Source organism: Mytilus galloprovincialis, chromosome 1 (assembly GCF_965363235.1).
Source record: "Mytilus galloprovincialis chromosome 1, xbMytGall1.hap1.1, whole genome shotgun sequence".
Taxonomy (NCBI): Eukaryota; Metazoa; Mollusca; class Bivalvia; order Mytilida; family Mytilidae; genus Mytilus; species Mytilus galloprovincialis.
In genome coordinates this window covers 27,534,577-27,606,665 of record NC_134838.1, presented here as the reverse complement: position 1 = coordinate 27,606,665, position 72,089 = coordinate 27,534,577, and the positions used below count along the sequence as shown (strand labels likewise).

The window sequence follows — 72,089 nt, the reverse complement described above, 5'->3', positions numbered from 1 at the left end:
TAAGCATGGACTAATATCCAATTGTTCAAAATATTTGAAGAAATTAAACAAAAGCTCGGTTATAAGACTTTTGAAGATGTGAATTTAAGCATGGATGCAATTTGGTTACTCCTCATTACAGAATCCTGGATAGTTTGGAGGCTGATTCAAACCCATTTTTTATGGACTCAATATGGATTAAAGATCAAATTAGTGTACATATACAATGAAGAAGGATAGGGCTACAAAATAAACACAGTATGGACATATTTTACTTGATCATAAAAAAAACTTAGGTGAAAAAACTGTCAAAATAGGTGCAATTTGGGTACCGTCACGTTAGACACCTACATGAAATATTTCTTTCAAATTGTGAACATTGCAGCGTTAAACATGACAATGTTTTTAATATTCTACTTTTATCCTTGCATATCAAAATCATATAATTTTCACCTTTACTGCACATTAACCGTATCTATTATTTAATATACATGATTGGGGACTGGGTTTTAAGCTAACATATACCTTGGTAGCTGTTACACCCAAATTATGTCATGATACTCTTGGCATTAACAGTAATTAGGTCTTTCCACCTTTCCGTGGAAAGACCTATTGAATTTGTTCTGATTATTAGGTCTTTCCACCTTTCCGTGGAAAGACCTATTGAATTTGTTCTGATTATTAGGTCTTTCCACTTTTCCGTGGAAAGACCTATTGAATTTGTTCTGATTATTATTATTATTATTTTTTTTTTTTCTTCCGCCTAATTTTTTTTCTTGCGTATTATTGATGTTTCAAAAGATGTCGCTTAGATATTTGGAATATGGTATCGTATAGTTTATACGCTTTAAAAATTTACAACTGTGTAACAAAATACTTTACGTTGTAAGAGTTATCTCCCCAAACACTGTTTTTCTTGTGGCCACTACTCCTTCGCAACCGTTAAAGATTACGACAAATTTATTTTACCAAATTGCTTGTTACATCTTCAAGATTAGGATATTCGTTTGGACCGAAGCTTTACGGAGACTCCATATGAGAGTTATTCCCCCTTTTCCCTTAAATTAAGTTATATGCATTTCTAAATGGTAAACCATAAGTGATAAAGACATAGGGTCTTTAGATTTGGGGTCCTTGGTCGAAAATAATAAAAATGAGGTCAAGGTCAAAGGTCAAGGTCATATTCTAAATTTTGATTTTGGCTTATTTTCATTTATTTTCAAATACCTTATGACATATCGACAAATAATTTTTCATAAATTGTTAGTTGCGACATGTCCTTACTTGTATATTTTGATTGAAAGGGTGCGCAGACAATAAATAGGAGTTTTTGCCCATCTTACATTTAGAATTACGCGTAAAGTGATATTACTAATAAACCAAACATATTAAAGACCTTGGGTCTTTTGATTTAAGGTCCTTGGTTTGTGAACTTGAAATTGAGGTCAAGGTCATAGGTTAATATGACGTTCTAGATTTTGACCTTTGCTTTAAATTCATATAAATACATCATACAGCCATAGGAACTAACATTTTAAACTGATTTTTAATATTTCAATATCAAAAAAGATCTTTTCTAGTGGAAAGACCTACAATTGTTCTCTGAACAATTGGTTTTTAATTATTATTTTTCTTCTTCCGCCTAAATTTTTTTCTTGCGTAGTTTTGTTGTTTCAAAAGATGTCGCTTAGATATTTGGAATATGATATCGTATAGTTTATACGCTTTAAAAAATGACAACTGCGTAACAAAATACTAAACCTTGTAAGAGTTATCTCCCCAAACACTGTTTTTCTTGTGGCCACTACTCCTTCGCAACCGTAAAAGATTACGACAAATTTATTTTACCAAATTGCTCGTTACATCTTAAGGATTAGGTTATTCATTGGACCGAAGCTTTACGGAGACTCCATATGAGAGTTATTCCCCATTTTTATTTGAATTAAGTGATATGCATTTCTAAATGGTAAACCATAAGTGATAGAGACCAAGGGTCTTTAGATTTGAGGTCCTTGGTCCAAAAAAATGAAAATGAGGTCAAGGTCAAAGGTCAATGTCATATTTTAAATTTTGATTTTGGCTAATTTTTCCTTATTTTCAAAAACCTTAAAAGATAGCGACAAATTATTTTTACTAAATTGTTAGTTGCGACATGTTGTAACTTGTAAATTTTGGTTGGAAGGGTGCCTCAACAATAAATGAGAGTTTTCGCCCATCTTATATTTAAAATCATGCCTAAAGTGATATAACTCATTAACCATACATTTTACAGACCTAGGGTCTTTTTATTTGAGGTCCTTGGTTGGTGACCTTGAAATTGAGGTCAAGGTCAAAGGTTAATAGAACGTTCTAGATTTTGACCTTTGCTTTAAATTCATATTTATACATTATAAAGTCATAGGAACTGACATTTTTGATTGATTTTTAATATTTTGATAATAAAATAGATCTTTACTTGTGGAAAGACCTTCAATTGTTCTTTGAACAATTGGTTTTTAATTATTATTATTTTTTTTTCTTCCGCCTAATTTTTTTCTTGCGTAGTATTGATGTTTCAAAAGATGTCGCTTAGATATTTGGAATATGATATCGTATAGTTTATACGCTTTAAAAATTTACAACCGCGTAACAAAATACTTTACGTTGTAAGAGTTATCTCCCCAAATACTGTTTTTCTTGTGGCCACTACTCCTTGGCAACTGTTAAAGATTACGACAAATTTATTTTACCAAATTGCTCGTTACATCTTCAGGATTAGGATATTCATTGGACCGAAGCTTTACGGAGACTCGATATGAGAGTTATTCCCCCTTTTCCATTTAATTAAGTGATATGCATTTCTAAATGGTAAACCATAAGTGATAGAGACATAGGGTCTTTAGATTTGAAGTCCTTGGTCCAAAAAAATAAAAAGTAGGTCAAGGTCAAAGGTCAAGGTCATATTCTAAATTTTGATTTTGGCTTATTTTCACTTATTTTCAAATACCGTATGACATTTCGACAAATATTTTGTCATAAATTGTTAGTTGCGACATGTCCATTACTTGTATATTTTGGTTAAAGGGTGCGCAGCCCATAAATTGGAGTTTTTGTCCATCTTACATTTAGAATTACGTGTAAAGTGATATTACTCATTAACCAAACATATTAAAGACCTAGGGTCTTCTGATTTAAGGTCCTTGCTTTGTGACCTTGAAATTGAGGTCAAGGTCATAGGTTAAAACGACGTTCTACATTTTGACCTTTGCTTTAAATTCATATAAATACATCATAAAGCCATAAGAACTAACATTTTAAACTGATTTTTCATATTTCAATATCAAAATAGATCTTTACTAGTGGAAAGACCTACAATTGTTCTCTGAACAATTGGTTTTTAATTATTATTATTATTTTTTTTTTTTCTTCCGCCTAATTTTTTTCTTGCGTAGTATTGTTGTTTAATAAGTTGTCGCTTAGATATTTGGAATATGATATCGTATAGTTTATACGCTTTAAAAATTTACAACTGCGTAACAAAATACTTTACGTTGTAAGAGTTATCTCCCCAATCACTGTTTTTGTTGTGGCCACTACTCCTTCGCAACCGTAAAAGATTACGACAAAATTATTTTACCAAATTGCTAGTTACATCTTCAGGATTAGGATTTTAATTTTGACCAAAGCTATCCAGAGACTCCATATGAGAGTTATTCCCCCTTATGTATTTGATATAGGTGATATGCGTTTCTAACTGGTAAACCATAAGTGATATAGACCTAGGATCCCTTGATTTGAGATCCTTGGTCCAAAAAAATGAAAATAAGGTCAAGGTCAAAGGTCAAGGTCATATTCTAAAATTTGATTTTGGCTTATTTTCTTTTATTTTCAAATACCGTATGACATATCGACAAATATTTTTTCCTAAATTGTTAGTTACGACATGTCCTTACTTGTATATTTTGGTTGAAAGGGTGCGCATACAATAAATGGGAGTTTTTGTCCATCTTACATTTAGAATTACGCGTAAAGTGGTATTACTCATTAACCAAACATATTAAAGACCTTGGGTCTTATGATTTAAGGTCCTTGGTTTGTGACCTTGAAATTGAGGTCAAGGTCATAGGTTAAAAGGACGTTCTAGATTTTGACCTTTGCTTTAAATTCATATAAATACATCATAAAGCCATAGGAACTAACATTTTAAACTGATTTTTCATATTTCAATATCAAAATAGCTCTTTACTAGTGGAAAGACCTTTAATTGTTCTCTGAACAATTGGTTTTTAATTATTATTATTTTTTTTTTTTTTTTCTTCCGCCTAATTTTTTTTTTGCGTAGTATTGATGTTTCAAAAGATGTCGCTTAGATATTTGAAATATGATATCGTAAAGTGTATGCGCTTTTAAAACTGACAACTGTGTAACCAAATACTTTGCGTTGTAAGAGTTATCTCCCCAAACACTGTTTTTATTGTGGCCACTACTCCTTCGCAACCGTAAAAGATTACGACAAATTTATTTTACCAAATTGCTCGTTACATCTTCAGGATTAGGCAATTCATTTGGACCGAAGCTTTCCAGAGACTCCATATGAGAGTTATTTCCCCTTATGTAAATGATATAAGTAATATGCATTTCTAACTGGTAAACCATAAGTGATAGAGACCTAGGGTCTTCAGATTTGAGGTCCTTGGTCCAAAAAAATGAAAATGAGGTCAAGGTCAAAGGTCAAGGTCATGTTCTAAATTTTGATTTTTGCTTATTTTCACTGATTTTCAAATACCATATGACATATCGACAAATAATTTTTCATAAATTGTTAGTTGCGACATATCCTTACTTGTATATTTTGGGTGAAAGGGTGCGCAGACAACAAATGGGAGTTTTTGCCCATCTTATATTTAGGTTTACCCGTAAAGTGATATTACTCTTTAACCAAACATATTAAAGACCTAGGGTCTTTTGATTTAAGATCCTTGGTTTGTGACCTTGAAATTGAGGTCAAGGTCATAGGTTAATAGGACGTTCTAGATTTTGACCTTTGCTTTAAATTGATATTAATACATCATAAAGCCATAGGAACTAACATTTTAAACTGATTTTTCATATTTCAATATCAAAATAGATCTTTACTAGTGGAAAGACCTTCAATTGTTCTCTGAACAATTGGTTTTTAATTATTATTATTATTATTTTTTTTTTTTTCTTCCGCCTAATTTTTTTTCTTGCGTATTATTGATGTTTCAAAAGATGTCGCTTAGATATTTGGAATATGGTATCATATAGTTTATACGCTTTAAAAATTTACAACTGTGTAACAAAATACTTTACGTTGTAAGAGTTATCTCCCCAAACACTGTTTTTCTTGTGGCCACTACTCCTTCGCAACCGTTAAAGATTACGACAAATTTATTTTACCAAATTGCTCGTTACATCTTCAGGATTAGGATATTCATTTGGACCGAAGCTTTACGGAGACTCCATATGAGAGTTATTCCCCCTTTTCCCTTAAATTAAGTGATATGCATTTCTAAATGGTAAACCATAAGTGATAAAGACATAGGGTCTTTAGATTTGGGGTCCTTGGTCGAAAATAATAAAAATGAGGTCAAGGTCAAAGGTCAAGGTCATATTCTAAATTTAGATTTTGGCTTATTTTCATTTATTTTCAAATACCTTATGACATATCGACAAATAATTTTTCATAAATTGTTAGTTGCGACATGTCCTTACTTGTATATTTTGATTGAAAGGGTGCGCAGACAATAAATAGGAGTTTTTGCCGATCTTACATTTAGAATTACGCGTAAAGTGATATTACTAATAAACCAAACATATTAAAGACCTTGGGTCTTTTGATTTAAGGTCCTTGGTTTGTGAACTTGAAATTGAGGTCAAGGTCATAGGTTAATATGACGTTCTAGATTTTGACCTTTGCTTTAAATTCATATAAATACATCATACAGCCATAGGAACTAACATTTTAAACTGATTTTTAATGTTTCAATATCAAAAAAGATCTTTTCTAGTGGAAAGACCTACAATTGTTCTCTGAACAATTGGTTTTTAATTGTTATTTGAGTTGTGTGCATTAAACCTCTGAAGAATGTATACATGTACTGTTTATCAATTTCTATTATTTCGAGTTGACAAAAATTCTGGTCCAATGACCCATTTGTCACTGCTAAATTATTGTCTCACTGGCAACTAAAACATCTCATAATTTTTATTACTGAATCCCTCATCTGGTAATATATGCCATATTAAATTCAGAAAGAAATTATAATCCCTTGTGAGCACAATCACACACCCCACGTCCCCACATTGTCAGTGAACACACAAAATCTCACCACATTCCTTAATTCACTTATAACTCTACAAAAGTCAACTAATAAAAATGTTCCTTTTTAACTACAAAATTTCATGTAATTCTGTTGTGTCGTATCAGAGGAGTTGCGATAACAAACTGCTGCAGTAGTATATTGAGGCCAATAAGTTCAAAGGGGAATAACTAATAGAAAAAAAGAATTGAATCAAAATTTCCTGTTTATATACACATCTACATTATGAACAAAGTTTCATGAAGTTTGTTGTGTGTTTTCAGAGGAGTTGCAATGACAAGTGGTTGAAGACCAGAACTGGCGGACGGACAGACAGAGAGACCAATGGACGGATCAAAAATATGATCCCCTCCGCAACTTAGTTGCGTGAGAAAATAAAATATTTGTCATTGTTAGAGGTAATAATACTGAACTTTCTTATGCATAAATACAACCATTTAATCACACACGGACATGATGTATTCAGTTTTAAGATGCAATTAAGCCATTATAATTCTTTTGCAAGAGAACTGTTATTACTGTTTTCTATTTGTTGATAGCAGATCTTGTAACTTGAGTCTTTTATTTTCTGTTTTGTTTTTTTGGAATGCTGTCCATTGGACTTGTACCCAACATCTCATTGTATTCATATGCTTAAATCTTTTGAAAAAATTTAAACTTATATTTCCATACTACTTGGCTAAATATGTCCTAAAATTTTTTATAGAAAACCTAGCTATCATTGAGACGATAACGAATTACGTAACCAAATATTCAGTTAACTTTGACATAACAGTTTGTCCCATATCACCTAGAAATGGAAGCTACTATAAGTTATATGGTTCGCTACTGACCCCCTAAGGATCCATAGAGGGTTAATAAAATCCATAGGGGGTGAGGCCGGAGGCCGAGTCCCCTATGAATTTTATTCACCCTCTATGGATCCGTAGGGGGTCAGTAGTTAACCGTATAACGAATTTATCGGACGCTGGACTTTTTCTGCGGCGTTTTGTTGAAAAATAAACAATGAAACACAACAACATTAATAGATGACGTCGCCATTAACGCGTCATGAACCGCATATGAAACTTACTAACCCCATACGGTCTCATAGGGGGTCACCACGTGACGGCATTTAACCAATCACAACGTGATAATTCATCTGTTGTCCGATAAAACATTTTGGTTGAATACGAAAGGAGAAATAATAAATTGTTTTGTTTTCTCGAAATCATGCTATCTTGATACTTAACAAAATAATTTTAATCATAATTCTTTATACTTCCATTGCAAAACTAATAACAGATATCAAAACATATGCCAAAAAAGTACAATATTGCTGTGTGTTTCTTTGTCCTACATTGGCAAGAGGTAAAGGTGAGGATTGAGATCTCACAAAACATGTGACCCCGCCGCATTTCTGTGCCTGTCTCTAGACAGGATCTTCTAGCCTTTGCTATTCTTGTATGTTTTTTTTAGTCTAGTTCATATATATGTTTTGGTGCAAAGTATGACATCAATTTTCACTGAACTAGTACACAATTTTATGAAGAGTCCAATTCAAGCTGCGGTATTGTCTCTCTGCGTTTAATTACAATTGGTGGTCTTCGGCTGTTACATGCTCTTTGGTCGGGTTGTTGTCTCTTTGAAATGTTAATATTGCTAGTCTCTTTTCTATAATTACGATAAAAGCACGGTTATGCATTATTATCAGCAGTCACTTGCTACCACCATGAAGTTTAAATTGAGTCTACCTTGTTAGCCTTCATTTTTTAGTCAAATAATGGCTATTACTTCGGTCAACATGTCTTTTCTTTTACATAAAGGACAATGCAACATGTTTATTTTTTAAATTTCATAGATGTCCTGATTGCCCGATCATAATTTGCCTCACAAGGATTTAAAATTGCGGCCACGTTAGCTCCTTGCATTAAGATGTGTACGTGACTATGTATAATAAGATGTAGATTCCTATTTAGCGAACTATAGTTTGTTGAGAAGATGTTTTTTGCTTTGGAAAGGCATATGAAAATGTCACAGGATTATATATTTTTTTTGAATCTCAATCGTTTCCATTTTAAACTTACAGAAGATTTATACAAGGACATTAATTATTAAAAATCAATACAGGAAGAGCACTTAATTCTGAGTCATCAATAATAAATTTCAAAAACAAACTGTTAGTACACAAGAAACTCAGAACTGTTTTGTATTGCTATGAGTTACAATTTATGACAAAAATAAGCAAGGACATATCGAAACAACATCTGATAAACAAATTTAATAATACTTTTAGATATTTGGATGATATTTTGACTCTCAATAATGACGACTTCAGTATGTATATTAAAGAAATTTATCCTGTTGAACTTACTTTATATAAAGCTAATACTAACAATGACCACTGCCCTTTCCTCTATCTTGATATCTATATCATTAACGGAAAGCTGAATACTAAAATTTATGATAAAAGAGATGATTTTTCATTTCCTATCGTTAATTATCCATTTTTAGATGGTGACGTTCCCTGGTCACCATCTTACGGTGTTTATATATCTCAACTTGTACGATTCGCTCGTGTATATAACAATGTTTTAGATTTTAACCAGAGAAATTTATGTATTACTGAAAAATTATTACACCAGAGTTTTCGATATCACAAACTAGTAAATATAGCTCAACATGCAGACTTCTTATACGTTGAGGTATTTCACATCCAATTTTTTTATGGAAATATTCTTTATAAAGCACAAAGGTGTCAGTATTCACCTCAAAAACTAACAAAACCTTTGAATAGTCTTATTAAGAAGGGATATAGTTACGATACTGTTGTCAGGTCATTAAAGATTGCATATTTTGACGTTAATATTGATTTACTTATAGGGTCTTTGCATCGGAACTAAACACATTTATTCAAAAACCAGTTGTTGGCATGACACGGGTTATGTTCTTCTCATATATGTTATGATGGTATGATACTAAACCCCTAACGGGAAGGATTGTGTCTGATGTTCATACGATGAAATCATAATCTTTCAGTCAGTTTAATTGAAGTATGGAGCTGGCATGTCAGTTAACTACAAGGAGTCTGTTGTTATTTATGTATTATTGTCATTTTGTTTATTTTCTTTGGTTACATCTTCTGACATCAGACTCGGACTTCTCTTGAACTGAATTTTAATTTACGTATTGTTATGCGATTACTTTTCTACATTGGCTAGAGGTATAGGGGGAGGGTTGAGATCTCACAAACATGTTTAACCCCGCTGCAATTTTGCGCCTGTACCAAGTCAGGAGCCTCTGGCCTTTGTTAGTCTTGTATTTTTAATTTTAGTTTCTTGTGTACAATTTGGAAATTAGTATGGCGTTCATTATCACTGAACTAGCATATATTTGTTTAGGGGCCAGTTGAAGGATGACTCCGGGTGCGGGAATTTCTCGCTACATTGAAGACCTGTTGGTGACCTTCTGTTGTTGTTTTTTTCTATGGTCGGGTTGTTGTCTCTGTGGTGTATTTCCCATTTCCATTCTCAATTTTATTCAACTTCAACGTTATCCTACGACTTTATACACTGTTGATAAACATAATAAAATGGTCTGAAACTAAAATGCAGCAAATATATATTTCTAGCATAGGAGTCCTCTTCCTTCACGTCTTATGCAGAAAATAGTGGATTTAACCTGGTTTTAAAGCCAGCAGAATCCCTCACTTGTATGACAGTTGAATCAAATTCCATTATATTGAAAACGATGTGTGAACACAACAAACAGACATAATAGGCAAAAATGTAAAAAAAAAAAGGTGCAGAAGTCAAAAATGTACCATAAACTTACTCACTATGAAAACAAAAGAATATGTAACAAAGAACAACAAAATGGCATATAGACAAATCATAAAGGCAAAAATTCAAGACAAGAATACACTAATTTACCATAGTACAATAACACAATGACGTCTATATATGTCAAAGTAATATAAAAAGACGTATAGACAAACCACATTAACAAAAATAACTGATAAGCATACAAAGATGTTTTACAATAGCACAATAACGGGATGTATAAGTACAGAGCCACATCATATATATTAAATAAAACAGAATGCATATAGACAAAGCACATACACAAAAATTAAAGACAAGAATACAAGAACTATCATAGAACAATAACACATTGACCGGATGTAAAGTACTGAGCCACGTCAAATGGATATCACCAAAAACAGACTAAAGAGGTAAAGTAATATTCATAAACACATATAAAAGAATAGTATAACAATAATTAAGATGATACACAATGTCAGTAACCAGTATCTTTATTTCAAGACCATAATGTATTATTTGTGAAGTTAATACGGAATATTTATCAACAAGATATTGGTAGTATCGATGAACCTCTTGTCAGAAAATTACGAGACGTTCGTTGACGTATCGCTGGTTCATCAACTTTATGCTCAGACACTGTTGACGGTTTACAAAGTCTGAGTAGGAGCTGCAAACTCTTATCTACCGAAAATGAAATTCTGAATAACGTATAGACTATAAAACTATGTCAAATGACAGATATTTCAATCATTAATGACTGAATTTATCGACTGGCAGAACATTTTGTATTGAATGTTATTGTACTATCTTAGTACGAATACAAAGGTCGTCTAAAATATACATTCGCTACCAATATAACCCCTAAGCACTGTTTGTTATTAGGTTGTTTGCGATAAAAAATGTGAAATTCCAAACTTCAGTTTTTAACACAAATTATAAAAAACAAAATCATCACTTTTAAGTTTGATCAATTCATGAAAAAATTAAATATATAACAATTAATCAGATTAACTTATAAGTGCCACTTCTACTCAGACTCAGCTCCTACTCAGACTTTGTAAAACGTCACCAGTGTCTGTGCAGAAAGTTGATAAACCAGGGGTATGTCAAAGAACGTCTCGTCCTTTTTCTAAAAAAGTTCATCGGAAGGTACCCAGAACTTGTTGATAAATATTCCGTATCAACTTCACAAATAATACACGATGGTCTTGAAGTATAGATGTTACGTACTGACGTTGTTTATCATCTTAATAACGTGTTTTATTATTCTTTTATTTGTCTTTATTAATATTACTTTTACTGTTAAGTCTGTTTTTTTAGATATCCTTTTGCGACGTAACTCTGTGCTTATGTATCCCATCATACTTTGAACGACAAAATTATTTTATGATGTGACTCTGTACCTATGTATCTTGTCATACTTTAAATGACTAGATTATTTTATGATGTGACTCTGTACCTATGTATCTTGTCATACTTTGAATGACAAAATTATTTTATTTATTAATATTACTTTTACTGTTAACCAACTTTTTTTGTGATATAAATTTGACGTGACTCTGTACTTATGTATCCCGTCATACTTTGAACCACAGTATTATTTTATTTATTATTATTACTTTCACTGTAAAGTCAGTTTTTGTTATATCTATTTTTCGTGACTGTATTTATGCATCCCGTCATACTTTGAACGACAAAATTATTTCATGTCTACCTGTGCGAATTTCAAACGCGCATATTTACACCAGTACTCAAAACCCTCCTTCCTTGATGGGTGCATTTTACATAGACAAATAAAATCGTATAATATAATGAAAATGAGGATGTTAATTTGATGTATGCCTTTTTGTGCTTCTTCGTTACATTTGTTGTTTTCATAGTGATTAAGATGATAACACAATGTTGACTGCTGTATCCCTATTTTTGACATTTTTACCTATTGTGTCTGTTTGTTTTGTTCACGCATCGGTGACAATATAATGGAATTTGATGTGACAGTCATACAAGTGAGAGGTTTAGCTAGCTATAAAACCAGGTTCAATCCACCATTTTCTACATTTGAAAATGCCTGTACCAAGTCAGGAATATGACAGTTCTTGTCCATTCGTTTTTGATGCGTTTTGTTATTTGATTTTGCCATGTGATTATGGACTTTCCGAATTGATTTTCCTCTGAGTTCAGTATTTTTGTGATTTTACTTTTTTCTGATGTATTTCAAATTAAAATGCTGTTATTTAACAAAAACTTCACGTGCAAGAAGTGAATCAGCTTGGATTATTGAACGAACAGGATGAAACTAAGATACTTTGAAATTAGTAAAGATGTTCATAATACGCCTAGTGTGTAATAAATTGCTTCTTTTTCAAATGTATGTTCATGCACATTCTTGCGGAAAAGCATCCGACAAAGACGGACATGTTTTGATCGATATCAATGAAAATATTATTAGAACTGAATTTTTCCTGAAAGTCCAATTTAAAGATTAATTAACCTTAAATTTTAGATTTTAACTCCAACATTTTATTCTTTTCAAGTTTACAAATTTGTGCTTTAACTCGACATTTTAAAGATAAAAAGAAAAAGAAAAAAGTTATGGAGATAATTTGAGTAAGAGGGGAAAATAAGAATTAGTCAAATTCATTGGAAGACCATTGGAAGACCATGTACTTGACCTCAATTTAGGATAGACTCTTGAATTTATAGAGTCAAAATAGGATGAACGGATCATATATACCGGAGGGAAAATATGAAACAAGCCCCCCCCCCCCAAAAAAAAATAATATATAAACAAGTCTAAATTGAAAACTACGTCCAAACCAACGATTGCGTTGAATAAAAACCGCAATTTTTATACGTGTCCATATAAAATTTCGTTGTAGAAGGGTATAAATACAGCACAAACAAAATTATTATATATATTGGGTTCGAATCCCGGCGAGGGAAGAACAAAAAAGACAATTTACAGATCTTACATTGTTGGGTTGATGTTTAGACGAGTTATATATACAGAATGTACAGAGCCATGTATCACCATCACTGCTAGTGATCCGATGGCTTAGTCTTTTGTAGAGAGGTCACTGGTCTAGACGTACTTATAAATATCATTATTTCTGTGACTGTATCTATCATTAATTTGTAGGATCCTTTACTATAGATAATTTAGCTGATCTGTAAAAATAACTTCATGCCTTATATATCATGTACTGTAGTACGACGCTAGATTAAAACTGGCGTGGAAAGGTAACACCAAGCCACCGAAAGCTTCATTTTTATGAAGCCCAGGTGGTTGTGTGGTCTAGCGCGCCGGTTACAATGCAGGCGATTTGGTGTCACGATATCTCAGTAGCATGGTTCGAATCCCGGCGAGGGAAGAACAAAAAAATTTGTGAAAGCAAATTTACAGATCTAACATTGTTGGGTTGATGTTTAGACGAGTTGTATATATATATATATACAATTTTTGAGTTAGATTGCTGACAAAAAAAACCCGATTGTGTATAACATAATCATATAACATCTTCACACGCTAAAAACACATGTCTTATGTCTATCTCTAGATTCGCCTTCCATTACAAGGTAACACTACGACTATTGCAGTTATATTTTTCTATCTAGCGGATGTAGTCGAGTGGTATAGAGCGATGGACATAAGACTAAGCGATTGGTGCTGTAGTGAACCAAAGGTGTGAGTTCGAATCCTTCCTTCCACAAGTTTGTCAGCAGATAATCTAATTTTAACACTGTTGGAGGATATCTGTTATCCGATATATTTATTTATAATTACATTTATAGTTTCCTTTTTTGTTATTGGTGTTGTTTTGTACACGTTGTAGGCGTTCATATATATATAATGTATCTTTCAAAAACCAGAATGTTGTAAACATTCTTCAGTGTCGATGTGGCATGCATTATGCTGGCGAGACAGAATACCCATTCAACATCTGATCTCAAAAACCTTACCATCACAATCATAGACCACAACGAGGTTTAGTCAAGGGCTGAAAGACTTGCTCCGGAAAGATTAAGGATGAGAAAGCTAGGGACAGTTTACCAAGAGGGCATCAATGAAAAAAAAAACAATAGAATGAGTCATTCATTTTCCCTACCAACATTTTCCTTTCATTATCTGATTACTTAAAATAAGGCATGTTTATGTTTGCAACATTAAACATGTTTGTTTTTCTAGAATCATATTTAGAAAAAAAAGTAAATAGATTTTGTTGTGCTTTTTTTCTTTCTTGAAAGTAACATCGTCAACTCTAGCAAAGTTATAAGGCAGAATGCATAAAAAGTTCAATGTTGTTCTTATTGAAAATGTTTAAATTCCTTAACAATGAAAAAAAAGACCTGCCATATGTGTGAAAACGACGTGGATGCACGTGCTGTTGTGCCTCCGGGTAGCTACGCCCATTCTCAGCTATGTCACTTGCATTTGCATTTGGAATCATATGATGGAAAAACTTCAGCCATACATGCTAAGTCTGTGCATCGGTTATAACTCCTGTTTGGTAGGTGTCAGTCATAGTATCATTACCTGTTTGTTGTAATACCAAACATATTTACCAAACGCATCAGTTTACTGTAGAGGGAAGTAGGATCTGCTGTCATTATTTTGTCCTTTTTCGAATTATGAATTTTCAGGTCAAGCTTTTGTTATATGAAGGGAAACTGCAATCGCTTTAAGTCTTGTAATGACATTATGTAAATGAAACTTTACGTGTGTAGCAGGATCTGCTTACCTTCCCAGAGCAATTGAGATCAACTCAAGTTTTTAGTGGGGTTCGTGTTGCTTTATAGTTGTTAGTTTTCTATGTTGTGTCATGTGTACTATTATTTGTTTGTTTGTCTTTTTCATTATTAGCTCTTTATTTATGTCAATATATGTAACCGTACAAATTGTTAATTTTTAATCATATATATAGATTCCTGCCTCCATAATGACAATTTGATTATTGTTTAACATTACATATACACAAATTAAAATGAAAATACAAACTGAACCTTCAAGGTTTTATCGGATTCCTTTTGAATAATAACACATTTCTTTCAGATACACGTTTAATTTAAGCTGACGCATGTTATCTATGATAAAAATGTTCAAAGTTTTAATAGAAAAATAATATTAAATATGAGTAATATATACACAAATCTTCATCTGCTGACACATGTACACCAATATATAATTGTGCTGTTCAATCAAAACCTAGGATGAAAAAAATCAGTTTTTCGCTGAGATAAAATCATATCAATCCATTCCGATTTAACTTTGACAATCTTAACTGATGAAGGATATCTGTTATCCGAAATATTTATGAGTAATTACATTTATAGTTTCCTTTTTTTAGTTTTATTGGTGTTATTTTGTACTCTTTTTAGGCCTTTTTATAATTTATTTATTGTGTACATGTATCGTTACTAGTAACGACCCAGCGCCCTCGTTGGAAAAATCGTTGACTCTTATTCAAACGTTTTATATATTTATATATATAGGAATACTTCGTGTATTGTAGCAGAGATCCTTGTTTAATTCCTACGAGAAGGTAAAACCTCTCGAAACGATAGCTTATTTAAATAATAAGCTAAAGTTAGAGGAGGGGATAAGGTCTCTGCGCAATGCTAGGCGGTGTTGTCGTAGAAGTTAGAAATAAAAACTACAGGTTCCAGTCAAGTGCAAGGCCGGGGAGGAAGTTTCGAATCAAATCTACTCTAACATCGTTAGGCTGATTTGCTAGGCACTTTATATATATATATATATATATATATATAAAGCAGGTTTTAAGAATATCAGTTGTTCGACCTGTTAGTCAAATGCGTTTTGTTAAAATAGACATTTTACTTTTTTGGAAAATGTTGTTTGTGCTGTATTTAGACCCTTCTACAACGAAATTTGTTTTACATGAACACGTATAAAAATTGCGGTTTTTATCCAACGCAATCATAGGTTTGAACGTAGATTAAAACTGACGTGGAAAGGTAACACCCGGCCACCGAAAGCTTCATTTTAATACGAATCCCAGGTGGTCGTGTGGTCTAGCGGGACGGCTACAGTGAAGCCGATTTGGTGTCACGATATCTCAGTAGCATGGGTTCGAATCCCCGCGAGAGAAGAACAACAAATTTGCAAAAGCAAATTTACAGGTCTACAATTGTTGAGTTGATGTTTATACGAGTTGTACATGTTGTATATACATAATGTTGATAGCCATGTATCACCATCACTGCTGGTGATCCGATGGATAAATCTGTTGTAGAGTTGTCACTGACTCAGACGTACTTATAAATATAATTATTTTCTGTGACTGTATCTTACATTAATTTGTAGGATCCTTTAATATAGATAATTTAGCTGATCTGTAAAAATAACATCTCTATGCCTTATATATCTTGTACTGTAGTACGACGCTAGATTAAAACTGACGTGGAAAGGTAACACCCGCCCACCGAAAGCTTCATTTTAAAATGAAACCCAGGTGGTCGTGTGGTCTAGCGGGACGGTTACAGTGCAGACGATCTGGTGTCACGATATCTCAGTAGCATGGGTTCAAATCCCGGCGAGGGAAAACATTGTTGGGTTGATGTTTAGACGAGTTGTATATATATAATTTACACAGCCATGTATTACCATCACTGCTGGTGATCTGATGGAGAAATCTGTTGTAGAGTTGTCACTGACTCGGACGTACTTATATAGGTGATCCGATGGATAAATCTGTTGTAGAGTTGTCACTGACTCAGACGTACTTATAAATCTGTTGTAGAGTTGTCACTGACTCAGACGTACTTATATATATAAGTACGTCTGAGTCAGTGACAACTCTACAACAGATTTATCCATCGATCCGTTATGTCAAGTGATTTATATATATAAGTACGTCTGAGTCAGTGACAAATATACAACAGATTTATCCATCGGATCACCTATATATATATAAGTACGTCTGAACCAGTGACAACTCTACAACAGATTTATCCATCGGATCACCAGCAGTGATGTTGATACTTAGCTGTGTACATTATGTATATACAACTCGTCTAAACATCAACCCAACAATGTTAGATCTGTAAATTTGCTTTCGCAAATTTTTGGTTCTTCCCTCGCCGGGATTCAAACCCATGCTACTGTGATATCGTGACACCAAATCGCCTGCACTACAGCCGTCCCGCTAGACCACCCGACCACCTTGGCTCTCAAAAAAAGAGCTTTCGCTGGCCGTGTGTTACCTTTCCTCGTCAGTTTTAATCTAGCGGCGTACTACAGTACATGATATATAAGGCATGAAGATGTTATTGTTACAGATCAGCTAAATTATCTATAGTAAAGGATCCTACAAATTAATGTAATATACAGTCACAGGAAATAATTATATTTATAAGTACGTCTGAGTCAGTGACAACTCTACAACAGATGTATCCATCGGATCGCCATCAATGATGGTGATACATGGCTGTGTACATAATGTATATACAACTCGTCTAAACATCAACCCAACAATGTAAGATCTGTAAATTTGCTTTCGCAAATTTTTGGTTCTTCCCTCGCCGGGATTCGAACCCATGCTACTGTGATATCGTGACACCAAATCGCCTGCACTGCAGCCGTCCCGCTAGACCACACGACCACCTTGGCTCTCAAAAAAAGAGCTTTCGCTGGCCGTGTGTTACCTTTCCTCCTCAGTTTTAATCTAGCGGCGTACTACAGTACATGATATATAAGGCATGAAGATGTTATTGTTACAGATCAGCTAAATTATCTATAGTAAAGGATCCTACAAATTAATGTAATATACAGTTACAGAAAATAATTATATTTATAAGTACGTCTGAGTCAGTGACAACTCTACAACAGATGTATATATATATATATATAATCAAGTTTAAATTAAAAACAACGTTCAACCCTATGATGAAATTCCTTTCCCGTTGTAGAAGGGTCTAAATACAGCACAAACAACATGTTCCCAAAGACCAAAAGAGTAAAAAAATATATTTTAACAACACGCATTTGACTAGCAGGTCGAACAACTGATGGTCTTAAACCCTGCTGACTGCCATTGGCGATTGCCTAATAAGTTGTAACAAGGTGTAACAAAATGGATCTCTGTATTAACTTAATACCAATTAGAAAACAATAAACTTGCGGCAAAGATGGTAAACAACAACATGAGGTGCTCAATTGTTAACACCATATCCGGATTTCGACAATAAATGTCTGTTCAGTGATATTAGGGATCGAAATATATTATATACATAACTAGTCTAAAAGTATACAACATCACCTAAAATAACAAAAAAAAACCCGAACAATATGTTAGATATTTCGGATAACAGATGTCCTTCATCATTATGAGATCACGATGTGAAATGAATCATGTCAATCTATTCTAATTATAAAACTATCACAATCTTGAAATTGATACAAAAAAATCAAACAGTTAAGGCGAACATCAGAGACACTGGTACAATTTTAATCACGACGCAAAGATATGCTAAAATAAAAATAGGTATTTGCGATATGAACTGGCCATGGCAAAACTCTAAAATTACAAAGGTGACGACAGTTAAGATGTTACAACAACTGCGTTAAAATACAGTCACAATAAACAGTCCTGACCGATCTAAGCTAATACAATATTTAAAGTATGACAACGGTAGCGCAATTGCAACAGAGACTGCATATTTAAACATCCCAAATATATAATAATTTGATGATTAGAAAAATGAGTAATACATTTTCACTAAGGTTAAGTAATTGATTTTGGCTGCGAACTTATACATTCCTGCCAATTGTAAATAAAACTAGTATAATTCAAAAATTCCTGAAATGTATAAGAGTCCAGTACGGAAGCTACTGGACACAAATGATGGCAGGAAAGTTAGTGATGGTAGGAAAATGAGTGACTCTCTATGTTTTTTTTTCATAAATGCCCTCTGGGGAAACTGTCCTGAGCTTCCTAATCCAAAAACTTTCCAGAGCAAGTCTGTCAGCCTTTGACCAATCCTAGTTGTGATCTATGACAGTGATGGGAAGTGTTTTAGATCAGCATGGGCGTGCCCAGTTGATCTCAAATGACTACTTACAGGGAGGAATGGCTTGCAGGTGTAGTCACTACGATGACCATTCATGCGTTTGTTGAATGACTGTTCTGTCTCGCCAACATACTGCTTGCCATATCGACACTGAACATTGTATACAACATTCTGGGTTTTGCAAGTTACATTACAAAATATCGTGTACACAGACCCAGTCGAGTGGCAAGTAAATGTTTGAGTATTCAATATTTGTTGGACATCGCAAGACATCGTCTGTTACCACACGACTTGCACCATCCTGTAGTTGAACAGCGTTTATTACAGGAGACGTCAGCTCTCACAAATAAGTATTGCAGACTTGCTGGTGTCCGAAAAGCAAAGACAAGAGGATCGGGAAAGATTATTTATGGTATTTTTTCAGTACAACTTTGCATACACTACAGTATGAGTAAAGAAAATAGTAAACATAAAAAAGGAAGATGTGGTATGATTGGCAATTACAGTTTAATAACAAGCACAGCACAACATCGGTTGTTCTTTCTCAGTAAATTTTAGAATATATCATTGTTTTTGTTACCGTATCACCATGGTGATACGGTCTGATTAGTCAGAGGCTAAACGTCAGGTTCGGGTAAATCTGTTAACGGTATTTCTGTTATTTCATTGGTTATAAATACTATTTAATGGCTGCTTCGTGACTGTTTCCGGAATGATTATGGGGGAAATGAAGGTCATTTTAACGTCTGATTGGCTATTAATGAGTGGCATGCATTATATGTTCAACGCGTCCGTAAGTGGGGTCGGATTGAAATCATGATACTAGGTTATAGGTACATATTATGATAAAGTGTTCATTTGCTATAGTGATTAGTTATGATGATAACTCACCACAAACTGTCAATTTGGTACAGAATATATAATCATGTGACAATGTGATGATTTTATCTTGAAATTATGTTGCTATTTTGGTAAGAAACTGTACATTTATGTATTATTGCTATTCTCTAAAAATAGAACAGTAATGTGTATAATTTACACTTTAAACTGCGTATTAAAACGTTACGGTTAAATGATTGAGATACTTTTGTGTTAGATTTCTTCGTATAAAGCTTAGATTTTAAATAGTTAATACACAAAACGTATGCTCTATGTATAAAAATAATAACCATTTATTTTTCATTGCTTGGACATATTAAAATAAAATTTTAAAATATTAAAATCACGGAATTTAGCGAAGATGTAATTTCTTTTCCAGCACTTTCATCGCTTCATTGATTTCTGGTGTAAATAAACAAACCCGACGGTACTGATTAGAAGAATACAAAAATTACAAGGTGAGCAATATGGTTTCTTATGTGCAAAGAAGCCTACACCAAGCATCACGGTATTGTTATTGGCAAGGGTTTCAGTGCACTATAGGATACTATAGTGTCAGCTGTTGCAAATTATATAATTTAGCTTTTTACAATGCACAGCTCTATATTTGACAATGACCCCCAAGGCAATCATTTTATACGATCCTTCGAACTCAAAAAACTTGCAACACAGTGAACTCCCAAAAAGATGTTTGCATGTGGGGTAGACAGTTTGATGATCTTTGATGTACTCGTACAAGATGATTTATTCTTTGGAGTTGTCAGGAGGCTGATTTAGAAGGGGGCCAGGGGGCTTGCCATCCTTTTCTGGGAAATTTTGTGGGCCTGCACTTAGGAAAATTCTGGATCCGCCACTGGTTGTTGGACCATAATAGTCCCAGTATGGACACAGGAGTGATCAGCAGTCATTATAAAAAAGAAGATGTGGTATGATTGCCAATGAGACAACTGTCTACAAGAGACCAAAATGACACAGACATTAACAGCTATAGGTCACCGTACAGCCTTCAGCAATGATCAAAGCCTATACAACACAGTCAGCTATAAAAGGCCCTGATATGACATGTATAACAATTCAAACCAGAAAACCAAGGCCTTATTTATATACAAAAATGAAGGAAAAACAAATATGTAACACATAAACAAACGACAACCACTGAATTACAGGCTCCTGACTTGGGGACAGAAACATACATAAATAATGTGGCGGGGTAAAACATGTTAGCGGGATTCTGATCCTCCCCCTAACCTTGGACAGTGGTACATGTATAACAGTACAACATAAGAACAAACTATAAAAATCAGTCAAAAAAGGCTTAACTCATCAGATTGCCCATTGATATATCAAAAGCACTGAAAACTTCATTTGATATGTCTGATTTCAATTTATTCACATCATCATGTCTTACACTTAGTATATTTTTTCGTGATGAACATTACTATTTGGTTGATTATGTAGGAAATCACTGAATAAAATTGAGAATGGAAATGGGGAATGTGCCAAAGAGACAACAACCCGACCATAGAAAAAAACACAACAGCAGAAGGTCACCAACAGGTCTTCAATGTAGCGAGAAATGCGAGAAGCATGACTGGAGAAGTCACCCCCTCCCCCAGCCCCCCCTTATTGTCCCAGCTGACCTGAGAATCTGTCCCATTTTAACCATTAACGTCATACAACATTTACTTTTCCATTGTGGTATCATATATTTTGTATTAAAACATCAAAATTTTACATGGAATATATGTGATGTACATGCATGTACAGTTTGTAATGGCAGACATATACATATTGTAGCAATAAGGTGTATCCAAAGCAAAATAATTAGTAATAAATCAACTCAATGGATAGAAGCATACTGGTAAGTCAATTTTTTTTTTCACACAGCATCTGCATAGAGGGATGAGATATAGATCAGGAGATCAATCACTGGTTTTAGAAGTCAAGAATTTTTATATTTTACTTATTTGGGTAGATACATGTACATGTAACACAACATTTATCTTGTCATAATACCTGTACGCTCAGTGTTCTTCATGAAAACTATCACACTGATTTTAAATCATTATAGGAAAGCACAGTGTATAAGCAAACATTTCAGGAGGCAAAGAGTCTATTATAAGCTGACTGCAATAGTCTGTATATTATCTGAAAAAGCTTAGTTCTTGTCAACTTTCTTATTATTTCAAACATTTAAATAGATGTCTCCCAAATTTGGTGTATTTCTATTAGCTTTTTTTAAAGTCATTTTCATTTATTTTTCAACCCGGCCCAGAAATATGTTTAATATAGCTGATTTAGAGAAAGGCGACTTGGTTCACCTCTAACAAAGGCTATATTTATTGTCACTGCAAACATTTTACCTGTTCAACACCAAATGCTGTCAAGTTTGGGGCCCCTGGCCATGGCTCTTTTTTTCATAATTCATCTTACATGTACATCTCCTTTGAATTTGTTTGCTTATTTGTTCTATGGTCTATCTATGCATATCTATCTATATACCACATTTTCATGGTCCCACAAAAATGTTTAAAATGTATACATTTGACTTTTTTCTAGCTTCTCTCATGTGATAGCCATACCTTTTTGGTCACTATTTATGTGTTGCGCTTAAATATGAATTGTAACACTTTACAGTGACTGAACATGTAAAACAAATACTTCTCAAGAAACAGAAAAAAGAAGACTACTTGGAACAGCACCAGACTACATGTATGTACATGTATGAATAAAAACTCAGATCGGAATAGCATGGAGGATATGATATGTCCTTGTGAATAAGCAAGGAAAACTTTTAATAATAGTGCCTATGTTTTAATTTACTAGATTTTTCATTCATTATCTGTGCAAATTTCAACATAATTTGTCATAAATCCTTATCTAACTTTACTCAAACTTTCAGTGGTGGATCCAGAAATTTTCATAAGCGGGAGCCCACTGACTGCCTAAGAAGGGGCCAACTCCAGTCATGCTTCAGTGATTCCCTATAAAAACAACAAAATTTTTCCTAAAAAAGGGGTGGCCTAGGCCCCCCGAAAAACCCTCTTACTCCACCTCTGACTTTAATTTAATATGACAAGTGTTTCATTCACCAAAATACTGGTGCGTTTCTGTGATAAATATCATGCACAATTTTATAAATGAGAGGGGAAAGAAGATCCACATGTGGTGTACCTGCACATGACAATTGCAAACTGCCCCATTTTTCTTATCACAACCAATCAACTGATCATGCTGATACTGACATTACCAGAGAGTACACATCAAATGAAAATCACAAATAACTGATACATACATATTATCAGATATTACAGAATTAAATATGTTTTAAATTTATTACAAAAAAAATGTGTTCTCAATCTTGTAGATAGATATTACTGGATCTCATATACATGTAAGTACCAAAGACAACTGTCTATCCAAGTCACAATTTATAAAAGTAAACTATTAAAGGTTGTAGTTTGGTCTTCAATCCAAATAGCCGACCGTGCAAGGGCTGTATAGCCAGTCAAGGTCGTTAAAAACTTCCATTTGTCAACCCAAAGCTTGGTTCACACCAAACAGCAATTTTTTATAGTCCATATCAATCATGACAATAGCGTTTAGGGTTAAACATGTTTTCGTAGGTAAATAATATTGCCATGGAACTTTTTTCATGAGAGTGTTATAGTCTATAGAGTATGACTTCCTGTTTGGTGGAATAGTGAAATAGAAGTCAATACGTTCTTGCTCAATCTTATGTCACTTTGAAGGTGTCATGATTGTAATCCTCAGCAATGTCAATCTAATTAAAAACCGATCTCTCATCGCTCCTGTTTCTGATATGTCGCGTGGGAGATCTAACGAAACCGGCTTTGAGGTCACATGTGAGTGAACTAAAAGTCATGAATTTATAAAGATATGCAAATGAGTCGACGATCTATTAATAAGCCAATCAAAAAAGTTTATGAATTATTATGACTGACGATTTCGTCGTAAATAAAATGAGTTACATCCCTTTGCCTTACGTTAAACTTCCAAGATCGTGGAAGACTCAATTTCATTGGTCGAAAAAGACACACCTATGAGGTCACTCACATGTGACCTCAAAGCGGGTTTCGTTAGATCTCCCACGCGACATATCAGAAACAGGAGCGATGAGAGATCGGTTTTTAATTAGATTGAAGCAATGTGTTACTGTAATTTGAATTTCAAAATGACTGAGCGACGATTTTCGAAGCATGCCCTGGTCAACTCCACCATAGCGAATCACATGACTTTGACAATCAGTAAATTCCAGCGAAAAATATCTCTATAAGTAAAGAATTGTCGGATAAAAATTAAATAATAGAGTACACAGGAAATGGCAAAGTTCACATAGTCGTGTATGATTAATGATCATTTAAAAAAAAAACGAGCAAAAGGGGGGGGGGGATGGGGCGTACACACTTTACGCCCCCCTCTGGATCCGCCACTGCCTTCTGTTGTTGTCCATTTTGTCAAGTAGTAATCCTCAAAAGTATGTGTAGGTTAAATGCTTTTTTTATCAAGTTGATTATAGACACAGAATACATTTTATTATAATATCATTCCCCATTTCCATTCTCAATTTTATAAAGTCTCCTTCCATTATAACACGGGTCCACCAATAATACAACAAAAATGACAAATTAGTAGAAAAAAGGGCTATGTTTTCATATTGCTTGAAGTGCAATATTCCAATAAAAATAAACTACTCACAAACCACTGATCTCAATATAATCAGCTAAAATACGGCAAGCTTTTTAGAAAAGCTATTACTTGTTTATTTCTATCGTTACTTCTATGCAGCTGTAAAAAGACAAAGAAGAGATATGTGAAATAAAATATTACCCATTGTTGTCATACTATTAAAAAAACAACATCATATCACTCAGTTAAATTTAGTTCAATATGACATAAACGCATAAAAACATAAGCCTTACAAAATCATTATACTGTCATTATAGTTTAGACCTTTATTTTGTAGACAGTGTTATCGAAAATTTGATGAACATAAGCAATTGAATGATTAGCATTACATTTTGAGTAACATAGGTAACCAGGTCTTTGTGTAATAGTCGACTGCAAAATATGTATACTTTATCAATAACAACGTGTGGTAATCTTATAACCATTAATCCACAAAAATCATTGTGTTGTCCCTTTTTTAATTATGGACTTCCAGATGCAACTTTTGTTATATGGAGGGAAATTTAAAGCAGTTTAACTCTTGTAATGGCATTATATAAATAACACTTTAACATAGAAATATCCATGCACATTATTAACGTAACAATGATTTTTGTCAGCTAATGTTCCTAGACACCGATAACAACGAGAAAACCTTATATAAATGACCTAGATCAAAGAGTCTGAACTATGTTTGCTGTTAATAAAACACAAGTTGAGTAAAATGTCATTTATTCAGAAATTAATCTAAAATGCAACTTACATCTTAACAATTATAATAGTACTGCATAAATGACAATTACTTTAATAAGCAAAGGTAGGGTTGAAATGGTGACACACCGTAACAAAATAAACATCATAAAAATGACAAAAATAAAAGTGAGTTGAAAAATTAACTCACCAACATATGTATATCTACAAATTATATAAACACTACATGAATATTGTAATTAATTCATGTTGAAAGAAAAAATAAATGTCCCATATAATAACACTTAAAAGGGAGGGAAATGGGAGGGTTTTCAGATAAATTCAAAAGCAATCTTTTCTTTCTCCCAAAACAAAGGCGAATGACCGCGTGTCCAAGCACATGTAGGAATTTAATATTAATTACCGATCTCAAGAACTGACCAATCAGATAATGTAATTAGATGATCATGCATTGAGCATGCTGCAGTCCTTGACCTCATGTTGATATACTTAAACAAAGAAATGCCTTCTACACACATGGCATTAATAAAATCAATATTATCGGAAATTCCAGCAAAAAGTCGTTTATTTACAATAAATGTTATTTTGTCAGCTAATGTTCCTAGACACCGATAACAACGAGAAAACCTTGTATAAATGACCTAGATCAAAGAGTCTGAGCTATGTTTGCTGTTAATAAAACACAAGTTGAGTAAATTGTCATTTATTCAGAAATTAATTTAAAATGCAACTTACATCTTAACAATTATAATAGTACTGCATAAGTAATGATGCACTAACAAGCTTATCAGTCATGGATGAAAAAATTGAGGTGGAATGGCCACAGGAGTTGAACTTAACCAAGGAGCAATCTGATTAGCTCCCTGAAATGAAAAACGAGACAACAAGTCACAGGAATATGTTTGGCTCTAAAATAGATATAGTACTTTAATGCAGCTAACACTAATCTTCGGATCAATCTCATAATATTCTTTTCCCGAGATGATGTCTTATTTTTAATTTCAGAAACAGCTGAATTATCTGTTTTATCTGCCCCATATATCAATAGCTAACACAATCTGGAAAAGTTCTTTCAGTGTAATGTGTAAATCAACTTACTCCGGTGGCCATTCACCTGAAAACCATTTGCTGCCAAAAACTGCAGCAAAACCACCATATGTACCTGCAGCATCAGAAAAAAGTTAAAAAAATCTGATGAAACCCATTCTTTGAATAAAAAACAAGATTTACCATTGTAATTTTCAATGAAATTGTACCATTACTTAAGATCTAATCTTGCATCAGAATTTAGATTGATTCTATAATGAGGAGATGTATGACCTATAGTCAGGTCAAAAAGCCTACGTAAAAAGGCTCTTCCAGGTATGATAACTCCACATGCAAAATTTAAAAGACCCAATAAGGATTGCAATTCTCTGAGTGAGATACTGCGTTTGCATTTGTATATACTCAATAATTGCAATTTTTTTTTCTATTTTTTCCATAGGTAATCGAGCTACCATCTGAGTAGAAAGGGATGTAGAAAAACAAGAATTAATTGAAAATCCAAAAGAAAAACCATTAATCAATTTATCTTTCAACTGGGTTTCATAACCTGCTAAAAAATGTTCTAAATTTTCAACCTTTATTGGTGTTGGAAGTTTTGACAAAGTTTGCCTGTTTTGCTTTTTGCTCTGGACATGTAAGGGTACAGTGTTTCTTGCTGCAGTGTACACATTAGTGTTTTAGTTTACAAAACTTTGCTGTGCATTCCCCTGATTTACAGAAGGCCAAGCAATAGCCATTTGGGAATTGATAGTGATGCTGGGCCCTCCTTTGAAAAGAATTTGGGCCTGAGTTTGAGGTTTTAGCATACGATTTCTTATTTTGACCTGAAAATTCAGATTGTCTGTCATATAAAGCTGCAGATCGTCAAAGTTTATCATTGATTTGATCCCATTGTAGCCCTCAAATTTTCCTTATCTTTCTAAATTTCTCGTCATATGATTTAGCGGCTTGGAAACCCAAGGACTTGCATAATGACCGTACATTAAAACCATCTTTTATCAATGCTTTAGCAGACCTCAAATTATTTTCAAGATATATAGACATAAATATATCAAAAGCATTTGTTAGACTTCCTATTTGAAATCGTTATATTAAAATAAAGTCTCAAATAATGTTGATTCATTACATGTATCATCAATGTTAGAAGGTAATAATAAAGCAAAATTTACATAATTATCACACCAAACATCAGATTTAACCTTACTGCTGACATGATAGTCTAACGATATAGAATGTCTCAACATTTCACAAGCATATGGATTCTCTTCATATGAGTTATTTGAGTTTATCAGCTCACCATCAGAAGAAGTGTTGATATTCGGGTCTGAATACATTGGCGGTTGGAACATACCAGTTAAGTCATTATTGGAACTGCTGTATTGTCTTTTACAAGTTGCACGCTGGAACTTTCGAACTTTCGGAACAAAGCATCAGCAATGTCATTTGCAGTTGGAACAGACGGCTGTGCAGTATTTGTTTCAGGGACTGCTCGTCTGGTCTTGCGTCTCCGCACTGGTGGCCTGTATAATGGTGGTATCTCATGACTTTGTTCCTTCACTAAATTTTGAACATCTTCTTCAAGGTTTTGTGGAGCAACATCTCTTCTTGTTCTACTTTTCTGCTTTGGCATTTTGCTATAAATACATAAAACAAAAAATCAAAATCAAAATCCTGTATATCACAGAACTTTGAGAATGTTACTACTTATAATATATATAAGTATAATTTTTACACCAAAATGCTTGTCCATAAAATTAAACATAGTTGATATGATGATATATCTAGCAAAATGTACTCATGTTTAAAGTTAAGTTTGACTATGATATGCTAATTAATACTCCAAAACCAATTTTATAAAACCAACCAATATGAATAAAATTCTTCAATAGTACCAAAATCGATCCCTATTCTGACACAACCATTATAGGGAAAGACATAATTTATTCTCTGATTAAATAATTAACCTAATAATATACTAAAATAAAAGTATATAAACCGTGATTATGAATAATCAATAATGAAATATAAAAAGAGACATATTATATTATATAACTCTGATATAAATGATTTAACCAAACATAATTAATTTCAAATAAGACATTTTTTCATGTCACCAGTGTCACAACCATGTGCATATAAGCACAGCCACGTGAATATAAGCACAACCACTCAGAGATAATTCAGATTATAAATCGTTACTAAAGGTGATGGAGTAATAATATGCAAATAATTCATAGATTACTAAATAATTGTAATGTATGCTTCTTTTTCTTCATATGTCCAATTAGGGACAATAAGTAACAACAATCATACACGGTAGTTTGCAACGCAAGTTTGCTCGATATTACATGTACGTGAAAGGCTACCAACAGCAGCACAAACACTTCTAGCGTATATTTCCATACCTTCATCATTAAGATGAACTTTATCTTTTAATAATAAATCGGGGGTGTTCTTCCACAACCCCCTATGATGCCTGAAAGTCGCATTGTCTCTTTGTTTTACTAAATGACTAAGTTCTTTGTTTACAATGTAAACCTTGTTGTTATAATATCCTTCCGGTCTTTCGGAATACCTCGGGAGAAGTTGACCAATAACCACGTGGTTAACATGATATGATTGCAATTTATTATGTAATCGGCAAAAACACTGATATCTCTTGCTATTTTCACAGGCTCATTTTCAGACGACAAATCGTTGCCTCCAACCTAAAGAAAAACCGAATGTGGCATAAATTCTTCAATGATATGCATATTTTGTTGCTTTTGAACACATTTATGACGGGGGCGAAGAGTCCCTTCCCCCCAAACCAAAAAATTCCACCTTGATATCGGTTCCGTCTAAACCTAAATTTAACCAACCTTGATCACAGTTTTCATGAGTAAAAGTTTCTAAACGACGAATAAAAGAATTACCAAAAATAAAGGCACGCTGGACCATGGTTCAAAAGCAACAAACAAAAAATAAATAACAATAAATTAAAAATTAAGTTATTAAAAATATATAAAATAATACTAAAGGTTCGCTTTTACCTTATAATCTGTGGATTCTTCGATGAATGCCTTTCTACAGTACTTTTTTCAGTTTTTCAGATAAATTCAAAAACGATCTTTTCTTTCTCCCAAAACAAAAGGCGAATGACCGCGTGTCCAAGCACATGTAGAAATTTGATATTAATTACCGATCTCAAGAACTGACCAATCAGATAATGTAATTAGATGATCATGCATTGAACATGCTGCAGTCCTTGACCTCATGTTGATATACTTAAACAAAGAAATGCCTTCTACACACATGGCATTAATAAAATCAATATTATCGGAAATTCCAGCCAAAAAGTCTTTTATTTACAATAAATGATAATTAAACATGTTTTAAACTCTATTTACACATACATGCTGGTATTGGTTATTCTTCCTAGTAACAGATGTTGTATAGAATATCACTAATCATGATATATTACTGTTACATGATAACATTCAGTAGTAATGTAACGGCTTGCAATAATATTAAACGGAACATTATTATAACTTATTTTTCATAATATTGACAAAAAACAACAATAACAGGATACCACAAAGTTTGATTTAGTAAAATATGAAAAAGGTTCATAAATAAAATCTACTTTATAAATCACTAAATTTACATTATGGAAAATAAATCTTTATTTTCTAGGCACACTTAATCAAAAGTTGATCAAAATACCCAATTGAATGATAAGCATTAGAGTTTGAGTAACATACGTAACTATGTCTATTTGTAGCAAGGGTCAGTCAAAGATGAATGCTTTCTCAATGATAACTTTTTTTTTTAATTCTGTCAAATTTGATTACAAACAAACATATATAGATTGCAGATCAAAAGTAATGAAATAAAAAAGATTAAATATCCGTTAAACTCATGCTTTTATCATAGTATCAACGACAACAATATACTGACATTTCGACATACACAACCGTGGTTCATCTTCTAACAAGATTTTAAAAAATCGGAATGTATCAATCTGCATTATTTATCAACAAACATATAGACATTCAAATAAAAAGTTGTGTTTTATATATTAATAGTTTTCTAGAGTATTTTGAAATTTGTTCACGGGTGTCATTCGGTTTAACGAGAGAAATGATCGTGAAAGAATATCTAACGGCGGTCAAGTATTGAGAGACGATCGTGAAAGCTCTGGTAACGGATCGTGAAAGACATTTAATGAAAATTCTAGGTCAGAATCTTTGAAAAAATCGCTTAATTTTCAAAACGCGGAACAAATCCGCACAAAAAAATATGTCTGTCAAAATGGTTTAACTTCCTCAACAGAACTGTGAAATAAGATATAAAAAATATGCAGTACTTTATGAAAAAACACAAAAGGCGCAATGCATGTCTATGAAATTAATTACAAATAACACGCTTTTTGTATCTATAATGGTCATATTTCAGTTTATCATGATATATTTGAAATTAAATCTTTGGTGTATCTGATAGTACAGTACAATTAAGGTATGTTTTTCCCTTAAAAGCATTAATTTTTATATAAATACCTTGAATTTGTTAAATATCAATCAAACTTGATCTTGAAAGATCAGGCAACGCATTATTTTGATCGTGAAAGATAATGCGTGACCAGACTTATTACTAGAAATCAGAAATCAGTATTTCTTTTACCATTTGATAAACCTGCAACTGGTTTAAGCCTGTAACTATTTTGATATGGATGAACATTAAAACTATTATTTTTTTCTATTCAAAACTTTACCTCGAAAGTTAAAAAAACAACAACTAAAAACGTGTCTAAATAAGTGTGAAAGATTCAGCTCTGAGAATCGGTCTAGTGCAATTCAGGCAGACCGACACTATTTAGCCAATAATATGGATATGCCACGTTTAAACCAAAATGATATCCATCAAACAAAAAAATTACAGCAAAACAGCATCTTTCATGAGTAATTTGAGATCGAACGATAACCAACATTTTGTGCAACAGTACTTTTTTAAGATCTTAGGCATTTTCTAAAATGCCTGCATGATTTGGGCATTTTACAAATTGACTATTTTTTTCAGGCATTTTATAAAATGCCTGAAAAAATTGTAAGGCATTTTACAAAATACCTAAAAGACTAAAACTGAATATAATGTATTCAAAATTAAACGACTTGAAATATCAAATGGATTCTTTTATTCTATCATTAAATGAAGCATGCAATTTAAACAGTTACAGATTTTTAATTGTAATAGAATAAACAGTTAAGTTGACAATTATTTGTTGCTACATGTAAGATTTGGATGACAGCGACTGTTACACATTTGTCCCGACTTTTTGCAAAGACAACGTTTAGTGTTACATCTAGTCTTACCATTAGCACTACAGCCACATTTTGTTTGTAATGTCTCGTCTGCTTTACTTATGATAGTAAATTTGTTGAACGTCTATAATGTCAAGGGTTTTACTAGAAGTGTCAAATGCACTTAATGCGCTTAATGTATTTTTGTCAATCTAATGAGAGACGAAATTAATAATAATAAAACATATTTAACAACTGATTTAGCCTTTTCAACTAATTTTTATAGTTCGTTTTTATTTTGTACTGTTATACCACTGTCTCAGGTTAGGGGGAAGGTTGGGATCCCGCTACCATGTTTAACCCCGCCACATTATTTATGTATGTGCTTGTCCAAAGTCAGGAGCCTGTAATTCAGTGGTTGTCGTTTGTTTATGTGTTACATATTTTTTTTCTTCATTTTTTTATACAAATAAGACCGTTAGTTTTCTCGTTTGAATTGTTTTACATTGTCATATCGATGCCTTTTATAGCTGACTATGCTAAATGGGCTTCGCTCATTGTTGAAGGCTGTACGGTGACCTATAGTCGTTAATGTCTGTGTCATTTTGGTCTCTTGTGTACAGTTGTCTCTTTTGAAATCATACCACATCTTCTTTTTTAAAATTAGGATTGTCAATGGTTCATAAAAAGAGTTCAATGTCAGATGAACCATGACATACAGATCTCTACAAATATCCCGTAGACTAAATCAATGTGTTCCGATCCTTACAGTGCCTTAGAAACTGACAAATGTAAAAGTTATGCTTGCCCAATTAATTCGGAACATAAGGTCAAAAGTATATAAACCCTGACCGACAGCCAGACATAGACATCTTACTATCATTCAATATATCAAATACAATTGACGTCATCATGGTCACATATGAAACATGCAGACACACATGTACACCATACACGAAATACCATGGCGATATAGCATACAGGTATATATCCAAAAGGCTAAACAACATAAAACGAACATCGCCGAATGATGCATGATAATAAGTTCGATGTTATTTGAAACCTTGCAGAAGTCGAAAATTACACTTTACAATAATAATAACAGACAGTTATCCTAAAGCTTAACGAATCCGCGATACGGACTGAATCTTCATCCATGAAATGAGGCAAATTCGGGGTCAGGTGAATCCTGTATGACGAACATGTAGTTTATAGGATCCAATATACAAAATGTGGGTATCCTATAACTCGTGATAAGTGAGTATTTCACATGACAATAAAAAGCTTCATCCTACAAGCATCAAACTATTTTACATTTCATTTTCTGAAAATATTAATACTTTAAAAAGCTTAAACCTATTGATGATGTTGACCTATATAGCTTTTCTCAATACCAATAACAAATATTAATTATGATATAATTGAAGAATAATTCTTCGTAGCATCAGATCTTTCACGATCCTTTTCACGATCTTCAAAAATGCGGTACGTCATCTTTTTTTTTTTTTTTTTTTTTTCGACGCGGTACGTCATCTTTCACTATCCGAAAAATCAATTTTTGTGTAAATAGTTCTTTATTTACCAAGTTTCAGATTATGTGTATCCAAAATAACTATGAGAACCATTTGATTAATTCAAATGAAATGCCCTTATTCGTATAAAAGTAGTTTTTCTAGTCGAATTTGTGAAAAATCATGTTTGTTTACATTTTTTATGTCATTGAAATGTCGAGAAGCAATCTGCCTTTTGTTGTTTTGTAATAACTATGTACTTTTAAAACTGGATATTCTCACATACTGATCATAATGTTGGACCATTTTGACAGACAGTTTTATTTTGTCATAAATTTGTCTGTGTAATTTTTAAAATCAAATTAGAATATTTATTGACCTTTCATATGTCTTCTTAATTAAATGTCTTTCACGATCCATTACTAGAGCTTCCACGATCGTCTCTCAATACTTGACCGCCGTTAGATATTCTTTCACGATCATTTCTCTCGTTAAACCGAATGACACCCGTGTTGTTATGTCTTTTAAAACATACACAATGTCAATTTTGTACATATTCATTTTTCAACATTCTATAGTGCAGGTAATTGGTATTTATAATGTATTTGTATGATTTTTTTCCAAACATAATAACAAAAGCTTTGTAAATGTACGATATAGGACACGGGTGTATGATGTGTGTAAGTTCCTGCCTTTCTTGTATATACATTTTGTTAAAAAAAACGAATAAATTTGAAAGTCACACCAAAATATGTTGTTTAGTTATTATAATTTTGAGATTATAATGATCCAGCCAGGATCTTATACTTACATAACTCTTTTTGATGTTCCTCGTTTAACTTTGAAAAATATGTAAGAATCTTAAAACAAAAACCTCCAAAGCAATAGTATATATCTATAACACAATCATGTTTAATTCTGTAATCCTGTCATTTTAAATGTCCATGCCCATTGACATGGCATAGTTTTCACAGACATGTATGGTATCTGTATAGTGATTCCTTTCCCACCAATTCCAGCTGTCCATGTTAACGTTTTAGGATATCCCAACATGCTGACAATTGTGTCCTCTGATATTATAGGAGCTCCAAGTTTTAACAAGTTATTGTCTGGCCATTCCAGCAGTATCGCAAAAACGTCAGTTGCTGTTACCGCTTTCTTCATTGTATACCTAGCAAAGTAATATTCAGTATTGTATGCTACTTCAATATATAAGAATAAACAAATCATAAACACGACATTCAAAAAATTGAAGTTGTATTTTTCTCTTAACTGCTACCATCATTGATATCTTTACTAAGGTTGATCAGCATATAACACTGCTAGCAGATTAGATGATTAACTGCAATTAACTATGTACATGAGAGTTCATCTTGATAGATTACGTATTATTTTGGAGGGAATAATATCAAACTGTTAAAGTATTTTACTATGCACAACCTGCAAACTCACATAAAGAGGACTTAAGATGCAATACCAATGTCAATGTGCGAAGCAAATGCTAGGAAAACTAAATTCCAGCTACCATTTACATATCTTAAGTGGTTCCCTTAAAACTGTACTCAACTCAAACTCCGACATGTACGTTCTGCAAACGTGTCATGATCAATAAACCAAGATACAAAGGCGGTGCAAGTCAATCTTTGTTAAAATGACACTGCACACTTAGTATCATTGAATAAGCATCAGTGGGTCATCTTCAATGGTCATGATATTAAAGTTAAACATGTAAACTGTGCAATATATTTGAAACAAATAGATCACGACTCAGAAGTGTAGCCAACTAATATCGAAATCAATGAAATGTGCAAATGCTAATACAGCTTTTTAACAAATACTCATATCTTACCTTTTTTCATTCCAAGTTAATCTGTTTTATTCAGAAACTAATACATTGATGGCAACCACCGGGAAAAGCACGTCTAAGGGCTCGAATTTTTGCCCCCGACTTCGGTATGGAGTAAAACAATCACTTGCTTTAACAACATTATATAACGCTCAACTTAAACACTTCAAAATTACTTTAACCTTTGCTATATATTCATTATCTCTTCATAAACAAATGTTTTGATCAAATAAATCAATTGTACATGGTTAATTGTACTTTAGTAATGAAATTTCACATACCAAACATTTTTAACTACAGTGTCATTCTGATGAACCCATGGTCTGGTTCCATATATTCCATCTCCATTTACACGCAGCCATTGTCCCATCTGTCGAAGTCTTTCTTCATAAATGGGACTTATCGTTCCATATTTGGTTGGACCAACATTCATCAACATATTTCCTCCACAGCTTAATGCAAACATTGGAAACGTTATGTTATGTTACATATATTAATAATCATTTATAATATATCAAATACGTCAGCATTTAGAGCAATTATAAACATTTTAAAACATTCAAACGTCCTTAAAACAAACGATTGATATGGCAATTGAAAATTGGTAACCGTATTATTACAGGAAGATTTACTTTCATTTGAGTATCATACAAAGACAAATGTTCCTACTTTTTTCTTTTGTTTGACATTAGTGCTGTCAGTGTTAGACAGACTGTGTGACTGCAATAAAACCAAGTGCATATATTAGCTTAAATTAATCAAACTTGAAAAGGAAAAAAAAAGGAATAAACATTGTTCCTGGAGCTATTTCCTGAATTTAAAGACTTTTTTGTCACTTCAATGAACAGTTATCAATATCATTGATGTATTGATACAATTTAATCATGCAATTATTCAACTCATTTATTGTATTAATTTTCAAAACTAAACAAGCCTCTTTTTTACTCATTGCAATCATTAATTGTATTAAGGTAACATGTTTACAAACAATATCCATATTATACACTAGGTCGTGCGTTTTCACGATAAACGTAAACACGAGTTTGTTCTTCCTTTAAAATTCGAAAAGACGTGAAAAGGCAGTTTAAATGTACCATATTGTTATTTGTTGGAAGAAAGTCAGACCCTCCAATCACTCCATTTAATAGATATAGGAAACTGTGGTATTAGTGCCAATGAGACAACTCTCCATCCAAATAACAATTAATAAAAGCAAATCATAATAAGTCAAGGTACGGCCTTCAACACGGAGCCTTTGCTTTCACCGAACAGGTACCTATAAAGGCCCCCAAAAGTTTCTTTTGTAAAACCATTCAAACGAGAAAACCAATGGTCTAATCTATATAATAAACATATTTCTGCTGTTTCTGAATTTATTTTACAGATTGTAGTAATAATTAATAGTTTGGTCATTCCATCCATGTACATGACAAGAAGATCATCAAAAATCGTTATGGCAGAACTTTCCTGTACTAAACTGATTATTGAGATGGCTGATTTATCGAAATTCACTGCTTTCGTTGACCAAGCACAGACAATTGTTATTCGGTGTTTGACGGTCATCGTGTTGTAAATTGTTGGCAATTTATGTTATTTGTATGAAGAATTTGTTTTAATTGACATGACAAATAAGCAGCCAAAAACTAATCAAGTTGTTGTTAGTTTACAATAAATACTATGATCCTTCAATTCTTTTAAAAATAATATATTTGCTTAGTTTTATATTCTTTATCATGTTAATCAAATCACGCAAACACATATCCATATAATAAGCATTTAACAATTTATTTTACCCACATCAATTATAGATGTTATCTCATACTTGACACAAATGTAATTTTCATTCATTAGATTAATGATACAAAAACAACATGTGAATTAAATTGTGCTCAGGAAGGTCTAGCATGCGCATGAAACATGCCTATGTTCGAGTTTCCCACAACTCAGTGAAAGTTTGACAACGTTAACAGTTAATGATGTCTTTAATATGGAATCAAAGCTGACAACAATGTGTAGGATCATTTCTTATGACATTGATCAAAAACGTAGTTACCTGACAGTAGAAATCAACTGTGATAACAGATCTTCTATTGTTAGAAAATCTTCAAGCCTAGCATTTACGCGGTATGCCCAGTAACCTCTGTCTATTGTCATGGCGTTCTCCCATTTGTGTTTCTGTAGCTTGCCTTAGCAATTAAATAAACATAACAACATAATAACTTTTGAAATGCATTGATTATTGTTATTCTTATGTTTTCAAAATACGACATCTGACCATGCAATGGTTTTATAGTCATTCAGATCATTAATACCTCACATCATAATAACATCAGCAAACAACATCATAATATATTATTGAAACACGACATTATTACATGTTGTTGACAAATTCAACAATACCTACCGTTATCGTGATAATATTTCCACGTTAAATAATCCAAAGATCTCTAAATGCACTTCCAAAGTTGTTTCAAAGAAACGTACTTTGAATAAATATAAAATTAACATCAGTATTTGTCTTTCTCTAGATTTAGACATTTCAATTTCCACAGGAACATTTTATGCAAAAATAAAAAAATATGTTGCAACAAAAAGACAATTTAAGATGCAAATGTAAGAAGAAACAAACTTAAAAGAAATGGTTAAAGGAAAAGGCATTATTGACAAATCAACATACAAAACTACACACAAAAAATAGTCATTATTCAAGAAAACTTCTGGAGACCGTTTATTGATTAATAAAATGTATCTTTCCGTTTACGTTGAAATTGCTGGTTAATACATTTTCTTCAGTATTTAATACTTGTACACCATATATATTTTGATAATTACACCGGGTATTGCTTATAATAACAAATTGTACATATAGTGCTAAGTGGGGTCTCACTTATCAGTGAATAGAATAATAGTATAATGACAAGAAGACTTATTTAGCGCTAAGAAATCATTAATAATCTTAAATCAACCTACCTATCGTTATCGCAGACTAAACATTATCTCATATAAACAGAATACATGTTCATTTATTGCACGAATTTTTATACGTCACGGTGCGTGACATCACAATAATCATTTTACGGAATCGTTACCCACAATTCAATATTTTCGTTTGTATTTTGTGGGTTACTAGTGTGACCAAACAATGACAACAAAAGGGTATAAGTTATTACAACTGAGATAATATGTGACAGGAAGTGATTTGCAAGTTATAGAAAATTAAGGACACTAAGCAGTTGCTTACGATGCCGCAAAGGAGCGTTTAGAAAGAAATTATAGAGAACAACGAAGACAAATAACATTGTATATCGAAGAACTTGAAAACTTTAAACCTATGAGAGAAGGATTCGCTAAAGACATCGAACATTTTGCAGAATTACTGGATATATCAGTTGAAAGAATCTGGTCAGTCGAGGAATTAAAAAAATATTCTTTGAACAAGAAATTACACCGACAGATGACAGAATCGATGTTGGCGAGTTATCATCGTTGGATATTCGAAAGCCAGTTGACTGTCTACAGGAGTGGGATTTACAGGAGTCAGTGTTTCAAACCATAGCACCATGGATTAAGGGCGAACACTAGTAGCAATTCACAGCGGAACTATAACGGGAATCGTAGGGATAGATTTAGAACATTGTTTTAAAGAATCGCAAAATAAAAACAGGGAATCGACAAAACATTTGTACAAGTGTTGTAACGGTCATCATGGAATCTTCAAGTGCACAGCATACTTTTACATAGGTATACACAATCGTTTAGTGAGCCCAAAGTTCAAGTGAGAACTGAATTGAAAACAAAACAGAACTATGTTACTGAAAAGAAGGAAAAAAACAGCCGCCGCCATGGAGGGGAGAGTAAGGATCGTACAATGATCGGCCGCGAGAAAAATCAAACTTTGTTACGCTTCGAACATTTACCGTTATATTGAAAAATGGAAACCGTACCGTAAACGTTGATGCATTACTTGATGACGCAAGTACGTAAACATATATCAATGCTGATGTTGCCGCCGCACTGGAACTTCAAGGACAAGGTCAGAAAGTGGCAGTTTATGTGTTTAATGAGTTTCGAATGATTGAAACATTCGAAACTATACCAGATGAGGTTAGACATTAAAGTCAACTTGGACAGATAGACGCCTACATAGTCGCATTCACTACTTATCGTGTAACCGGATGTTTACACCCAGTTGACTATGACCATCTTGCAGAGATTAAATTTCCGAATTAAGGACAGAGAACTACCGTTGATATGTGAATCGGGCTATTCTATCATGCCGTACATTTTTCTTCTAGAGATATACGTGGTAAGCCTGGCTAACCAATTGCTAGACTAAATCCGTTAAGTTGGACATGCTCGGAGATCCAAATAGCGTACAGGAGCAGACACTATTTTGCAGGACGCATTTTGGTTGTGGACAGGAGAATCGAAATGATTCTGATTGCATAGTAAGGTAGTTTTGGGAAATTGAAAATGTAAAAACACCAAGAGAAAACGTTTTTCTAAACCGTGATGAGAAAAAGACGTTGTCTAAGGTATAGCAATCTGTGGAATTTAAGGATGGACACTACGAAATTAAAGTACCTTGGAAGGACGACACACCTTTGCTACCGAATAATTACAACATGGCATTAAGTAGATTAGAAAACACCGAAAAAAGCTTAAACAAAGACACGAGTATTACAAAAGTTTATATACAAACAATAGAGGAATATATTGAAAAAAGGATATTTTTAGCTGACTATGCGGTATGGGCTTTAGTTGTTAATGTCTGTGTCATTTTGGTCTTTTGTTAATAGTTGTCTCATTGGCAATCATACCACATCTTCTTTTTTATATAGTTCGCAAAGTGTCGACAAAGGAGGAGACTGTTGTAGGAAAATGGAATTTGTCGCATTTTCTGGTGATTTAACTGCACAAGGAAATTACAAAAAAACGAGGATTGTATTTGATGCGTCTACAAAGTTAAGGGGATTTCGCTAAATGACACTATTCATTAAGGACCAACAGTTAAAAGTTCGATTTATTTGATATACTGTTACGATTCAGAAAGCACCCAGTTGCACTTGTTTATGACAACGCCGAAATGTATATGAGAATTTAAATTGCACCAGGCGACCAACCGTTTCACAGATTTTTATAGCGCGCAATCAAAATTGAACAGGTTATAAAGAAGTAGGAATTCAATAATGTTGTTTTTGGAGTAAATTCGTCTCCATTTAAATCTCAGCTTGTTTCCTGAAAACATGCTGACATGATGGAGGATTCATATGCGCGAGCTGCCGAAACAGTTCTTAATTCTACGTACATGGACGACAGTATGGATAACGAATAACAAGTCGTCGAATTATATTATCAGCTTTAACAGTTATGGGCAAAATCAGGGATGTATGCACGAACATTGCTTCTGAATTCAAAGGCATATTAACTATGTCGAAGAAGAACGGCCGTCACAAGTCGATCTTGATGAGGGATATTTTCCGTCAGTGCAAATTCTAGGAGTAATATGATTGTCAGACAATGACATATTCACGTTTAAAACTAACACACTAGCAGATGATTTCAAATTCACTAAACGAAACATTTTAAGCAAAGGTGGTACGTTATTCGTATAATTGAGATGTATTGCAATGTACACATTAAGAGGAAAACTAATAATACAAGAGAGGTGAACAACAAGACTAGATTTGGACGAACAGTTAGACGAAGTTCTTGTTGAAAATTTAGAGAGTGGTTTCGTTTACTTGTATAAAAAATACCGAGATGTTTGCAGTTAGATGATGCAATCGTCTCCACGAGTCTTCATACATTCAGCGACGCTTCTCGTGAGGCTTATGGTTCATTCATATATGCTAGACACGAGTTAAAGAGTGGAAGTCTATCTACAAGATTAATAGCGGCGAAAATAAAGTTGGTCCGTTAACTTCATTCAGCAATCCACGATCTAATTGATGACCGCAGTTTTTTGGATTAAGACAAGCACTTTCAGTTAAACACGCATTAGAAGTGCCTGGGGATAACATGACATTTTGGTCAGACAGCATGAACGTTTTGTATTAGATTAGAGGCAGGAGTAGAGAGTACAAGCCGTTTGTTGCGGATCAAATCGGAAAAATTCGCACTTCGAACCCGGCAGATTTAGTATATAGAGTAAGGAAAATTAAACAATTACAGTCGGACTTAATTTTGTGGAATGAACCGGAATTTATATAAAAAGAAGAAGCGCAATAGCCATAAACTAGCATTCAGTTAGACAACGTACTTGCTATCGAACTAAAGTTCTAAAAAAACCAATTGAAACATTGACGTACTGTGCGACACTGAAAGTATTCTCAATAGTGATTCAATTTGGCGTTTAGATCCCGCAAGTTAGTCAAGTTTTATAGGACTAGTTTGTGTACAAGCGTATGTTTACAGATTTATTGGCAATAACAGACTTAAGCAAGAACAACGTCACTTAGGAAGTTTATCAACAGTCGAATATACAGATTGCGAACTGAAAATAATAAAAAAAAATGCACAAAGTAGTCATTTTCAGATTTACCGAAAATCCAGCATATTACTAGGATTACAACCACAAATTGGTGAAAATGGAATATTCAAATGTGATGGACGGTTAGAGTACGGTGATTTTCTATCGTTTGATGTTTGGTATCCGATTATATTACCACTCACAAATTGGGTCACATTGCTAATTGTGAAACGCTATCACAAACTAGGACAACATGTTAGTTAGACATATCAAACATTTTCAGCGTTTATCCAGAATAATCGAAGTTTTTCCCGGAAAAGATGTGCATGTTTGAGCTGCGAAAGTTTCACTTGGACAAACTGTAAAAATAAGAACTATAACAAAACTGTGTCCGTTAGACGTCGAAAGCAGTTAATTATTTTGAAATAAATTTAGATTTGAACGAAGATCAGAGACAGTCTTATATAGTTTAATTATTGTTTTGTTTGATTGCCTTAGAGCAATCAAGAGGGAAAGAACGGATTGTTTTGTTTTTATTAGTCTGATTGCTTTTTGGTTATACATTGTCAAAAAGAGTAGAGATCATTTTTCATTAATTACACTTATATTTGTTTGCAAGTTTAATTTCATCGGTAAGTTTTAATATAATTATGCTGAAATAAAGTTGCATTTTCGTCTACTAAGATAGTTAAAGACACTATTTGAAAGAATTTCTTAGATTAGAAAGTCAATTGTTGATCTGAACGGAATTCCTAAATTTAATGACACCTTCAGTGGGTCAGTCTAGTCAATTAGAGTTGAAATAATAGTCGTCTGCAAATGTATCTGTGGCGATTGTTAAAAATACTTTAATCATCTCTAGAAATCAGGTTAAATTAGTGAATGTTCAGACGACAACAGTCCGGCTTTATCGTTCCATAAGTAAACATCGAAAACAATGTTTTGAAATTGTAAAATGAAATGATTGTAATAGTATAACTATTGTATTAAAAAGTAGTTATTAGCAATCATTCGAGTCAATTATGTGTTTTGTATAACATTATAGTTAAACTCCCAAGTCCCAAATCGTCGAACTGTATATGAACGTTTTTTCCGCTGCAAAATTCAAATCGTCTCCGCAACACAATTACTATTTAACATGCCAAACAACAGCAAAAATGGTAAAAATAAAATAAAAATAAACTATATAAAAAATAACAAATTTTACATTGTATATACCTGGATTATATCGATCAATACATGTAAAAAATCCACCGTGTTTACAGGGAATTCCAAATCCCCATCTATCATTGGTAACCACTGTATCTTTCACTGGACTGTAAAGGGACGAAAATGATGAACAAATTGTATAGTGCTACTTAATGTATACAGGTTCAAAGAAACAAAGCACCAACCAATTAACAAGAATGATTGCTCTATTATTAGTGTGGTGTTAAAATTATGAAATATGTAAACTTGAAAAATGAAAACAAAACAACACGTGAATAGTAAATTCATCTGTTTTTTTCTGAAAGGAGTAGGTCCGGTAAGGCCCCTTTTTGGCCCAAAAATTTAACAGTTTTACAAAATTGTTAAAATGTAAACTTTTAGTTATTTATTGGACAGTTGAATGCTTCTGCTACATAAATGTGGGCTGTTTTTGACAATACAATGCACATATATCGGGTTGTAGCACCTTTAAGTCATGCTAAATTACTGAAATCTTCAAAATTCTATCATTTTAGTTAAATTTTAGACGGTTTCCGTGTAAAACGAAAGTGGCCGCATTCGTGTTCATCCTTAATATTGCAATGTAAGTTGTATTTTATGATAATACATAACATATATAAAGGTTGTGGATGAACACGGATGCGGCCACTTTCATTTTTGACAAAAAACAATCTGAAAAGTGACGTTTTTTGGCATATTTGAGAGATTTTACATATTTGAGCTTCAATCGGATCGTTTTTAATGACTTAATCAGTTAAAATCTTTCACATAAACTAATTGAATCAAGTGAAATAGACACTTTAGTGTTTAAAAAGTGGTCATAATCTTTCTTCAGATGAAACTGAAATTTGAGGCCAAAATGAGTCCTTACCGGACCTTCTCCTTTTTTTTCTGATTAAATGTTGGAAAATTAATAATACTTATTCGTAAAGACATACAACTAGCAACAGCCTCAACAAAATATATTTTGCTCTAAAAATTGTTTTCTAAAAATGTTTGATGATTTTATAATATAAATATTCTTTGAGTTGTTTCATTGAAGTTAAAAGTGCATGTCCGTTGATGGATTAAAACTACACAATTTCAATGTCTTCGTTAATGGATCAAATCTAAAATTAGATATTCAAGTTAAAATTGCATAAAACTTAATTTTCCAATTGATCGTATTTGTCTGGTTAACAGTTTTTGACATCTTGATTGGCATAAAACGAACAAAGACAGTCAGCTATCATGCAGTACATTTGTCATAATTAGGAACCATTTAAGCCATAGTTCCACGTAGTAGCATGTTTATGTCATTTAAAATCAATATCAATTTAATAGACAAAAACGACGAGGCGACATTAATGGTTTTTCTTTTTTAAGATGATGGCGATACAATATTTTGTTCTTTTTGTAAAAGGGAAATCAGCAACTGAATCTTGTCTGGTGAGTCATGTAAAAGAAGTAAAGGATATAAGCCGATAACAGTCCATTCTGTGTCATACTAGACAGGATGGACTGTTAGAGGCTTATATCTTACTTAAAAAAATTGTTTCACACGTAGAAAAAGGTATATAAAAACGAAAAAGCAAGCAAAGATTTATTTTCAATAGACAAAAAGAATGTACAGCTGAAGGTAAACAACATGTAACGCTACATGAAAAATAAGACAAAGGATATGCGTATCATGATTCGTGCGTGCGTAAGGACAACTCATAGTTATCCGCTCATATTTTCCGTCTATACCTTTACATGCGTTTTTTGTTTCAAAATGGATAAAGTGATCGAAGTATATTTCTAATGCAAACAACGAAAAGACTGATGCCGGTATTAGTGAGTGTGTTGTTTCAAACTGTATTTAAACCAAATTATGGCAAATGTGTATTCAGAATTTATTCAGATATAGTCGATTTCAGTGTGATTTACAAAGAGAATACAGTTATAGCAGCTAATAATGACAAGTTTTATATATATTATATTTTCAAATGTAGTCCTCTCCTTTTATTTTTTTGTTTCTCCTCGGGTTTGATTTTGTACTAGGTGAATAAGAAACAAAATGGATTGTCGGTTGCTGAACGATCAGGGGCAAATATTTCATGCATGTTCAGGACGAGAAAAAGTTAACAACAAACAGATAAATACTACAGAGAAAAAAAGAATAGCAAATATAGACAGGTTCACGATGACCCATATCAAATGCACCGCAGTTGATTTTATTTGAAATATATAATGAATCTGAACAAATGAAGAGATAAGGTGCAATCAGTTATATATTTTTATGCTTTTCATCGGAATTTTCGAGAGTGTTTATGTTTACCTATAAGGTACCAGCAGAAACCCCCCTTTTTCTGTCTATAAGGTCGTGTCACTCTTTTGTCGTTTATTTGTGCAGTGATGTCCCTTGTGTTTAGTAATATTACCGAAACATAATTTTGTCTCCCGATTTCATTTGAAAAATGACTTCCTTTTTTTATTTTATAAAACAATCAGTACGAACAAAGTCTGAATCGGACACAGGATTGATTTTTTGCATTATATTCATATTTAAGCAAAAATATTAGACTTAAATAAATTGTAAATCATAGCCGACACCTAAATATCATAAAAATTATTGTAGCTCCCTAGTTCATGAAGCAAGTTCTAGATTATCACTTTGTACACGGGATAAGGTTGATCTTATGTATGGTCCTTGATCATCACATGTTAAAAGCACTACGTTATTGTTTTTTATTTTATTTTAATTGTAGTTGAACATGATGTTAGGACGAGTAAGAGCAACACCAGAGGTCTTTTTGATAACCAAAGAAGGACTCGGATAAATATTTTGAAAAAAAAGAAATTCATAAAAGCAACAAAAACAAGACATACAGCGAGCATAATAAACCAATTGAATTAGCGCTTAAAAAAACAACTCAAAAACATGAGAAAAATGAGAAGCATTGGGAGTGTTAAAATCAATTTAAAACTGATGTTATTTCTCAAGTTTTGATGAGTGACAAAATTATTTTATTGGAAGGTGACTATAATAAAATGTTGTTAAGCAAATTGTCATTTGTTATTTGGTTGTAGTTTTGTTACATGATGAAAACAATATGGGGAATTTATAGTATTTATTTCAGTGATTGAACTATCATTTACCTGTAAGAATCAGTTGTGCTACCTTTAGCTGTCCAATATTTTTTAGAAAGATGAGGGCTATTCTTAAACATATTGGACAGTTAAAGGTAACATAATGGTTTTTTACGGGTAAATGAGTCCAATCACTGAAATAAAGAACAGGTAAATCAATAGAATGACGTCACAACAATGTTTTAACTATAAATATTACCTGTTGGTATCTATTATTTTGTAGAAACGACTGCAGGTATTACTGACCTTTCATTATAAAGCCAAGCCAGGAAATTGGTGGAATTCCAGTATGCATCAGTAGCCTCCCAGTCTCCATCTGACCATATAACTTCAGGTTTGTATGTATTCACCAGTTCATATAACTCAGGCATAGTCTTAGTCTGAAAATAGTATATTATTTAGTGAAATCTATCATCAAACTTACAGCAAACAAAAAAATAGCCATACAAATGTCTAGTTTTTTTTTAACCTGAAGTGCATAATGTGATAGGCAATACATTAATTAAAACTTTACTCGGATCCTATCTCCATTATAAACTCAATCAACTAAGATATTAGCAAGAATTCACGTAACTGTTCTCGTATGTTTATATTTTCAATTATCATAAATGCAGTAAGAAGGTTTTTTTCAAACAAATAACTTAATCTTCGATTAGTAGTCTACGTTAAGATCATGAGCACAGAAATTCACACCAAGGTGGTTTTACTTTTTGAAATGCCTGTTTATCTCGTACTATGTTTGACCTTTTAACCTTTTTGTATTTGAGCGTCACTGATGAGTCTTTTTTAGACGTAACACACATCTAGCGAAAATTCACAATTGCATTCCTGGTTTCTACATTTAAGATCGGTTCCCCCTATATGCTTGTCCAATGTCTCTTTTATGTTGAACATTTCTGTTGGAATTTCTTATCATTATTTTAAATCAAAACTGTTGTGTGTACACACAGATATGTTTTGAATAGCAAAAGAAATAAAAAATAATGTGCAGATTGAAATAAAAGTACTCTTTATTACATACAAATTTCTACGATTAGCGTCTCATTAAAATTAGTATACTATTTTTTTATCATGTTTTGGACTTGTTGATAAACCATTTTATTGTTAGCAAAGAATGTAATTCACGTAGACAATGTTTTAAGGTGATGGCAATGCAATATAATTTTATATCCATCATGGTTTACCAAGATCATAAGACAAAATTGTTCCAAGTGTAAATCCACAGTGCATGTTCTTTGTGATAAAACACAGTTTGTAAGAATAGAGGACTGTTTTTAAAATATTGTTCTTTACATTTTATATATTGTGCTTAATGTTTCAGAATATTGTTCCTCACATTTTAATATATTGTGATCAACATTTTGCAATTTATGTTTATAATGATTTTATAGAATAAACTATATAATTTTCTATTATTTCTATATAAATAAAAGAAAAATCATCATTTCAGATATAATGTATAATCCCTGATATTTTGTATAATTATTTTACATAATCTCTGAAAAGTTTAGTGATTATATATAATCTAAAGGAATCTACATAATCACTGATTATCCAAATTCACTGTAACACATACATGCATGCCAAAAATTCGGATACTTTGCTAGTTTGCATAGCAGCTATATTGCTTCATCATGACACCAGCCATTACAATAGGTTTATACATGATCCGTAAGGGGAACCACCTCTGAGGAACCACACATTTCTAGAATTAATTTTGTTTCTTTACTCCATTGTTGGCTTTATATTACTGAAAACACAATTGGTGAAGAAAAGCCCATATAGTGGTGCAATCCTGTCTTGCCAATTCCCGTCTACAGTACCTAATTTTCCATCAATTTCTACTAATTGTTGGCTATTTTCATGAAAAAAATCCCAGTTCCACAATTGTTTTTCATACTTCAAATTAAGATGAAGTGGATCAATCTGAGTAAACTTAACGTAATACAAAACAAAAAACTATGGGTAGGTGTTAATATAAAAAAGTTGTTTAATATTTTGATGCTTTTTCGTGCCAAATTTACTAAGTTATATTATAATGTTTATTACATTCATTATAAGTTTGCACTTGTATCGCATATTTTGGAAATTATTCCAGAACGATATTTCAACGAGACTGACACTTCAGAAAAATACATCCTTAAATTTCAATTTCAGCAAATGTATCATAAGTCATAGGTTATTGGGGACAGGAAAATGTTTTTTTATCCCTCCTTCTTCATTTCCCAAATTCCCAATTTTTGGTTCTCTATCAATTTCGATATGAACATACATTTAGTATGTTATGAACATTTAAGTAAGGTTGTCGTTTGTTTATGTGTTACATATTCGTTTTTCGTTCATTTTTTGTACATAAATATGGCCGCTAGTTTTCTCGTTTGAATTGTTTTACATCTTCATTTCGGGGCCTTTAAAAGCTGAGTATTCGGTATGGGCTTTGCTCGTTGTTGAAGGCCGTTCGGTGACCTATAGTTATTAATTTCTGTGTCATTTTGGTCTCTTGTAAAGAGTTGTCTCAACATGGCAATCATACCACATCTTTTTTTGCTGTTGTAATAAATGAATTTTGTCAAAGATTTAATGACTGGAGAATTTCAGAAAAGGTATCAAAAGTTCACATGAATAATTTTAGCGCTTATCTGTATATTATGAACATTCATTGCTATATACATAAAGTGTATTTACTTTCAATTCTAAATTTACTAATCGATCCATGGTGGTCAATTGATATAGTATACAGACCCTCTCCATTTAATAAACTATGTGACCGCCGTGGATAGTAAACTTGAAAATGATAGCAGATAGAATTAAAATACACTTTATTCGTAGTATATGTATGTTCAAAGTATACAGAAAAACGCAAACCGGAAGTCTAATCTGACTTAAAATTTCGTCCATTGACGGGACAATATCACGATGCCTTTTTTCTCGTTTTTCTCCCAAAATAACTCAATCTGAATAATCATATAAATGGATGACAAATGCGACTATGCACTGTACCTATAGGAAACAGAGGCGTGTTTATTAATTTATTGTGGAAAGAAGAAAAGCGACACCCCAAATGAGGTCTTCTCGTTTAATAGTATAGATAATCTTTATCTTACCTGCTTTTTAAAGTTTACGGCCAAATTATTTTAAAAATCTGATGATTTCATCCTTTTGATTTGGTAAATAATTAAAATTTATAAATAATACCAACATATGACATCTTTAATGAACTGGCACGAGTATCGTAACTATATCCCCTCTGAATGAGTCTGTTTAAAGTTCCAGTTAGCTGTTGAGGTGATACCGACATTTGTTTTACTTTGTGAAGAAGATAATCATGAAAAAATAGATGTGACATACCTAAACGTATAAGGCCGCGTTCACACCAAACGCCATGTACACTAAATATGTTTACAATTTGTTTAATGTAATACTGTATAAGCACTTATTTTTGTGGGGTTAAAATTTCGTGGTTTTGTATCAAAAAGTATGTTCGTGGGAATTTAATTTCGTGGTTTTTAAGTTGAGAAAAAATATGTTAATGTCACTTTATAATTGACAACACTCGAAAAAACTAATCTTTACTTTTGCCGTTTGGAAAAATCAATAGTGCATTTAATAGTGACAGTGCTGTAATTAAGTTTTGTGAACTTAAATTTTATCATTCATAAACAAGAAGTAAAAACATGTTTATCTTAAAATGGATTAAAAGATCTAAAATACGTGAACCATCCTCTCCAGGATTACATTCCACGAGTCGTGCAACCTCCGAGGATGATGTAATAGCAATTACGGCAGCAAATGAAGCAATCGAAAGTTTAAGTGATTCCCCAAAAGCTTCACCTTCTAGACCGGATAAACGGAAATGTAAAATATTGAATGACTGGAGAATTTCAGCAAATGTATCATAAGTCATAGGTTATTGGGGACAGGAAAATGTTTTTTTATCCCTCCTTCTTCATTTCCCAAATTCCCAATTTTTGGTTCTCTATCAATTTCGATATGAACATACATTTAGTATGTTATGAACATTTAAGTAACGTTGTCGTTTGTTTATGTGTTACATATTCGTTTTTCGTTCATTTTTTGTACATAAATATGGCCGCTAGTTTTCTCGTTTGAATTGTTTTACATCTTCATTTCGGGGCCTTTAAAAGCTGAGTATTCGGTATGGGCTTTGCTCGTTGTTGAAGGCCGTTCGGTGACCTATAGTTATTAATTTCTGTGTCATTTTGGTCTCTTGTAAAGAGTTGTCTCAACATGGCAATCATACCACATCTTTTTTTGTTGTTGTAATAAATGAATTTTGTCAAAGATTTAATGACTGGAGAATTTCAGAAAAGGTATCAAAAGTTCACATGAATAATTTTAGCGCTTATCTGTATATTATGAACATTCATTGCTATATACATAAAGTGTATTTACTTTCAATTCTAAATTTACTAATCGATCCATTGTGGTCAATTGATATAGTATACAGACCCTCTCCATTTAATAAACTATGTGACCGCCGTGGATAGTAAACTTGAAAATGATAGCAGATAGAATTAAAATACACTTTATTCGTAGTATATGTATGTTCAAAGTATACAGAAAAACGCAAACCGGAAGTCTAATCTGACTTAAAATTTCGTCCATTGACGGGACAATATCACGATGCCTTTTTTCTCGTTTTTCTCCCAAAATAACTCAATCTGAATAATCATATAAATGGATGACAAATGCGACTATGCACTGTACCTATAGGAAACAGAGGCGTGTTTATTAATTTATTGTGGAAAGAAGAAAAGCGACACCCCAAATGAGGTCTTCTCGTTTAATAGTATAGATAACCTTTATCTTACCTGCTTTTTAAAGTTTACGGCCAAATTATTTTAAAAATCTGATGATTTCATCCTTTTGATTTGGTAAATAATTAAAATTTATAAATAATACCAACATATGACATCTTTAATGAACTGGCACGAGTATCGTAACTATATCCCCTCTGAATGAGTCTGTTTAAAGTTCCAGTTAGCTGTTGAGGTGATACCGACATTTGTTTTACTTTGTGAAGAAGATAATCATGAAAAAATAGATGTGACATACCTAAACGTATAAGGCCGCGTTCACACCAAACGCCATGTACACTAAATATGTTTACAATTTGTTTAATGTAATACTGTATAAGCACTTATTTTTGTGGGGTTAAAATTTCGTGGTTTTGTATCAAAAAGTATGTTCGTGGGAATTTAATTTCGTGGTTTTTAAGTTGAGAAAAAATATGTTAATGTCACTTTATAATTGACAACACTCGAAAAAACTAATCTTTACTTTTGCCGTTTGGAAAAATCAATAGTGCATTTAATAGTGACAGTGCTGTAATTAAGTTTTGTGAACTTAAATTTTATCATTCATAAACAAGAAGTAAAAACATGTTTATCTTAAAATGGATTAAAAGATCTAAAATACGTGAACCATCCTCTCCAGGATTACATCCCACGAGTCGTGCAACCTCCGAGGATGATGTAATAGCAATTACGGCAGCAAATGAAGCAATCGAAAGTTTAAGTGATTCCCCAAAAGCTTCACCTTCTAGACCGGATAAACGGAAATGTAAAATATTGAATGACTGGAGAATTTCAGCAAATGTATCATAAGTCATAGGTTATTGGGGACAGGAAAATGTTTTTTTATCCCTCCTTCTTCATTTCCCAAATTCCCAATTTTTGGTTCTCTATCAATTTCGATATGAACATACATTTAGTATGTTATGAACATTTAAGTAAGGTTGTCGTTTGTTTATGTGTTACATATTCGTTTTTCGTTCATTTTTTGTACATAAATATGGCCGCTAGTTTTCTCGTTTGAATTGTTTTACATCGTCATTTCGGGGCCTTTAAAAGCTGAGTATTCGGTATGGGCTTTGCTCGTTGTTGAAGGCCGTTCGGTGACCTATAGTTATTAATTTTTTTAGGGGTATACGCACCATATACGCCTAAAGAACGTTCCAAATTTGCAAAAATCGCAAATGACTTTGGTGTGGCAAAAGCGTCAAGAAACATATCAAGTGATCTCGGAAAACGGGTATCGTACACAACAATCAGGAGTATGAGAGACGAATACCGTAAGAAGATCAAGATAAACTTTGAACAGAGAATTGCATCTGAAATTAAGGAATTGCCTACTAAAATTCGAGATAAGCCCTTGATGTTGGAAGATAAACTGGATGACAGAGTAAAAATTTTTGTGAAAAATTTACGTGCAGGTGGGGTTGTCAATACGACTATAGTTGTTGCTGCCGCCCGTGGTATAGTTAGATTTGAAAATCGTTCTTTACTTGTTGAAAACGGAGGCCATTCAGATTTTAGTCGAGATTATGCAAGATCACGAATGAATTTAGTCAAAAGGAAAGGGACAAAATCGGCAAGAAATTATTATAAACTTTGACCAGACAGGTCTTGAAATGGTTCCTACAATTGAATGGACATTAGAAGATAAGGGATCAAAAGATTGTATATAGTATCGTTGCGTTAGATGATAAAAGAGAAATAACGGGTGTGGTTGGAATTTCCCTGACAGGTGCATTACGTCCGTTTCAATTAATTTAGAAGGGCACAACTGATATATGTCATCCTCATACACATTTCCTAAAGACTGGAATGTAACGCATTCTGAGAATCACTGGTCAACAAGTGTTACCATGATAGAATATGCGAAATCCGTATTGATACCATCCCTTGACAAAGTTCGTAAAGAAATTAAACGTTCCGGTAGAAGCAAGGCACATGCACTAGCCATATTTTATGTCTTTAACGCACATCAAGACAAGAACACTGTTTCATAAAAATCGTATTTATACGGTGTTTGTACCCCCTAGTACAACTTAAGAACTTCAACCGTCTGACCGTACCGTTAACTGGAAATTAAAGTACATTTTCAAGCAGAAATTTATCAATTGGTTTTCAGATCAAGTGTCTACTTAACTTGAAAAAAGGTGTACCTGTTGAAAAAGTAACTGTCGATCTCCGGATAAGTGCAAACAAATAGGCACACGCTAACTGGCTCTTATCAAAAGACACTGATTGTGTCATTAATGGAATTCGGCTTGCGGGCATTACAGACGCATTAGAATGTTAAATGACAGTGATTGATGTTTTTTGATTTTGATTAAGCTCTGTACTAACAAAAGTTTAAGGTTACTGAAAGAAAAAACAATAAATATTTTTGGCTAATCAATTAACCTTTTTTTTATCATTGTATACATTTTATAATTATGTTCACCATTCATATAATGTTAATATGAATTTGAATTTACGTATTTTTGATTTAGACTTAATTTAAATTCCCAACGAAAATTTCTGCTCTTACAGTATACACTGGTTTCGCATGAAATTCGTGCTTATCTATAAACATGGTTTAATTGCCTGTACATGAGGTATGTTTACACTTGTAAAATATATGTCGTTTAAATGCTCATTATATAGACTCTATTTAAAATTTAACAATAATAAAAAACTCATCATAAAGTCGGCTATAGAAGGCTCCCGACATGACACTCAGGTTTATTTCTATACTGAATTCAAAGTCTGGTGCATTTAAGGTAGCACAATACAAACATTTCGTACCTCCAATTCCCAGTTTTAAAATGCTGTAACTTTTTTTTTATAATGCTTGAAAATTAATAAAATTGGTATTTATGGATAGCTAACAGATTACTCTTTCAAATTAATACAATGTTAGTATTATACAATAATTATGTAATTAATTATAATGTTAACTGTGTCTACATATTTTACAAGAAATTTCTACTTTCAATTGAAATTAGCGTCTTCATGGATAGCCCGATAGGATTGACTTTATTAAATGCTGTTCCTAGAGCCATAAGCTACAAAAGAGTGTCTCAGAATGTATAAATCAAATTTTACACCTAATCAATTATCATCTATGTTTATGTGGTAAGGATGTTTAAACTAATATGAGATTTATGAGAGAATGGAATACCATAGCGATAATTTGAGACACCCTTTTGTAGCTCCTGCTATGTTGATCAAGATTTCGTTTAAATTTATGTATAGTTATAGAGATGAAAGAGCTTAATTCGTTCAAATGAACTGACCAAGATTTTGCCACTAATTGTATAACAATTGATTGCATAATGATTGCATAACACAAATATTGCATTCATTTAAAAGATTACCCGATCCTTTTGCGACCACATTCGACCACTCTTCGTTCTCTACTCGGCCATACACAAGAACACATGACTGTTACACGATTCTCTAAAAGTGTGTGCAGATCTGATTAACCCTCATAACTTTGCTTCCACAAAAATATATTGGCAACGTTATTTTTAACTGTACAAAAATCCCTCCATGCATAGTACGTGTCTTTACTTTTGAAAGGAAAGTTACTTTTTAAAAGAGACACAAAAATCACCAAAAAAACAATCAAACTCAGAGGTCAAAAACAAACCGACACAGCCATAGCGAAAAACGTTAACCGACGAGAAGACAAACAGCAGTCCACATAACATAGAAAACTAAAAACTTAGCAACACGTAACCAAACAAAACCTGGGATGATCTCAGATGTTCCGGAAGGGAAGAAAATCCTGCAATTTTGGCACCGGCGAATTTTTCTAATATTAAAGTAATTGTGCAATAATTGTATTAAACTGCTGATGAATAAGTTATCTTTCAAAGTTGGTTTATGAGAACATCAAAATTATATTTTACCTGTTTTAAGGGCTATTTTCTGTTTTGTCTGTCCGTATTTTCCGTTTGTCTAGAAATGTTTGAAGCATAAAAAAAGAAGTGGCACAATTGCCAATGACAGCTCTTCACAGAACACAAAAATGACACAGAAATTATCAATAACAACTATAAATCACCTTACAGTCAATTTGTTTTCAATTCGAACTTTTTGACGTAATTTCACACAAAAATGAGACGAAAGACAAATATTATTTTTTGAGTGCGAATTCTTTCTTACAGTAACGATACAAACTGTTCAGCGAGCACACGTTTTGATCATTTGTTTCTAACATACTTTTGCAAGTTTGCATAAACTTTGACCAACTATACACTCGCTGCAAATACGTCTACAATTTGTTGTTCATCGTTTATAAGTTCAAACGATGCATTTCTTTCTAACTTTAACATTAAATCAATTTTCTAAACGTGATCTTGCTTGTCCTAACTCAAAACATTGTCTATAATTACTCAAAATGTCAATCCTCTCTAACCAAACGATGCATTTGTTTCTACATCTGTTACATTTAACAAACTATAACAAACGGCACACAACGTTTACCAAACTTTGGTTAGAATGAAATGCACTCTTGATCTCTTGAAAGATATATGTCAAGTTGTAAACTATTTGAGAAAAGTATCACAAAATGCCCACACTGGGGTCGTCGTGTCAGCCACTGCCTCACCTAGATTTCTCGGCTCCTATTGATTTCTACACCATCTTTTTCGTCTTCTATGGACTCTTCAAGCTCCATCACAGCTATTAACCTGTCTCTCTGACCTATTACCACCTTTCCCACAAATCCAAGTGCTTTATTACTATGTAGATGTGTTAAATGTGTGATTTTACTCGGACCTTCTACTAAATATAACCAAATAAACGGAGAATGTGTCCGTGGGACACCAATAATGCCCCAGCTAGCATATATAACATTATAAGGGGTCATGTTGGGACGTACGTGCGTACGGACGGACAAGGGTAACACTTAATGCCCACTACGAAGCGGCAGAGAATAAAAAATTGGGACGTTTTTATACTAAAAATGTGCATACCCGACCAATTCCCGATTATCCCAACGACCCATATACGATCAGGTCGATCTAGCCTGTTGGAGATCAGGCTAAGATCGTGAATAGTTGATTTTGTCTAGCTAGTCGAGTAAAGATCGTGTAAAGATCGACTATTAATCAGAATTATCGAATAAGTATTCATTTTGTTGTCGGGATGGAGTCATTAAGGAGTCGTGAAAGGTCGAGTTAAGGTCGGTTACAGTCGGATGGCGGTCGGGTAGAAGTCGTAAACAGGCCCGATCAAGAATTTGGTTGAGCTTGGTCGTGGAAATTTGTACAATCGGGATCATCGAGTTGATCTAATCGGCAGTGTGAACCTAGATTAAAAGGGGTGTCATATTCATGTCAACACCTAAGTGCTGACTACTGAACTGGTGATTTTTATTAATGTTACCAATCTGATGATGAAGCTGTGATATCATTAAATGTAGTCAATCGGATGATGAAGATGTTAAAGGAGGTCATCGATGCTCTAGGATTACGATCTAGAATTTGAGGACTCTGATAATTTGTGCCGATGGTAATCATAGCGTAGTATTAAATACGTTAGATACATTCACATCACTGCAGACTGGACTTGACAAATGTTCTATTTCTTTGACGTTATCATTGAATTGATATGAAATTGCCCTACCTGGTTCCTTTATCCAGACATTTTGTCAGAAATGAGTACTAATTATAAGTAATTTCAGCACAGTAAATACTAAATATAAGTAATTTCAGCACAGTAAAAATGTAACTATGGAAAGCCAACGGGGTCAAAATTATCAACTCGTAAATAGTAAATTTGTAACGTGTATCTTTGTAATTTCGATCGTGAACATAATACAACGATGACATTCAATATGTCGACATTTTATGAATCAACATTTTACAAGTTACCAAACATCAATATATAAATCGACAATTAACCATTATCACAATTATAAAGCACATAGTTAGAAGTAACAAATTGATAATTTATAATTTAAGAATGTTTAAATTACAAAGATACAAGCTACAAATTGACAATTTACGAATTAAGAATTTTGAACATGTTGGCTTACCATATGTAACATGTTTTAAATTATGTAGTACATTCAAAGTCAATAGATTATGACAACAATGATTGATAGGTTATTGCTTGCTTGACAAAGGACAAAAAATAATGATTTCCACTTTAAACTATGTTTACTACAAACTGATTATTTCAAGGATGCATTTCAAGGTAAATTACCCATGACTCAAGGTCACTGTTACACTATTATCATTGGTATGTACTATAGTAATGATGTTTGGGTGAACAAATTATAATTGATTGAATTTTAGAGTTTCCTCTTAAAAAAATTCAATAATTTCAACTACAACCATTAAAATAAGCAAAAGTTTTAAATTCAACAGATCATAATTGAGAAGACAGCCTAAATAATGTCTCTCGAAATGAGATGCGACAATGCTGAACTAATGTTTACCAAAAAGTTTTGCATTACCATATATGCATCTCGTTAACTCTATGTTTGCAAACGGTTTGCAAAATTTTGACGCCTCTACCGGAAACAACAAGCATAAGTCTCACATTGGAATATTTTTTCGGTGGGGAAAAAAGAATGTTCATAATCAGCTTTTAAATATAATACCTTGACAAAGTTGCGTTTCTTAAATTTTGAATATTTGTCATCCAAATATACTGGGTTGAACCATTCAAACAGTGAGTGATATAGTCCAAACTTCATCTGTGTTTTCGCCCTGATTGCAGCCGCTAACTCACCTGTAAACAAATCTCGAAATTGTAATATCTACATTGTATACCTTCTTTCTATTGCACAAGCCTATATCTTACTTCCATTACTCGTGAATAGTAGAAGTAAAATGCATCATTATCGAACTTCGCACAATTTATTGTGAAAGGAATAATATATTGATATTTGAACACAAAATATCCGTTGAACTTTTCTCAACTTAATGAACAAACGAAATACAATACATTTCCAAATCGTTGACGAACTATAACAAAAGTAAATAATGTAACATTGAGTCAATATTCGAATTTATCGGTTCCCACTGTCTGTTTACTATAAAACACTCTTCACGGCACTTGATCAATATGCATATTACGGCTTTGTGAAGGCATATACGTTGACCCAGACTCCGTTGAACTTTTCTCAACTTAATGAACAAACGAAAAACAAATCATTTCCAAATCGTTGACGAACTATAACAAAAGTAAATAATGTAACATTGAGTCAATATTCGAATTTATCGGTTCCCACTGTCTGCTTACTATAAAACACTCTTCACGGCACTTGATCAACATGCATATTACGGCTTTGTGAAGGCATATACGTTGACCCAGCCTTTATAACTTTGACCTGAACATATTAGTGACGTCATAATATTTGAATTTACGTTGGTTGGTTTGACACGGCCTTGTCAAGTCATCTTCTGCAATGCTGGTGTAACAAAGAAAATACTTCCAAATGACGCAAATACAGCCCTATAAATCGATGATGCGGTTATCTGGGTCTGTGTTATACATGTACTTATCATTCAAAATTTTAAAAAAGTTTTCATCTTATAAGTTTTTGGATTCTTATGAAAGTTTTTAAACATCCAAATTCAATTTTTTTTTTTCTCAAGTTTTGAAAATTTCACCAAATAAATTTCAAAATTATAATTTCGTGATTTTTGTCCATGCATTATTCAACTTATTCAAGTTTTTATTTCAAATTCGTGTAATATCTAAACAATGATGGATAAATGTTTGTTAAATACTTTCACAACATTATTTCGAGGAGGCATGTAATGTTTGTTTCCTTATGGTCAGCATTTATATATCGTTTTTTTTTGTACAGGAATCAAGAACTTTATATTCCAGTTAGAACTATAAGTTTACGAGTTGTCAACATGGCGTTCTGGTCTAGGCTTAAACATTTCAATCATTTACTTTGATTGTTTAATTGGTAGTGCATCACAAAACTTACCAACAAGATCTCTATTAGGACCAGTATCTTTCGAATTCCAGTTGAATGAATACTTTGATGGCCAGTTGGTGTAACCTTCATGATGTTTACTTACTAGTACAACATATCTGTAATAAGATGAAACGACCCATTTAAATCTACTAAGACTGTATAATGCACAGTGGAGTTTTAAGGCTTTAAGTCCAACTACTTAGAAACGTTTTTGAAAAAAGTTTGTGATGTATTCAAACAATTAATTGTCTAAATGGAAAGTAACAAAAATTCACCTCAAATCTACAAAGCATTGACAGAGTAAAAGTTAGAGATATTTATATTCTGATATATTTCATGACCTCCATATTTTGTTATTATATGATTACCTGAAACTTAATAGCTTAAATTTCATAATCAGAATCTGTCAAAACGGAGGCGAAATATATCAGGTATATTCAAACACATAAATAAAACACAAACTGACAATGACATGGCAAAAAGTCTATGAACTATGAACATACGAACATTATTATACCAAAGCGCACCAAAGAACACAAAGGATTGAAAACACTAAAATATCATCCAGACAGGGTGATTTGTGGTGCACTGTAACGTCATACTGCATCTCAATTTACCAGTAATTTGCAACAATTTCCAAAACAAACACGGTTTACAAACATAATTCAAAAACAAAACGTCTTGAAGGACGTCTGTTGATTCATTATGCTTTAACTTATTTGTCTGGCATATCATTTCGAAGATATGGGTTTTGTTTTTACACATGTTATAAAAGGGATAATCACTTTCAGAATAAAATAGAACTTTGAAAAAAAGGTGCAATTTGTAATGAAGTCATCGACGTCCAGCATCGACGTTTTATTTACAATTGTTCGCTGAGAGACACTAGTATAGTATCTTTTTTGTAACACCCTTGCTACGACACGTGAATGTTAATAATCTGCGTAAGTTATCCCGATATATGTTTATAGTGTGTTCACTCGATTCCAAAAAGATACTTCTATAATACGTCAGAGCAATCAAAATATCCTCTTGATTAAAATTATCCATATTGGAGATCCAAATACCATGGACTCGAACAAGTATAATTATGTTTTATATTTTTGTAAGTATACATTTGTTTTGTTATACTAAATGATACCCAACAGTATTATAGTACTTTTCTTTTCAAATTAGCAAAATTATAACCTACTCCAACATAATTAAAGACATATATGATACGTAGATCCTGACATTCCAAAAACATATTTTACTTTAGATTTCCAGTACATAGATATTATTAGTTACATAGTGTGCTAGTGACCTAATACGGTATATATGGGGTCAGTAAATTCCATATGGGGTAAGAGCGAAGCTCGAATCCCCATATGGAATTTACTGACCCCATATATACCGTATTACGTCACTAGCACACTATGTAACGAATTTATGTTACCGACTATCTTAACATGTGAAATTAAGACTAGTGATTCTCAAAATGAGCAAGTCTTCAATACTGTTAGCATTAAGAAAATACTTTCATTGATCCTACAAAAACAGATGCAAACAATAACGACTTCTAAGGTTTCAATGTGTTTTATGAATTTATTTCAATCTTAATCATCAATTTCGTCGTCTGTTGGAACTTTTAAGTTTTTTTCTCAGTACCGTTTTGTTTTTATAAAGGGACATAACACCATTACTAACCGTGTATGAAATAAGCCCCGCCCCCTTCTTACCTAATATGGAATATAAAGGGACGTAACTCCACTACTAACCGTGTATGAGATAAGCCCTGCCTCCCTACTAACCTAATATCAAATATACACGGTTTGCACGCGGACGCTTTTAACCAATCATATTCCTGGAAATGTATAGGAGGTAAGATAAAGGAAGATGTGGTGTGAGAGCCAATGAGACAACTCTCCATCCAAATAACAATTTATAAAAGTGAACCATTATAGGTCAATGTACGGCCTTCAACACGGAGCCTTGGGTTACACCGAACAACAAGCTATAAAGGGCACCAAAATTACTAGTAAGAGTAAAACCATTCAAACTGGAAAACCATGTCTAATCTATATAAAAAACGAGAAACGAGAAACACGTATAAATTACATACACAAACGACAACTACTGTTAATTAGATTCCTGATTTAGGACAGGTGCAAACATTTTCAGCGGGATTAAACGTTTAAATGGTACCAAACCTTCTCTCTTTTTCTGAAACAATAGTATAAAATCACAATATAGAAATTACACAATAAAACACCAATTGGAAGGCCTAACCCAATCAAAAAAACGTAAATTAACACACTATGAACGAATAAATTTGATCTGCGATACCTGAATGTAAATACATAGTTAATACAATATCACGGACAAACATTCAAGGCCAAAAAGCAAACAAACAAGTCCAAACAAAGCCATGGCAAGTCACCACCGCGAAATAGTTAACCCTTAGAAAATAATCACTTTTGAAAGAAAAAAACGGTTTTCATAATATATACAGGTAACTGAAAAATAACTTTGTCGTTTTAGGTATACTACCTCTGTCTATAAAATCTTCAAATAATTAGGTATACCATGAAAGGTCTGTCATATAAATACATAATTTAACACTAGATACATAAGGAGTGAATATCAACAATAAAACTATAAAATTAGAGCTAGCTAAAACTTCCCTGTACAGATTTAAGGAGAATAATATTGATGTTCATACAAATGTAGTATGAAGAAGTGGAAATTAGTAGATATTCCAAATAATCAAAGCTGGTATATATATAGACAAAACCATATAAATATAAGATAACAAAAAAGTATTACAAATAGTACCAACAGGTCGAATTAACAAGAAAGTACAATTTGAGAGTACTCGCAGTTACTGACAGCTAGTTAAAAGCCAAAACAAAAAATTATTAATAACAAATCATGCATCAGAGACTAAAATCAACTAAAACACACACATCCCAAGGATTTAGTATTTTAACGTCATGAACAGTCAGAGAAGACATGGATTGTGTAATGCCAAAAATGCATCTCTATACATCCCGCCTCAATAGAAGATACAATTTAGTTACGTTTTAATTTGCTTATGACAAATCGATATAAGTGACAATGTAAATTATATTCAGAGATCTAATTACAATATTGGTACGATAACCATTACTTATAAGTTTGTTTAAAGGTTCGATGAGTTTACACGGATCACATAGTGATTTCCTCGCTTTAAGTACAATACAACCATAAAATTTAGGATGTGAAATACCATTTTTAATAAGTTTAATAAGGTACAGCCAAATTTACTAATCAAATCTTTGTATCTATGAAAATTTAGTAAAAGTTTCAAGTAATTTATAGTATCGAAATCCTTGATATAATAATTTCCCAGTGATTCATCGATTACGTTCGTTAAAATCTATGACATCAGAACACCCACGGCCATACTCACTACAAAAGTCAAAAAGTCTGAAAAGACCAGTTTTTGTCTGAATTTGCATGAATTTTTACTCGACATTCTTGATTTGTCTAAATAATTTTAAAAACATCTTGACATTGTATGAATTTGTCGCATAAGGTTCTTGATTTTTCTTGACGAGTGTCTTGACAGTATGAACATTGTCTTAAAATTTCTCGACACTTCCTGTATCATCTGATAAGAGTCTGGATTAGTCTCGACCAATTCTTGACTGTCTTAAATTTGTCTCGATCTGTCTTGACATATTCTTGACATTCTTCATAATGTCTCGATCTGTCTTGACACATTCTTGACATTCTTTATAATGTCTGAATATGTCTTGACATATTCTTGACATTCTAAATAATGTCTGAATATGTCTAGACACATTCTTGACAGTCTTAAATATGTCTTGACACTATCTCAACAGTATAATTAGTTATATAAATTTCGCCTAAAAATGTGAAAAGACTTATTCTGCACTGTTTGTGACATTCTTTTGCTTTATATACTTATTATGGCTAAACTAAACTTTAAAGAATCAAGGATTAATTTTGTGTAGTAAGATACCCTTTTGGTGCAACTTAGTTGGAATACCCTGAATAATCCCCCATGTAGTTTGATTTTGATTAATTTTTATTAAACGTTTAATTAATTGTTTTCACTTGGAATATAAGTTGAACTTGCTGACAAACAGCATTTAGATTTTTGCCATTCACAAAACTGCTAGTCAAATTTGCTTTACTAAAATAGGTGTCTATAAGGCAGTTTTAAAATGTGACCTTGCGTCTCTTTTGGACCCCAAAATTCATCTTTTGGGTTTGTGTGGCTGAAATAAGAGGGGGGGGGGGCTTTCGTGAAGGTCTATATTATACAGGTCTGTTTGGGATCCATTTCATAAGACCAATGATTTTTATAGAAAATGGACCCATTATAAATACATTTTTTTTATTATTCCTGGGGTAGATAATACTTTTCTTTTAATCTTTGGGAAATATTCAATTTTCAATTCATTTTTTTCATCAAAATGATGATTTTCATTTTCGTCTGTGAACAAACTTTTTTTAAATTGTAGTGGCATGGTCGGTCAATTGATAAGTTGTATGGCTTATTCCAGGTAAAGCTGTAATTTCTATTTGACAGTTGCGTGTACTCTGGGTGTGTGGAATACCTTAATTTTATGGGGAACATCCTTGCCCATGTGTAATACTTAATATATATTCCAACAGATGACATTACACAATTTTTCTTCTGTTAAATGAATGATTTGTATATTATCATAATTTGCTATTAATATATAGACCACATTTTGGTACGATAATTTTTAATCATATAAACATTTAATATAATAATTATGAATGTAGAATGAAATATGTCTACAGTATGATTGGTTTTAATCAATTAATTTATAAGATTTAGGAATCAAAATTTGTAATTATTTAAAAACTCAATTTTAAATTGTTTTATATCAACACATCCAAATTTAAATTATTTTAAACATTAGATTTAATTCAGAACTGTCAAGTAAATTTAAGACACAATTCAAAATGTTCAGAATATGTCAAGCCATACTGAGATAAAATCAGAATTTCGAGAACATGTTGAGAAATTTCAAGACAGTATTTAAATGTCAAGAATTTGTCAAGAAAGTTTAAGACCATATTCAGAATGTCAAGAATATGTCAAGTAATTTTCATACAAATTTGATATAAATGAGAATTTGTCAAGAAAAATTAAGACACAAGTCATACTTTTGGAGAATGTCGAGTAAAAGTTCATGCAAATCAAGACAAAAACTGGTCTTTTCAGACTTTTAAACTTTTGTAGTGACTGAACGAGTTGGGATATATAAACACAGTATGATGGAGCCAAAGGCACATCGCCGTCCAAAAAATGGAAAATTAACAATAGGAAATGAAAAATCGTCTCTTTTGTCGTAAATTTTAGTCTGTAGTTTCCAGTTAGAAATTAAAATGTCTAAATCTAGAAAAGGGCAACTGTTACTTTTTATGATAGATTTAGTTAAAGTAAGTTCTTTTGTGTAAATTTCGAAAGTATATTTAGAGAACTCTGGATTATTTAACGAAAAAATATCATCCAGATAACGGTAGGTATTGTTGAACGTATCAACTAAATACAATAATGATGGGTCTTTACTGAGTTTGGTCATTAACTGAGATTCATAGCAATATAGAAATAAATCTGCTATTAAAGCGATACACTTTATCGTCGAAACGTACATACATGTTATCTAGCAGAAACTTTAAAGCTTCAATCATATCCTCATATTTCCAGTAAGTGTATCTATCATACTTCCCTTTTTCGTTACAGAAAAGGCTTTAAACGAGTTACAGCAAATACAAATACAATGAGATTTTTCTAAAGACCAATTTATCAAATACATAAACTTTTTCTTTATAAGATTGTGTGGAAGTGTAGTGTACAGAGAAGAAAAATCTAACTGTCAACAGATTTATAAGGACCATCAAAAGCATGTATTTTATCTAAAACCTCTAAAGATTTTTTCACACTCCAAAAATGATTGATACCAGTATTTTTATAAGCTTTATTACAAAAGTTAATAAACCAGTTCTTTGATAGTAGTAAGGGAGGTAGTTAGAAGCAGTGATAGATTAGTAGTAGAACACTTACTAGATGAGGAGATGAAACGGAATGTTATGGTTTTTTGTGTAATTTAGGTAACCAGTTCATGGTAGGGACGTTTAAATGTTCGGAAGATGCTTTTTAAAAGTTCTAATTGATCGTGTAGTTTCAAAGGAGAACATTTTTTAAAGTCAACTTGACAGACAACTGACGTTTAAAACCAAGTCATGGCAATCTATCACCCTTTGGTACAGCAGAGCTTTAAATGTATAGAACATTGTACCACAGTGAAATTGTAGTTGTTGTATACGTTACATTTGTTTAAATTGTTGCAAGACTCAACTCAAGTCTAGTTCAATAACAGGGAAAGATATGACCTCTGTAATACAGATAATCCTGATTTGAGATGAATTTGATATGTTTCAATATTTTTCGTTTATTCGTCTTTGTGATAGGTTGGTGTGAAAACAAATCCATTTAAGGAATATTTAATGTTATTTTTAGACTACACACACAGACAAAAATACCAGGATGTATTGCATAGAAATGTACAAAATTATAAACAGGTGATGCAGCCCTGAAAATATTGATAACTTATCTCTTTTGTTAACGTACATTTTGATCATTTCTCCTAGGTCCGTGTAACACTTATCAATTCAAAGTTTTAAAAAGTTTTGACAGTTTTAGATTTTTGAAATGTAAACCAAATAATTAAAATAATAAAATTCTAAATATCGTTTTTAAATTTGATAGTTTAGAAATTTTATCAAACTTTTAAAATAATAAACCTAACGTGAAGTTTTGATTATTTCCGTTTTGAAAGTTTGATTTTTTAAATTTTTGATTAAGATATCAAAAATAGAAAAGTGGCGAAAAGAGGGATACCTGTAAATTGCGAAACGAAATAAAAGAGGAACGAAACAAGATGAAATGAAAACATACTGATATTTAAAAAAAAACATACTGATACTTATCCATTCTCAATTTCAATTTCATGATACTTAAAAGTTAATGTATACAATAAAATCACAGGCTGTTGGTTGTAAGCGGTGAAAAATTGGATGACAAAATAAATCTTTCTCAAAAGAAGAGAATTCATTTTGAAATAAGATGCACAGCTCTGATAATGACCAGTTTACATGCTGGTTTTCACAGCACCCACATTTTAGGAGTAACATTAGAAACTGACCAATAGTAGGTCAAATAGTATGGTTAGGTAGAGTATGTATATAAATTTCTACTGATCTTTAAGCAATAAAATGGTTCAATACACGTTGTATTATCTTATTAAATTTCTAAATTTCTGTTTTACTCTACGATGTACCCCACTTTTCGCCCCTTTTCCAATTTTGATATCTAAAATAAAAATTTAAAAACTCAAACTTTCAAAAAGTGAAATAATCAAAATTGCATGTTAGGTATAGTATTTTTAACGTTTGATCAAATATGTAAACTATAAAAATTTGAAAACGATATTTAGAATTTAAGTATGTTAATCATTTGGTTAAAATTTATAAATTTCAAAACTTTTACGGAATTTTGAATTTTGATATTTTAAAACTTTTACCAAAATTCCAAAAATCTAAAATTTCAAAAACTTTTTAAAACTTTGAAATGATAAATGTTACACGGACCCTCCTGAATATATCTTGTCTAATATCAGCGATAACCAAGCTGAACTATCAAAACCTGGTTTGTATAACATTTGTTATGAATTTTGTGTAAATTATTGATGTCCGAAATCATGACAAATGCGCCCAAACTTATACCTAGAATCTATATAGACGCGTTTTACATATTATCGTGCATTTGAAATACTCAGTGCTTTTGTTATACCATCATGACCATTACATAAAGCATGTGTATTATGACTTTATCGAAGAACATCGTGAAGCAGGAGTTCTTTTGTTCGATAAATCTGTTCACCAAACATTATATGAACGAAGTGGATGGAGACTCTTGACTCACACAACATCTTCACTTTACAGTTTATTAGATAAATTTCAAATTTTATATGAATTGTACTCTTACCTTGCACCAGAATCTTGAAACATTTCAGCCCATTCCTCTGGATCAAAAAAGTCTGTTGTGAACATAGCTGCAAATTCTGCATAGGTAAAACCTGGACGGTAGTTTTTCCGCATGAAATCCACAATAGCCGGCAATGGCTGACCTTTCCATGACCACCAAAGACCAGCACCCATAAAAGCTGGTACAGAAAATACACCCCAATGAATGAATATACCAAGTTTAGCTTCATCAAACCACAGTGGGAGTGGTCTTGTATCTAAAGAATCCCATGTTGGTTCGTATTTTAATGAATTAACACAGAAAAACAAACACAAAACACAAATTCGGTAGGCAGACATTTTCCATTCACCTTATAAAGACATAAAAATATGTAACTTCACATGTATACCAAGATACTAAATACACAGTTACGATACGATGATTTTTAAATATAAGTATAAACCGATATGCTTTAGAAATAATAAGTATCGTCTCGCTGATGTGATTACATGTTGCACTACAGGCTGAGTGCAAGGTGTTTTATTACAGGTTAATGTCAAATGATATTACAACTAACATTTAATATATAAATGAATAATTGAAAAATTGTACAATATCTATTATATTAAGTCTATAATTGATTATATTATCAAAATTATAACACAATTTTCCATACGTTTCGGCCAATGTGACCTTCTCCTCATTGAAATGAATTACAACATTGAAACAACAATAACATCGCTAAGATACACAATTCTATAATTACTACTTTGTCGTTCATTTTCCAAATGTCTTTTTTCCCCTCTTTTTTAGAATTATTTTCATTATTGTTTATGCATTGTGTTAGGTCCATCAGGCTTTACAGTTTTTTTTTTTAGTCAAAGAGCTTCATCGTTGTTTTCTGTAAACTTCTCTCCAAAACTCTTCCTATGGCGGTATCTTTTTAATTTTACATCGAATATTGTTGAATAAAATGGTTTGCAATTAAGTCGTCGGTTTTGATTTGTTCTAATTTTCGTAAAGTTCAATAACATCCGTTTATATAGTGTATCACCTGTTTGTCCTACATATATACTTTTTTCTCTCGTATTTTGTACATTTAATTTCATAGACTACATAACCTTCATGGCTTTTAATTTATTTGTCCCTGAATTTCATATTCATGTCCGGTGTTATCACAAAATACCGTGGTACCATTTATGTGTGAGCATAATGTACAATTTGTCCTGCATGGTCCACAGCCATTAGTTTGTTTATACAATAATAAATTGTGGTTCTTGTGCACTTACATGTCTTTGATGTTGCTTTGATTTGTACTGTAATAGATCATCTAAATTAAAAATGTTTACTTTTATCATTGAACTTCAGTTGACGCGTTATTGTGGGTTTTTTCAGGTGCGTTTTTAATTCGTTTTGTTTTTGTTGAGCAAATTCTCCTAACGCAAATACCGAGTCCATAAGGTATAGATTTTTTGTAAGAATTTGAATGGCTTGGCGAAACATGTAGTTCCTGATGTTTATCTGTCGATTGTGTACAAAGATCTGTTTCTATGTCAACACACACATCAAAACATTTGATTTCTTTAAGTTGAGCAGCGCATTTCCGTTTTATTCGCGAATGTAAATTATTGGACAATTCGTAAATGTTTTTTTGAATTCATCTTAACCATGTTTCCATATTCCCCAGATGTGACCCACATATCTCCAATATATATCTGAACCAGTGACACCATATTTATCCATCGGATCACCAGCAGTGATGGTGATAAATCGCTGTGTACATTATGTATATACAACTCGTCTAAACATCAACCCAACAATGTTAGATCTGTAAATTTGCTTTCGCCAATTTTTGGTTCTTCCCTCGCCGGGATTCGAACCCATACTACTGAGATATCGTGACACCAAATCGCCTGCACTGTAGCTGTCCCGCTAGACCACACGACCACCTGGGCTTCATAAAAAATGAAGCTTTCGGTGGCCGGGTGTTACCTTTCCACGTCAGTTTTAATGTAGCGTCGTACTACAGTACATGATATATAAGGCATGGAGATGTTATTTTTACAGATCAGCTAAATTATTTATAGTAAAGGATCCTACAAATTAATGGAAGATACAGTCACAGAAAATAATTATATTTATAAGTACGTCTGAGCCAGTGACAACTCTACAACAGATTTATCCATCATCACCAGCATTGATTGTGATACATGGCTGTGTACATTATGTATATACAACATCAACCCAACACAATGTTAGATCTCTGAATTTGCATTCGCAAATTTTGGGTTCTTCAATCGCCGGGATTCGAACCCATGCTACTAAGATATCGTGACACCAAATCGCCTTCACTGTAGCCGTCCCTCTAGACCACACGACAAAATGAAGCTTTCGGTGGCCAGGTGTTAACTTTCCACGTCAGTTTTAATCTAGCGTCGTACTACAGTACATGATATATAAGGCATATATATATATACTCACAATACAGAAATTCGCCAATTAGTGCCCATCTTGACATTTGTGGTAAAAAACATTTTCAAATAATGCCTATTTTTAAATGTAGACGGGATGAAGCATATAGAAAAGAGATGGAACGTTATTTCATAACAACGTTCCTTTCAAAATTAAATCCAGAGAACTTTTAATAACGAACAATGACGGAACGTCATAAACCTCCTTAACGACGTCGCCTATAGCGACACTACATCAGTTATCCTGAAGAGTCCCAAATGGAAGGATGAAATCGATAGAATGGAACTGTTAACTTTTTACTTATCTTATTATATTATTTAATGAATATATATATCTGCACATGTGAAAATTGTTTTTTACGCCTATATATATATATATGACAGCATACTACTTTTATGAAATAAATGTTCTCCCTGTTGTCCGAGGTACACGAAGGTAGAAGAATAATTCATGTCTAGATGGCAACTTATAACTTTTCCTTCAGTTTTATTATTAAGAACTGTTTTGTAACATCTGATGATCAGTTTATTTGGCAATCGCAAAAAGACGAAACAAGTTAAGAATTAAATTGAGAATGGAAATTGGTCAAGGAGAAACAAAACAGCAAATATCACCAATGGGTTTTCCATACAGCGAGAAAAACACGCACCTGTAGTCGTGCTTCGACTCTCCTCTACACACAAATGTATACTAATTCAGTAGAAGTATATTTCGTCAAAATGCTTTTTACAAACAGGTCGAACAACTGATGTTCTTAAACCCTGCTGACTGCAATTGATAATTGCAAAATAAACGATTCACCAGATAAACAGATTGGATTTAATTATTAGTTTATGATTTCGATATACCACCTATTCCGCAAGTTTAATGTTTTCTGCTTGTTAATAAATTTATAATAAGATCCATATATGTTATTAAAGCCTATACCTTTATCTATCGAAATATATAAGTTAAACGGTATTTAGAGTGCTTTCATGTCATAAAAACCAAAAAATAAAAAAATTGGAAGTGAAGAAGTTTATGAAAATACTGGCTGGCCGAGAAATTGTGTGTCAATGTCTAATGATTTTGAAAATCATTCCGCAAATTGTAACTCAACCAGTGGTCTTCAATGATGGCTTTAAATTTTAGGAATATTTTCAAGTTTACGATCCGGTAGTCAAACGTACTTTTAGGTCGATTTGTAGTATAGATACGACAACAGATACAGAACAGATCGAGAACTTGCACTCGGCTTGGTAAAATTAGAAATTTCTCCTCCCATCCGTACATGTATTCAATGGTTTCACATTGCAAAAAGACAGAGACGTGTTGAATTAATAGCATACCAGTATCACCAGGGCATGGTTTTCGGAAAATTAAAATTCGAGAGAAGAGTATTATGTTCTTGCCTACCAGGATTGACTATTCCGTCATTGTGTCTGATATGTTATTTTAGTTTTAAAACAAAATTATCAGTTTTGTTGGCGTTGTTTGTTTTTTTTTGTTTTTTTTTTTTTGTATTTTATTTTGAAGGGGCAAAGATAGCTCTATCTTTGGCCCCAACATGCTTATTTTCTATTTCAATCTGTTTTCACTTTAAAGTAAAGAAGATATTTTGGCATAACATTTGTTTAGATATTTCTGTTAAGTCTTTGCATAACTGCAAATAAACATACCTCTACCGGCTTTCTATTTGAAGATATAAATGTCTAAACATATCAGATTATTAAAGAAAACCGTTGATACATCGTCAAAAAAACAAACTTTTATTATTTAGTTGTCACAATTTTCACAAAAAAATATGTGTCACTCCATAATCAAAATGTGTCACCCTGTTGTTGCCATGGAAACATGACTTTTCAGATAAAAATAAAGATGATAAAAAATCTTGTTCAATTTTTGTTTGTAGACTGCTTAATGTCATGAAATGTTTTCTTCAAGCTTTTTTTTTTTTTTTAAAGATTTAATAGGCCATTATGCAGATTCATCAATGTTTTCTACTTTTTTAAGAATTTATTGGTTCCATAGATCCTTAAAATCCGTGGATGTTTTCATTCCTTTCCACAATGATTTCAAAGTATTATGTGACTGCAATATATTCTATACCATATAAATAACCAACAAAACTTGTAAATTGAATAGGATATTCAAGCATGTCCTAAAAAAGTATCAAGAAAATAGTCATTATTCATGTTTGAGAATATAGAGGTATCTCCCCTGAAAGAACTATTCTGATATAAAAGAACACACGATGTACACAGAAAGAATACACAAATGGAAAAACTTTGCAGACAACAGTGATCAGTGATCAACAGGATGTTAAAACATTATGGTCAGTAAATAACCATATCCCTTTGTAGCTTTAAAAGCTCACAGATATGTGAATGCGCAGGTGAAAATACTCCACTGACTTCTTTGTCATCAAAATTGAAGTCCAATATTCTAACTGAGGCTGGTCTACTGCTAAATCGAATTATCTGTTGTTCAAAAGCTTTTGTTTTTGTATTTTGTCACAAAAGCACCCTCTAAAAAAAACTTTTGAACGACAGATAATTCAGTCTAGTCTACTGCCAAATGATATTACACAGAAGTTTAACGTGTGCAGTGAACATTTTCACAGGTTTTTAATCAAAACAAAGCAGGCTGTAAATCTAAAATATTTGGGATACCTGATATAATTTCGTCTCACAACAAAGCCAATGAAATATACGGAGGATGGTATGGGATAACGGGAGACAGAAATGTATCTGTGGAAAAAGTGAAAGAGATTCATGCTAGAACAGGAATCATATAAAAAAGAAGATGTTGTATGATTGCCAATGAGACAAAAATGACACAGACATTAACAACTATAGGTCACCGTACGGTCTTCAACAATGAGCAAAGCCTATACCGCATAGTCAGCTATAAAAGGCCCCGATAAGACAAAAGAAAATTTTGAAAACTGGGCATTACGGA

General features: G+C 32.6%; 1 protein-coding gene across 1 annotated transcript; it reads right to left on the bottom strand.

Moving 5' to 3' along the window:
• Window positions 1-33,943: 33,943 nt before the first annotated feature.
• Window positions 33,944-67,036, bottom strand: LOC143072790 (alpha-L-fucosidase-like). The gene is made up of 8 exons (XM_076247890.1): window positions 66,699-67,036; window positions 58,637-58,743; window positions 57,293-57,423; window positions 46,133-46,266; window positions 42,785-42,882; window positions 37,148-37,280; window positions 35,376-35,546; window positions 33,944-34,419 (listed from the first exon to the last, which is right to left on the bottom strand). Exons 1-8 carry the CDS (start codon window positions 67,034-67,036, stop codon window positions 34,161-34,163), a joined length of 1,371 nt encoding a protein of 456 aa, XP_076104005.1. The 3' UTR covers window positions 33,944-34,160.
• Window positions 67,037-72,089: the final 5,053 nt, after the last annotated feature.

Excerpts from the sequence above, each read along its gene's own strand:
- LOC143072790 (XM_076247890.1), bottom strand. The coding sequence starts at position 67,036 with ATGTCTGCCTACCGAATTTGTGTTTTGTGTTTGTTTTTCTGTGTTAAT. Across the intron at positions 46,267-57,292 it reads AGAAACGCAACTTTGTCAAG|ACTAAGACTATGCCTGAGTT; the intron begins GTATTATATTTA and ends TACTATTTTCAG. Across the intron at positions 34,420-35,375 it reads ACTGTAGTTAAAAATGTTTG|GTATACAATGAAGAAAGCGG; the intron begins GTATGTGAAATT and ends TTACTTTGCTAG.